At 41.2% G+C, this 72089-nt stretch overlaps 2 protein-coding genes across 2 annotated transcripts; both read right to left on the minus strand.

The window, feature by feature from the left end:
• Positions 1-15829: 15829 nt before the first annotated feature.
• Positions 15830-16975, minus strand: LOC149452551 (olfactory receptor 1M1-like). Its single transcript, XM_089689200.1, has one exon. The coding sequence runs from the start codon at positions 16958-16960 to the stop codon at positions 16019-16021; it is 942 nt and encodes a 313-aa protein (XP_089545326.1). The 5' UTR covers positions 16961-16975; the 3' UTR covers positions 15830-16018.
• A 25019-nt stretch (positions 16976-41994) lies between these two features.
• LOC149452552 (olfactory receptor 10A7-like) lies at positions 41995-42930 on the minus strand. Its single transcript, XM_089689201.1, has one exon. It carries the CDS (start codon positions 42928-42930, stop codon positions 41995-41997), a length of 936 nt encoding a protein of 311 aa, XP_089545327.1.
• Between the last annotated feature and the right edge of the window lie 29159 nt (positions 42931-72089).

Here is a 72089-nt window from a genome sequence, read left to right on the forward strand (position 1 = left end):
TCTTCATGAATGGGAAACCCAATCACAGATCACAATATAAAGCAAGCTCTTCATGAATGGGAAACCCAATCACAGATCACAATATAAAGCAAACTCTTCATGAATGGGAAACCCAATCACAGATCACAATATAAAGCAAGCTCTTCATGAATGGGAAACCCAATCACAGATCACAATATAAAGCAAGCTCTTCATGAATGGGAAACCCAATCACAGATCACAATATAAAGCAAGCTCTTCATGAATGGGAAACCCATGTATGACAGTTAAAGCTATTTCTTATACAGTGATCTTCATTGTATAAGCAAAAAAAGTGTAAAAAAAACCCAGATATCTCTAATCACCCCCCAGAGTAGTACAGTATCGTTATAATGACACTGAGCTGCTCTGACGACAGAATGTGAAAAAAAAAAAGTAAAAAAATAGTAAAAATTGTACAAATTATTTTTTGTTTTTTTTGTTTTTACCGTACAGTCATCAGCCAGTACACCAGATCACTGCCACACCAGTCATTTGATGATTCTGTACTGCCCTGGTGACTATGAATATTGTGTCTACTTTCCAAAAAGGGGTCATTTGGGGGATATTTGCACTGTCCTGGTGTTTTATACACAGGTGCCAAATATACAGTATATACTATAGATTTAGATGCTAGAACTTTCCTACAGACTAATCAATAAACACTTATTTGGATTTGTTGTACCAAAGACATGTAGAAGAATACATTATAGTATACAATATGAGAATACAATATAGAAAATATAGTTTTTTATCAAAATTTTTGTCTTTTTTTTTGTTTTTAGTATAAAAATGGCCTGGTCATTAAGGGGATAAAACATTCCTGAGCTCAAGTGGTTAATTGGTGTTCATTTCATATGGTATATTGTGTAAATTGTGATTAAATGGATTGTTTTCTACATTAATGGCTATACTCCCAGAAAATTACTATCTGCCGAAACTGTAAAATCAACTATTGTTGAATCTTGTTTTAGGAATGCACACATTTTCTCAAAATATGAATAAAGCTGACATTGCAAAATCAACACGGAATAACATAAAGATTTTTTTTTGTTTATGATGGATCAGGGGCGGACTGACAACTCATGGGGCCCCCGGGCAATAGGGAATCATGGGGCTCCTGTGTCCTTGCCAAACTCAAAAAAGCCTATGAAAAAGGTACGAGGGGCATCTCATGGGGCCCCCTACTGACCCCGGGCCCTCGGGCAGTGCCCGAGTTTCCAAATGGTCAGTCCACCCCTGTGATGGATGGTGGTGCCCCCTCGTCTCCTTCACCTTGGTGATGATGACAGCACAGTCACCTGCACCCCTTTCTTCTCACTGACTTTAAGTGGTCTCTCCTCAGGACCACCAATCCCCTTCCAAGCACACCAAAGACTATACAACTGGTATACCTGAAGATACACTGGGCCATAGTTTTTCAAAGCTGTTCAGCAACAGGTAGGATTAGAAGTGGCTGATTCCACAGGAGATTTTGCCAAAGCTTAAAATGTAAGACACAATGAGGCTCATAGTCCCTTTGGTGTTCCTGCTGGAGCAACAATGCATGGTGGAATATCATGAACACTGGAGACACAGCTGCAAGGGAAGAGGAAAACTTCCAATTGTCTCAGGGCCAGCAAGATTCTTCACCTACTGCCTCCATCTCTGTGGGCCAAAGGCAATGGGAGGCAGCACAGTAATAGGAGTAGAAAGGTTCTGCTGGTGAGAAGGGAAGGATGTGCTACTGGTGTTGAAGAGAAAAGGAGTGATGTGAAGAGCAGTTTCACACTTCCCAGATCTAAACGGAGAATAGCACAGAGAATTTTTCCACCAAGAAGGTGGCCTGGGTTTGCAGACTGTTCTCTTTAGGAGGGGAAGCTGCTCCTTATGTGTGGCACATCACCCCACATTTCTCACAATAGAGTTTGACCTCAAAGCACCCCCTATTATCTACCACCATTTCCAGAAGATTTATTTAATCTGGTTGCAATTCCACTGCATGCTAGGCATAACTGCAAGGCAAAATCAAAACAAGTTGGCTTTGGGTGCTTCGCTTGTTTTTGTAACAAAGTTGTCCTTTGTGTGCCGCTCTTTTTTTCAGTGGTTACACTGTTTAAGATTTTTCTTATTCAAGGAGTGAGAGGCCCAGAGTCTCTAATACAAAAATGGAATAGGCAGAAAGTTGATCTTTGATAGCTCTGAGATATGAAACACTGGAGCCTCACCCACATTCCCTCTCAACAGTATCTTTTTAAGTTACACTATTTATTTGGAACACTATTTCAAGATTAGTATTTGTTTATTGCTTTAGTGCACACTGTTTTATTTACCACATCATTAACTTTTGGGTGTCTAGACTTGACCACTGGGTGTAGATAGTGCTTCATGTGCTTTAGGTACTAGTCTGCTCTGCAGCACGTGTCATATCAAAGAGCTTGTGCCTGAGGCTACCTTGACCATGATGTGGGGTACCTTTAGCGTGTGCATGCACTCATCAATGTTTGGAACCAGGTGGGGCTGCGTTTGAAGTCAACAATATGGTAGTACCCCAAATTAGAGATGAGCCATAAAGCGTGTGCAGTAGCTAAAGTTACAGAGTGCCTCTGTAAAGTGTTCTGTCCCATGTTACTACACACCTTGTCTGTGAGTGGTTGCATTTAGGAGGGACACAGTGGAGCCTTTTTCCTCTCCACCCATCCAGCATATCTCTGCCACCTCATTCTCATTGACAGAATGGGGTCCTGCCATGCACTAGCGCAGACTTCATGCATGCACATAATTAACTCCTGCTGTGCTCCCTTACCGTGTGGCTAGGCTGTGGGTCTCCATAATTTGGATTAGGTGCTGAACTTTTGGGAAATTGGCCATTAGGGAGGGAGCCAGAGCAATAACATCCTTGCTAATGGAGGACCTGTCACCATACCATATACCACTCTTCATGACAGGTTGCAAAACTCCTTCCACCAGTCCTTGGTTACTCTTGGTAATTGCTCTCTTTCTTTACTCCTCTTTTTAAGTTAACCCTTCATAGTGGACTTGCCTTTTACCCAATATGTGCTTTACAGGCCCTGTCCTTTCACATGCCAGAAACCATCATGCACCCCTTTAGAGTACCTTCAGACCAAGCTTTGTAACTATTTAGAAACTTTACTTGAAAACTTCCATGGTGTGATACATACAAAACACATTGCAGTATAGGACATAACTACTAACATGTGGCTTCCCAGGCATACTTTAAAAGTGTCATTCCATTACTGGCATTCTCCAACAGCTGGTAGTGTCCTCCAGAGCTCCACTATCTTGTTGGACTACATGGTACATTATCCTTTGCTGGCTTCCTGTACAGCTCTCCAAACTCAGAACTTCTGAACTCCACCCCAGGCTCTCTCTGGAACTGAACCTTCCCCTTATTTATATATAACACAGGGTCTAGGGCAGGCCCTTGAAAAAGCCCAGGAAACGAGGTTCCAGCAGTCAACTTCTTCCCCAGCCTGGGCAGACCAACTAGCTATACCAAATACAAAACTCCCTGTAGGCACCTGACACAATCTTTCAATGGGTGAACTTGTGGCTGAGAAGTTAATTTTAATAACTTGGGTGAGGGTTTGTGTTTTTTGTGTGCACACTGTTCTATTCATCACATTCATTAAATTTGGTTGTCCAGGCCGGACCACTGTCTTGAGGTCATCATGCATTTCAGATACCAGCTTGACCTTCTTCACATGTCATGTCAGAGAGGGCCTTCACAGCAATGGGGTGATTTTGAGTGCATCATATTATCCATTTTTTGGATATCCAGGGTGAACCAATCTCTTAATGTGGTTCACTATGTCTTTCAGGTGCCAGCCTGCCCTGCTGCATGTGTCATGTCAGAGTAGGACTTTTCTTAAAATAAAATTTTTATTGGTTTTCAACATTTTGCATAGAATGAAAAAGGAAGCAAAGCAAACAATATATGTATCAGCAGGTAAAAAGGACATGATATCTTCTAAAAGCATCAGTAGAGTTCAAAAATAGAAAGGGCCTTTATTGCAGCAAGTCAAATGGCTAAGGAATTGCAAATCATTTTAATTGTATTTTTCCTTTGTATTTTATTTTTCCTGGGGGGTAATATTTTTGATAGCATACTGTTTTTCTCATCACATTTATTTACCTCTGGGTTTCCAAGTTGAACCACTGGAAGTAAATGGCTCTACATATTCTTTAGGTACTAGACTTTCCTGCTGTACATGTCATGTCAGAGAGGGCCTGTAATGCAGTGGGGTGAATTTGCAACTAAGATGCATTTTATCTACCAGAAATGAAGGTTCACTTTTTTGGGTTTAACCTCCCTGGCGGTATTCCCGAGTGTAGCTCGGGGTTAATTTTCAGTACCACAAGCGGTAACCCCGAGCTACACTCGGGAATACACTGCAGCGTTGCTCTGGGATCCCTGTTTCACTTACCTTGTCCTGCGACCCGCGATGTCCCTCCTGCAGTGTCCCCGGCAATGTCCTCCAGCCGATGCCAGCATCCATCTTCTGGGTTCCCTTCCCTGCGAGCGTCGGGACGTACGGGGGACAGAACTGGCGGGAAATTCAAAAATTTTAAAAGTGACATTCACTCAATACTCTAAAATCTCATAGTATAACATTCCTGTATCAAACCATTTCACATACATTTTGTCCCGAGTGCTTTGTCCGGCGCCCTGCCTGCATTTTTACTGTTCTTTCCGCCTGGAAACTGAGAAACTTCCATGGCGTCCAAAAAGCGTCCCTTTAGGTCAAAAGCGTTTTTAGACCGGCTAGAGAACAGCGATAGTAAATCAGAACCACTTGCAGAATTGAGTGATAATGATTCGTGGGGGAAATTCCTCATCAGACACTGAAAACGATTCTGCGACTGAGCTCAGTGATGTGCGAACTTGGCGCTATATTTCACATTTCAGTGTTTTTGGTTTGATTATATTATTGAATTAAATTTATTATTATTATATTATTATTTTTTATGATTATTTATTATATTATAATTTATGATTTCGTGTTTCAAATTTTATCATACCCAGGATGTTTACTAGACTCTTGTTCGGACAGATTTCAGTGAGTTATTCCTAAAAATTACAGGCCTACAATAAAAAAACTACATATTTCCATGCAAAATAATATACAGATTTGAGCACAGAAATATGGACATAATCATACCGCTAGGGAGGTTAAAGTGTTTTTCTTTTTTTTTTGGGGGGAGGGGGAGACTATAATGAAGCAGTGAATTTCTGGGACCATAAAGGCAGCTCTTGATCAGACTTTCAGCAACAACTGTCTTATGCATTATAGTTAACACAAATCTAAAAATATAATAATTAACATTTTAAAGATACAATTAAAAATGATAAATAAAAATTACAATTGAGTATTTCACAGCCATAAATATTGTCCAGACTCACTCCACAGTATGTAAGTGTTTTTACAAGGTGGCTATTAAATAGGGAGAAATCAGCCAGGTTTATAATCAAGAATAAAAAAATAAAAAAATTAGAGTGCCTTATTTCACAGAAAAAAAAAGAAATATTGCACTGACTTGGTGCATATTATGGGATCTATTCCTAAAAAAAAGTGCTGTGTGAATGTACAGCAGCCAAAGGGAGCTTTGTGGCACATAGGTTACCTTATTATCACAAAAAAATACTATAACGTTAGTTCATGTTAAAATGCTTAAAAATGAAACCAAATATAAATATGTTTTCTTTTTTATATGGACCACAAATGTTACACAAATAAGATAATAAAAACTAACAAATTTTAAAAAGCTAATAAAAAAATGGAAAATATTTTTGTTTTAAGGCAGCTAATAAATAGATAATTAAACTGCAATGCTGGCCTTTTTCTTAAACCAGAAATTCCCAATATGATAAAAATACAATCTTACTTTTAGTTCAATGATAGTAATCTGGTAAGTATGGCAAAACTAACACATAGCATGAGATAATCTGCTAAAGAAAAGAGCATCAATATGGAAAAGGCCAACAGTTCAAACAGACTAAAATGTCGGGGTAATTAAAGGAAGAGCATGTGATTAGTTAAAATACAATATTAAAAATTAATAATAAAATGTGGGACAGATTTTAACAATACTAAATTGGAACACAAAATTGGAAAATAATTCATGCTGAAACTACTGAGGTAAGAAGAATTCTTTTTTAAAGCCTAAAAAAAGAGGATAAAAGAGACCAATACCATGACGGTTTGATTGTGGTAATCATTGCAAAAAATAAATGGCTGTTTGCAAACAACCTTCATTTTGGAAGATCGTGAATGATTTGTGCTTGACTCTGAATGAATGTTTGCCCACAAAATGAAAATCTGAATTAGTGGCATAATTCTGCTGCAATTGTGTATTGATTATTCATGTTTTGGTTGCTTAACGAAACATAAAAAATAATACTTTCATTATAATTATTGTGATCATTATTATTTTTTTTTTTTTTTGCACTTAACAGTATGTTGCTTTAAAGTAAGAGTTTTAGCTGTCAAAATGGATTGCGTAAAGTTTATTATTGGTATTATTATTAATATTATTGTTCCTTATCTGATATTGTGGGTTTTAAAACTGGAAAATATTACAGTATTTGAGAACAAAATTGAACGTTATGTTCTCAGACACAAATTCTATGTTAAGGGAGGAATCAGATGGTCTATAGAAAGAAGCACACAATCCCTACCATACAACATGGAGAACAATCTTAGCTGTTTGGGGGTTATGTGAGCTACACAGGGAATTAAGGCACAATCCATGGCCAGATGAATGTAGCATAGAGTGGGCTCTGCTCACAAAAGAAGATTTCATGCGATATTGAGGTGTTTGGACACATTTTCCTTAACTGTTGCATACGATCCTGAAACTGTCAATTCACTATACTGTTGTGCGGTATGTACTGCAAAACGCTCGAAAAGCTCAGTAAATACCGCATGAAAAGGCATTAAAGTCAATTCACAGAAGGAAATAAATAATCAAATGCATGCAGTAATTTAGCAGTGGTTCAGGCATGCAGTATTTAAGAAATGTAAGAATATAATAGTCAATTTTTAGCAGTTTTTACCTTTTTGAATCAGTTCTCTCAACAGTAATGCATAGAAACCTAAATATAGAAATCATTGGGCTTGATTTACTTAACGAATAACTAAATAACTTTTGTTTTTAACTTTTGGATAGAGTGGGGATGGATTAGAACATCTCAGGTAGTTATTGCTGTCTGTGCCCCCGTTTTGGAGATTTGATCTCTCTATTTGTCCTGTTTACCGTTATCATCAAATATGAAAGTAAAAGAAAACCCCAAATTTTGGGTATTCCCCAGAAAAATAATAGAGTATACATCTTACAATGGGGACACCAATGGGGAAAGAAAAAGTGAGCAGTTTCTACCTTTTTGGATCAGTTCTCTTGACAGTAATTCATAGAAACCTAAATACAGAAATCATTGGGGTTGATTTACTTAAAGAAAAACTAAATAACTTTTTTTTAACTTTTGGATAGAGTGGAGATGGATTAGAACATCTGTCTGGTAGTTATTGCTGTCTGTAGCCCCCCATTTGGGAGACTCACCCTCTCTATTTGTCCTGTTTACCGTTATCATCAATTGTGAAAGCAAAAAAACCCCCAAACTTTGGGTTGTCCCCTAAAAAGTGATAGAGGAGACATATTCCAATGGGGGCACTGATGAAAAAAAAAATTGAGCAGTTTCTACCTTTTTGGATAAGTTCTCTCAACAGTAATGCATAGAAAACTAAATATAGAAATAATTGGGGTTGCTTTATTTATAGAGAAAAACTAAATAACTTTTTTTAACTTTTGGATAGAGTGGAGATGGATTAGAACATCTGTCTGGTAGTTATTGCTGTCTGTGGCCCCCCCATTTGGGAGACTCACCCTCTCAATTTGTCCTGTTTACCGTTATCATCAAATGTGAAAGCAAAAGAAAACCCCAAACTTTGGGTTGTCCCCTAAAAAGTAATAGAGGAGACAAATTCCAATGGGGGCACCGATGGAAAAAAACCAAATTGAGCAGTTTCTACCTTTTTGGATAAGTTCTCTCAACAGTAATGCATAGAAATCTAAATATAGAAATAATTGGGGTTGCTTTATTTGTAGAGAAAAACTAAATAACTTTTTTTAAACTTTTGGATAGAGTGGAGATGGATTAGAACATCTGTCAGGTAGTTATTGCTGTCTGTGCCCCCATTTGGGAGATTCACCCTCTCTATTTGTTCTGTTTACCATTATCATCAAATGTGAAAGTAAAATAAATCCCACATTTCAGATTGTCCCCTGAAAAATAATAGAGGAGACATCTCCAAAGGGGACACCAATGGAAAAAGAAAAGTTGAGCAGTTTCTACCTTTTTGGATCAGTTCTCTCAACAGTAATGCATAGAAACCTAAATATAGAAATCATTGGGGTTGATTTACTCAAAGAAAAACTAAATAAAATTTTTTAAACTTTTGGATAGAGTGGAGATGGATTAGGATTATGTATCACGAGTTGTAGATATAGTCAATGTTAGCAGAGGTTCCCTGTGACCAGAAAGCTATTTCAAGGGTCCCTCTATGTTTAAAAAGTTGAGGAAGGCTGCTTGAAAGTGTAACTAAAGGCAAACCTTTTCATTTTGAATAGAGCAATGGAAGGTTTTTTTTTTGTTCTATTGGGAAGATTTACCTTCATGATAATGGTAAAAAGGACAAATAGGATGCATTTCCCTAATGGGGACACAGACAGCAATAACAACCTAATAGGTGTTCTAATTCCTCTCCACACAATCCAAAACTATCCTTTAGGTATACTTTAAATAAATACAAAATATCTTTCTAAATGTCAAATTTTGAAAGACAATAAAAAAAATCACACAAATATCCTTCTTCCACCTTCCACCAATAAAAAAGATGTAAAAGAAAGGTATTTATATACTTTCATTACATTTCAATATTTCACACTTAGAAAAATTTTTTGTATTTTCTTAAATTAACTTCATTGTTATGTGTGTCCTGTGAAAACAGCTTCCCTTCGTCTGGTATTCTAGTCACCTTTTCACTTTTGTATGAATACATCTGCTGCAGGGGGCGCACTGACTTAGTGAGTTGGCATACTTTAACCATTTTACCTCTTTATTAGCAATAAAATCTGACAGGGGTTCTAATCCTGCCCCACTGTATCCATCCCACTATTTATCACATGAGATAAAATGCCACATGGTTTCATGAGATAAATACTGCATAGTTTGATGAAACACCTCGTGCATTATTTTACCAGCATTTTTTCGTGAATTGCAAAAAAAATTGGAAAAATGCTATTAAGTATTTTACCCCCAATTTTAAGGGGAAAATACTGATTTGTAAATGGAGCCCATTACCAGAATACTGGAGGGAAATTTGCACCCAGAAGCTACAAATGGGACACACATTTCTTCATGGCAATGATCCAAAACAATAGCTACAGCAAAAAAAAAGTGAAGGCTATAAAGTGGCTATCACAGTCTTGGGTCAATAACATCAATGAGTCACTTTTTGGAGATCCCAAACATGTAGTTCATACTAGACAACCAAAGAATTTATAGGGCCTGGTGGCTCTTTGTCCAAAAAGAATGGACACCTTTACCACATGAGAAGTTAAAGGGCCTCATTCCCAACTATCACAAGAGACTGCAAAAAGTAATTGATGCTACATGATATTAAGACATAATCCAGTGTAAACAATTGAACAGGAGCAATTTATTATTTACAATGATTTGCTCAATGGTTGGGCTATCTGGTGATGCCTAATGTTAAAATTTTAACTAAAATAGTCTAGACTGAAAGAATTAAAAAACAATATGTAGGGCCTGATTCAGCTGTATCTTGACAGATTAAGATGAACCATTTACACCTCTCTCTGCCAACGACAATCCTACAAACCATGTAGTATTACTGCCCCCGAATCACTGTAAGCCTAGTTTCTGACAGAAGCCATTTAACCAACATTTGTTTTATTGGATGGTGGGAAGATGTTCACTAAACCATTGATTCCCATCCAGTTAGTGTACAGATAGGATTTATCATCTGGATATTAACACTGGAAAGCCAAACTGCTTACAGGCTGTCAGCCCCGGGACAAGGTGGTCCTTTAGCACCCAAGAATAAAAAGCCAATGTGGGTTCCCATGAGCTGTGAACGATTTCTGCAGCATAGATTGGAAGTCCCACACTTTATGAGCCCTTCTCCTGCTGGATCGTGGCAGCCGCCTCTTCTGCCTACCCTTTGGCCTTGCCCTGAGTTACATTGCACATTTTGAATCCAGTATTATTTCTACACCTTAAAGCAGTAAATCTTTTACATTTCGAATTTTGAGGAAAAACAGGTGTTTGGTTTGTACATTTCTTTAAAAGAGTAGACTAGTTACTGATATTTGGATAATTGGTTGGTCTAAAGCTGTGCAGAGTTACCTACCTTTTTGAGTAACGCATATCACTCATGAACATTTGCAGGCTACAGATATGAATTATCTAAGGTCATTTTATAGTTTCCTACATCAATTAATAAGTCCTTTGGGTTTTCTATCATCGTTCCTTCTGTATAATAGTATCTACTGAGCCTTTGTTGACATAGCTGTGTATTTACCACTAATGAGCCATGTGTAAAAAGAAGTCTCTGGAGTAACTACTGATTCATTCTTAATATATTATTATTTTATTATATATTATTTTATTAATTAAGACTAGCAAAACATAAAACTCCATAATACACATAGAAATATAAAATCTATGAGTCCCAGTCTAGTTTTTCAGCATAGATCGGGGCTCACACATTCTGATTGTAACAATTCTAACCGAGTCCTACTAGTGTTTATTATACATTGGGGTTTATTTACTTTGCACTGGAGTTTGCAAAATCAGGTTCACTTCTGCATAGATTCAGGTTCACTTCAGCTTCCATGTTTTATTGCCAAAGCTTAATTGAACAAGCTGAGATTAGAGCAGCGTTTCCCAACCTTTTTATAGACAAGGCACCCTTTAAAATTATGGACAGTATTGAGGCACCCCATTCTAAAATGTAAAAGCTATTCTAATAGTTTTATATAATGCAGCGATATCCACACAGATAGGACACTCAACGTAGAGGTCATTTATTCTTCCAAAGCAAATACACTTTTGCACACTGGTACAGACTAGTATTCCATGGTTTCTTTTCTCCCTCAGTTTTTCTCCATCACTAAGCTAATGTGACCCCAGCACTGATGGAGAGGGGCAGAGGAGGGTCAAAAAAGGATGCTGTGCAGGCAACTAACATCCTCCTTATCAACTGATGATGTCATTGGTTGTCAGGAATCTGGTGGCTAGAAGGTCTTAATGGCGCGTAATGAAAGCCTGTGGCTTTGTGTAACGAAAAGGCAGGATTGATCCACCTGCTGGCTTGTGTACAAGTTTTTGGGCAATTTTTAGACATTTTGCCAAGGCACCCTGGTTGAAAAATGCTGGGTTAGAGGCTGACTGGTTTCTATATAGAAGTGAGCCTGATTTTGCACTCTCCAGCTTTCATAAATAAACCCTATTGTGTAATATGCTTTCATACTTGACCACTCCGCATTGGTCTATGAAGTAGTTTCAAGAGAAGGGGGCTAGTCTGGGGCAATGGGAACATTTGCCTCTTGGGCCAGTATTAATAATTTAACCCCAGCCTGCAATGCTGGCAGAGAAAGCTACTTGATTGTCAGTTTATTGTTTACAAGACAGACTGCTCTTGTTCACATCTGAGCACAAGATTCTGTATTTGTTCAGTGACAGAGACAGCTGCTGCACAGAACACAGAGCAGCTGATGTTCAGTCACTCTCCATCCACCAGAGGGCGAGGTGAGGACATGCACTGTTAGAGACCTATGAGAGTAAACATGGAAGATTGTGGGGAGTGTAGTTCTCTTTAAGACGTAGTCATTAGCACAGGATTGCTATAAACTGCAATTGCCAGTAGAAAAAAATGAAAGAGGAGGGGTTGAAATAGTTTTCTCCTGACAGAGGAAGAAGTCTCTCTTTCCTTGGGGAGACGAGGACTGGGACAAACTGCAACCCACCTGAGAGCTGTGAAGCTGGTGAGCTGGTGATTCCTACCTAAGAGCAGTGGAGGCAAACCAGATGCTGTTCTGGAGCCTTGGAGGATGTAAACGTGTAATTTAAAGAACCTTGGAACTTTCAATGGGGTATTTTGAGCCACCTTGAAAAGACCCTTTCTCACTAAATGATACATGTATTTTAGCTATTTTCATTGGTACATATCTCACAGGCCACTGCCAAGCTCTCCAAGGCATTTTTGACAATCCCTTTCCCTCTTACCTGTTAGCCCAGGAAATGGCCATTACTGATTTCTATGTGTCAGCTCTTATTGATTTCATTGGAGCTCGGATTTGGGATCTAAACTTCCCAAAATCCATACCAGACCCGGGCTTGCAACCCGGCAGGTCAGGAAGGGGAGAATAAGTGAGCACCTCCCTCTCCTAAACCATACCAGACCACATGCCCTCAACATGGGGGGTGCTTTGGGGCAGGGGGGCTACAACTGTAGCCAGTGGTTGCGGGGGTCTGTGGGTGGGATGCTTATCGAAATCTGGAAGCCCCTTTTAAAAAGGGGGAACCCCAGATCCCACTTCCCTATGTGAATGAGTATGGGGTACATGGTACCTCTACCCATTCACATAAAAAAAATTGTAGTGGAAACATGATAGGAGACAGTCTTTGACAAGTCCTTTACTAAAAACAAAAATTATAAAAATATCATCGAAGTAGATCCAATGTCAATCACAATGCCCTCCGCCATCACCTAAAAAAAAATACTCCGCTGTTGACGCTGGCTCCCGCCATCTGTCAGCTGCACCAGGATGACAGTTCTTAAATAATGTGATGATGTCACAAGGATGTGGGGGACCCCATCCCCTTGTGACATCATCATGCTTGGTGATTTGCCAAAGCTTTGACCAATCACAAAGCACTGTCAGGGTGCAATGCATTTTAGGGTGTGGCGGGCAAACAGCCCACCGAACACTCTTACCATTCATGTGTTCACCAAACACACGAATGGCCATGTAACAGTGTATACCCAGAGATGGACGCGGTTCAACCATTTTGGCTTCAACCTCCATCTTGACAAAGGGGTTAACCATCCTGACAAACATATTTCCCCCTCATTCCCCCCCTTCCCTCTCTGTTCAGCCACAGTGACATCTGATTGTGGGTCACTGGAAGGCTAGAGCCAGCAGGGAGCCCAGAGCTATAAAACACCTCTCTGAGCTGGGGCCTAGCTGTCCAAAGAACCTGTGCAATTTAACACCTCGTATAAGATAAGGCAAGCTTTCCCTGGAGTTCAAAGAACTTTCCCAGGAAACACGACCAGATAACCTTTGTTAAAATCCATTTTTCCCCTATGCCTCATATCTTGGAATATGAGAGACTTACACAAAAACTGGACATATCGTCAGATTGGCCATGAGAAGGCGAACAGTTTGGTAGGTCACTCGCATTCTCTCGAATACATAGAAAAGCCAAAAAATAGATCTCGTGAACCGTTCAGTGTATAATTTCATAATTCATATCTAATCAATCCTCAGACGTGTCTGCCTAATAATCTACCCACGGGTGGAATGTCACTTGTGCAGATGGAAAGTTATGGGCCAAAATATGAGTTATGGGAGATTTTGGCTCTAGTTGAGGTATCCGCTCATACCTACACGCCCTAAACGGGGTATTGGTTCTTGACTTCAGAGACACCCCCTGCTGGGGAACTACAAATTAGGCTGTCAGGCCTAAGAAGAGTGAGTTGACGTCTCCCATTTTAACATCAGTACCACCTGAGGAGACCCGTGCCCTTTCGCTCTGAAACTTGGATCTGCTAATCCAGGACTTTGGCAAGTACCTTAACCCTTTCACCTCTCTCTGATATCTCTTTGCTGTGCTGTTAGTCTCTGTATATTTATATATATATCTTAGTTACATCTTTTTCTGTAAATATTTTTATTGCACCCGTTTGACCTTTTAGTAATAAATCTTTCCTTCTGAAGGTGTTGAACTGTTTCTATAGCTCTGTATTGCAATTTACGAATTCCTGCCTCTAAAGAGAACGCTGCTGTGTTTGTTTAACCCTCTGTATAACCGTGTTATACAGACGATTACCTCAACCATTATAGTGTTATTGCGGATATCGCCGAGTTTCCTCTTTCTCTGTACAAAAAGGAGGTGGTGGCATTGTGAAGGGTTAATTGCGTAATTAACCTGACCCAGTAACAATCGCTCAGGCTGCCGGTACATCGATTGTGGTCCAATTAGCTGGAAAATTGTTGTGCAGGGTGCAGCTGAGTGTGGCATTGTTACGCACGTGACATTGCGGTTTTAGATCGGTTGGGGGGGCGCATACTCTGTGCAAAGGTATTCCTAGATTGGGGTGCGGGAAGGGGGGTGAAGGAGGTGGGGGTCTCGGAGGAAATTCCCACACCTGTTTTGTTGGGTGCTGACCTAGGCACTCTTGTTTCCTATTATGGCCCTGTCAAGAATACCTGGAAGGGCCCCCTGGAACTTTCTGGACATGCCAAGGTACTGTGTGCAGATATTGGGGTAATGTCTGGGCAACCTGTGGATGGAAGTTTTAGATCGGCTAGTCCTCCGGTCACGAGTTTGGTGAGAAGGTCTGGGGTCTGACACCGCGATCGTGACAGGCCGATGTTCTAGTTCAACTACAGCCTATCAGTATTTAACTGAATCCGTTTTTTATCTGTTTAATTTACCTTTAAATGTGCTTTGTCATGTATTTCCAATAAATGTTAAAAATATCTGCCGATCTGATAGAAATCCAATGAGCTTGTAACTACACTTTCTAAGCTGACTACACAGCGCCTCTTGTTGCATTGAAATCCCAAGTGGTCCTATCAGTCCGGTCCAAGCTACTGCTCCAAAACATCTCCATTTATGTTATGAAGATGAGGAGAAGCAGAAATGTTTTGCAGTTCATTTTCACACACTTCATTGCACACTTAAAGTGGAAGGAACGCCTAAATGCTTTGAATGGGCCACTGCAGTCCTAACCAATCATTAAACATCCTGATATGCCCCAAAAGCAGAGTTGCTCCCTATCATGTGACCACAATCCCAGTTCACTTATACACAGAATGGCCGGCGGACGTGTGCATTATCTTCTAGCCTTGTTACTCATGAGAAGGCATGTAAGAGGAAGGGAGGATGACAGGCGGGACTGAGTGGAGTAGAGTGCAGGTGGATGGCTGGCTGAGAGATCTGGGAGTGACAACTGCATCAGAACATGTGACATTCATATGTCACAAGTAGAGGGAATGGGAGGGGGGACTGTGTGTGGCAGAGCAGAGCTGGCTGGCTGGCTGGCATAGCCAGGACCGACAATGACAAAGTGTGCAGGAACATTCGGCTGCACACATCAAATGTTGTCGGTACAAGAAAGGAGGGGTTCTGAATGGCTTGATTAGATAGTTGTTTCTAATCAAACATTCAGAAAACTAAAAAGTGGATAGTACAGATGTGGATGTCAGAAAGCATAGAAATTTGTGGGAGATTTTCATTCTTGATTGAAATTCCACTTTCATTTCAAAAAGCGAAAACACTGCTCCTTCATGGAAACAGTACAGCAAGTGAGTGTTGTCACCCTAGGACCAGGTGAAAATGAAGAAAACATTTTTTAAAAAATAAAACTTAATGCAGCCATCATAACAAAGGACCAATAAGCTCCCATGCTATCAATTTTTGTTCTTGGATTTAGATGCGCTTAAAAAAATATTTATTGGGTTTCATTGAGAGTGGAAAGCCCAGAGCTCTGAAATGGAATGTGGGGTGCCCCAGTACATTTTAAGGGTAAAATAGAGTCCAGCTTGAGAAGTGAATGTCAGTGTTCCATCGACAGAAGATTTGTTATTTCATCTCTCTCATCCTACTTTGAAAATACACCCATCTCTATCTAAATACACACATCTCTATCTAAATACACACATCTCTATCTAAATACACACATCTCTATCTAAATGATCTTACTGTTATCTTCCTCAATTTCTTATGAAGAGCTTGTTTTATCTCCTGGTTCCTCAGGCTATATATGAGAGGATTCATCAATGGGGTCACTACAATGTACAACAGACAACTGTACTTGTTCACGTTAGGTGACATCTCACTAGATGGAGTCACGTAAATAGTAATTAAGGACCCATAATATGCACCTACAGAGATCAGGTGGGCACTACATGTTGAAAAGGATTTCTTTCTGGCAGTAGAAGATGAAATCTTGAAAATTACAATAAAAATGCAGATGTATGTCCCGATGATAAAGGTAAGAGTACAGAATAAGATAAGGGCAGAGTATGTGAAGTCTAGCCATTGTACGATAGATGTGTCTGATGTGGACAATTGCACAACTGGACCAAAATCACAAAACAAGTAATCAATGTCACTGAGGCCACAAAACTGAAACCGACTTATCCAAATAAATTCAGTTGAACATATGCTGCAATTTAATATCCAACAACCATAACCCAACAGGAAGCAGATCCTGCGGTCCATAATTAAAATATAATGTAAAGGGTTACAAATAGCTACATAACGATCATAAGACATTACAGCAAGAAGAAAACATTGCACAAATCCAAAGATATAATAGAAATACATTTGTGTGATACAGCCAGCAACAGACATTTTCCCCTTTGTCCTTATTATCTCTGCCATCATTGGTATAATACAAGTGGCTAGGAGGGAATCAGCGAAAGCAAGGTGCTGGAGAAAGATGAACATTGGAATTTTAAGCTTTTTATTGGTTGACACTAGAAGGATAATTAAAAAGTTTCCAGTCACTATTGCAATGTAGAATAAAAGTAGGACCGTGAAGATTAGAGGTTTGAAGTTGCCTAGACCTTGTACTCCAAGAAGCTGGAACTCTGAGATTTTTGTTTGATTGTCTTGACACATCTTAAAAGCCAGGAGGTTGACCTGTCAGATAGGAGAGTGAAATATTTGATCAAACAGAGAGTATAAAGAGAAAATGTCAAAGCAACGAGTAAAAATAAATTGTTCACTCAATTTGTCATTAACTTAAGTTTTGAAATATTGAATTACAATCTCCTTTCTAACTGTTCAGGTCTTTTACATCATTTTGTCTTCTGGTCTCCATTGTAACCACATGCTGCTCTGGCAGGGCGGCACGTGCAGGCTCAGTCATGTATATTTATGTGATTGAGCCTGCTTCTGTTTAGGAGCATGTAACAAGCCTGCTGGGGCATGCAGTGCGCATCTCCTGTGACCGCTGTGCTTGCCAGACACAGCGGATCACTGTTACCAGTAACCGGGTATCATGTGATCTCTATGATTGGCCAAAGCAATCACATGATAACAATGTAAACAGCCTGTCATGAATGGCTTTCCATTCATGAAGAGCTTGCTTACTGTTGGTTCACATAAATCACATGGTACCTGGCTACCTATACCATGTGCTTAGCTTAGCTAATCACAGATCACAATATAAAGCAAGCTCTTCATGAATGGGAAACCCAATCACAGATCACAATATAAAGCAAGCTCTTCATGAATGGGAAACCCAATCACAGATCACAATATAAAGCAAGCTCTTCATGAATGGGAAACCCAATCACAGATCACAATATAAAGCAAGCTCTTCATGAATGGGAAACCCAATCACAGATCACAATATAAAGCTAGCTCTCCATGAATGGGAAACCCATTTATGACAGTTAAAGCTATTGCTTATACAGTGATCTTCATTGTATAAGCAATAAAAATTTTAAAAAAACTAGAAATCTCTAATCACCCCCCAGAGTAGTACAGTGTTGTTATAATGACACTGAGCTTCTCTGATGACAGGATGTAAAAAAAATAGCAAAAATAGTAAAAATTGTACAAATTATTTTATTTTTTTGTTTTTACCATACAGTCACCAGCCACTATACCAGATCACTGCCACACCAGTCATTTGATGACGCCGTACTGCCCTGGTGACAGTAAAAAATTGTGTCTACTTTCCAAAAAGGGGTCATTTGGGACATATTTGCACTGTCCTGGTGTTTTATACACAGGTGCCAAATATACAGTATATACTATAGTTTTTAGATGCTAGAACTTTCCGACAGATTAATCAATAAACACTTATTTGGATTTTTTTTTACCAAAGACATGTAGAAGAATACATTATAGTATACAATATGAGAATACAATATAGAAAATATTGTTTTTTATCAAAATGTTTGGTCTTTTTTTTTGTTTTTAGTATAAAAAAAAACACCAAAAGAAAAAAAAATATAAATTTCATTTGGGTACAGTGTTGCCTGACTGGCAAAAAATAGCCTGGTCATTAAGGGGATAAAACATTCCTGAGCTCAAATGGTTAATTAGTGTCCATTTCATATGGTATATTGTGTAAATTGTGATTAAACTGATTGTTTTCTACATTAATGGCTATACTCCCAGAAAATTACTAACTGCCGAAACTGTAAAATCAACTATTGTTAAAGCTGGTTTTTGGAAAAAAAAATATGAATAAAGCTGATATTGCAAAGTCAACACGGAATATAGTTTATGATGGATGGTGGAGCCCCCTCATCTCCTTCACCTTGTTGATGATGACAGCACAGTCACCTGCACCACCTTCTTCTCACTGGCTTTAAGTGGTCACTTCTCAGAACCACCAATCCCCCTCCAAGTACCTCAGAGACTATACAACTGGTATACCTAGAGATACACTGAGTCATAGTTTTTGAAACTTGTTCAGCAACAGGTAGGATTAGAAGTGGCTGATTCCACAGGAGATTTTGCCAAAGCTTAAAATGTAAGACACAATGAGGTTCATAATCCCTCTGGTGTTCCTGCTGGAGCACACAATGCATGGTGGAATATCATGAACACTGGAGATAAAGCTGCAAGGGAAGAGGAAAACTTCCAATTGTCTCAGGGCCAGCAAGATTCTTCACCTACTGCCTCCATCTCTGTGGGCCAAAGGCAATGAGAGGCAGAACAGTAATAGGAGTAGAAAGGTTCTGCTGGTGAGAAGGAAAGGATGTGCTACTGGTGTTGAAGAGCAAAGGAGTGATGTGAAGAGCAGTTTCACACTTCCCAGATCTAAATGGAGAATAGCACAGAGAATTTTTCCACCAAGAAGGTGGCCTGGGTTTGCAGACTGTTCTCTTTAGGAGGGGAAGCTGCTCCTTATGTGTGGCACATCACCCCACATTTCTCACAATAGAGTTTGACCTCAAAGCACCCCCTATTATCTACCACCATTTCCAGAACATTTATTTAATCTGGTTTCAATTCCACTGCATGCTAGGCATAACTGCAAGGCAAAATCAAAACAAGTTGGCTTTGGGTGCTTCACTTGTTTTTGTAACAAAGTTGTGCTGATCTTTTTTTCAGTGGTTACACTTTTTAAGATTTTTCTTATTCAAGGAGTGAGAGGCCCACAGTCTCTAATACAAAAATGGAATAGGCAGAAAGTTGATCTTTGATAGCTCTGAGATATGAAACACTGGAGCCTCACCCACATTCCCTCTCAACAGTATCTTTTTAAGTTACAATATTTATTTGGAACACTATTTCAAGGTTAGTATTTGTTTATTGCTTTAGTGCACACTGTTTTATTTACCACATCCATTAACTTTTGGGTGTCTAGACTTGACCACTGGGTGTAGATAGTGCTTCATGTGCTTTAGGTACTAGTCTGCCCTGCAGCACGTGTCATATCAAAGAGCTTGTGCCTGGGGCCACCTTGACCATGATGTGGGGTACCTTTAGCGTGTGCATGCACTCATCAATGCCTGGAACCAGGTGGGACTGTGTTTGAAGTCAACATTATGGCAGTACCCCAAATTAGAGATGAGCCATAAAGCGTGTGCAGTAGCTAAAGTTACAGAGTGCCTCTGTAAAGCGTGCTGTCCCATGTTACTACACACCTTGTCTGTGAGTGGTTGCATTTAGGAGGGACACCGTGGAGCCTTTTTCCTCTCCACCCATCCAGCATATCTCTGCCACCTCATTCCCATTGACAGAATGGAGTCCTGCCATGCACTAGTGCAGACTTCATGCATGCACATAATTAGCTCCTGCTACTCTCCCTTACCATGTGGCTAGGCTGTGGGTCTCCATAATATGGATTAGGTCCTGAAATTTTGGGAAATTGGCCATTGGGGAGGGAGCCAGAGCAATAACATCCTTGCTACTGGAGGACCTGTCTCCATGCCATATACCACTCTTCATGACAGGCTGCAAAACGTCTTCCACCAGTCCTTGGTTACTCTTGGTAACTGCTCTCTTTCTTTACTCCTCTTTTTAAGTTAACCCTTCATAGTGGACTTGCCTTTTACCCAATATGTGCTTTATAGGCCCTGTTGTTTCACATTGCCAGAAACCATCATGCACCCCTTTAGAGTACCTTCAGACCAAGCTTTGGAACTATTTAGAAACTTTAATTGAAAGCTTCCATGGTGTGATAAATACAAAACACATTGCAGTATAGGACATAACTACTAAAACGTGGCTTCCCAGGCATACTATAAAAGTGTCATTCCATTACTGGCATTCTCCAACAGCTGGTAGTGTCCTCCAGAGCTCCACTATCTTGTTGGACTACATGGTGCATTATCCTTTGCTGGATTCCTGTACAGGTCTACAAACTCAGAACTTCTGAACTCCCCTCCAGGCTCTCTCTGGAACTGAACCTTCCCCTTATTTATATATAACACAGGATGGAGGGCAGGCCCTTGAAAAAGCCCAGGAACCGAGGTCCCAGCAGTCAACTTCTTCCCCAGCCTGAGCAGACCAACTAGCTATACTAAATACAAAACTCCCTGTAGGCACCTGACACAATCTTTCATTGCAATGGGTGAACTTGTGGCTGAGAAGCTAATTTTAATAACTTGGGTGAGGGTTTGTGTTTTTTGTGTGCACACTGTTCTATTCATCACATTCATTAAATTTGGTTGTCCAGGCTGGACCACTGTCTGGAGGCCATCATGCATTTCAGATACCAGCTTGACCTTCTTCACATGTCATGTCAGAGAGGGCCTTCACAGCAATGGGGTGATTTTGAGTGCACACTGTGTCACTCATGATATTATCCATTTTTTGGATATCCAGGGTGAACCAATCTCTTAATGTGGTTCACTATGTCTTTCAGGTGCCAGCCTACCCTGCTGCATGTGTCATGTCAGAGTGGGACTTTTCTTAAATTAAAATTTTTATTGGTTTTCAACATTTCTCATAGAATGAAAAAGGAAGCAAAGCAAACAACATATGTATCAGCAAGTAAAAAGGACATGATATCTTCTAAAAGTATCAGTAGAGTTCAAAAATAGAAAGGACCTTTATTGCAGCAAGCCATATGGCTAAAGAATTGCAAATCATTTTAATTGTATTTTTCATTTGTTTTTTATTTTTCCTGGGGGGGTAATATTTTTGATAGCATACTGTTTTTCTCATCACATTCATTTACCTCTGGGTTTCCAAGTTGAACCACTGGAAGTAAATGGCTCTACATATTCTTTAGGTACTAAACTTTCCTGCTGTACATGTCATGTCAGAGAGGGCCTGTAATGCAGTGGGGTGAATTTGCAACTAAGATGCATTTTATTTGCCAGAAATGAAGGTTCACTTTTTTGGGTTTAACCCCCCTGGCGGTATTTCTGAGTGTAGCTCGGGGTTAACTTTCAGTATCAAAAGCGGTAACCCTGAGCTACACTCGGGAATACACTGCAGCGTTGCTCTGGGATCCCTGTTTCACTTACCTTGTCCTGCGCTCCCGCGATGTCCTTCCTGCAGTGTCCCCGGCAATGTGCTCCATCCGATGCCGGCATCCATCTTCCAGGTTCCCTTCCCTGCGAGCGTCGGGACGTACGGGGGATGGAACTGGCAGGAAATTCAAAAATTTTAAAAGTGACATTTACTCAATACTCTAAATTCTGATAGTATAACATTCCTGTATCAAACCATTTCACATACATTTTGTCCCGAGTGCTTTGTCCTGCGCCCTGCCTGCATTTTTACCGTTCTTTCTGCCTGGAAACTGAGAAACGTCCATGGCGTCCAAAAAGCGTGCCTTTAGGTCAAAAGCGGTTTTAGACCGGCTAGAGAACAGCGATAGTAAATCAGAACCACTTGCAGAATTGAGTGATAATGATTCGTGGGGGAAATTCCTCATCAGACACTGAAAACGATTCTGCGACTGAGCTCAGTGATGTGTAAACTTGGCGCTATATTTCACATTTCAGTGTTTTTGGTTTGATTATATTATTGAATTAAATTTTTTATTATTATATTATTATTTTTTATGATTATTTATTAAATTATAATTTATGATTTCGTGTTTCAAATTTTATCCTCCCCGGGATGTTTACTAGACTCTTGTTCGGACAGATTTCAGTGAGTTATTCCTAAGAATTACAGGCCTACAATAAAAAAATGACATATTTCCATGCAAAAAAATGTACCGCTTTAAGCACAATAATATGGACACAATCAGACCGCTAGGGAGGTTAAAGTGTTTTTCTTTTTTTGGGGGGGTGGGGGGGAGATTACAATAAAGCAGTGAATTTCTGGGACCATAAAGGCATCTCTTGATCAGACTTTCAGCAACAACTGCCTTATGCATTATAGTTAACACAAATCTAAAAATATAATAATTAACATTTTAAAGATACAATTAAAAATGATAAATAAAAATTACAGTTGATTATTTCAGAAACAACAGCCATAAATATTGTCCAGACTCACTCCACAGTATGTAAGTGTTCTTACAAGGTGGCTATTAAATAGGGAGAAAGCAGCCAGGTTTATAATCAAGAATAAAAAAAAATAAAAAAATTAGAGTGCCTTATTTCACAGAAAAAAAGAAATATTGCACTGACTTGGTGCATATTATGGGATCTATTCCTAAAAAAATGTGCTGTGTGAATGTAAAGCAGCCAAAGGGAGCTTTGTGGCACATAGGTTATCTTATTATCACAAAAAAATACTATAACGTTAGTTCATGTTAAAATGCTTAAAAATGAAACCAAATATAAATATGTTTTCTTTTTTATATGGACCACAAATGTTACACAAATAAGATAATAAAAACTAACAAATTTTCAAAAGCTAATAAAAAATGGAAAATATTTTTGTTTTAAGGCAGCTAATAAATAGATAATTAAACTGCAATGCTGGCCTTTTTCTTAAACCCGAAATTCACAATATGATAAAAATACAATCTTACTTTTAGTTCAATGATAGTAATCTGGTAAGTATGGCAAAACTAACACATAGCATGAGATAATCTGCTAAAGAAAAGAGCATCAATATGGAAAAGGCCAACCGTTCAAACAGACTAAAATGTCGGGGTAATTAAAGGAAGATCAGGTGATTAGCTAAAATACAATATTAAAACTTAATAATAAAATGTGGGACAGATTTTAACAATACTAAATTGGAACACAAAATTGGAAAATAATTCATACTAAAACTATTGAGGTAAGAAGAATTCTTTTTTACAGTCTAAAAAGAGAGGAGAAAAGAGACCAAAAGGCACAAAAGGGCCCGGTGTATCGTTGTTATTTTCAATATCATGACGGTTTGATTGTGGTAATCATTGCAAAAAATAAATGGCTGTTTGCAAACAACCTTCATTTTGGAAGATCGTGAATGATTTGTGCTTGACTCTGAATGAATGTTTGCCCACAAAATGAAAATCTGAATTAGTGGCATAATTCTGCTGCAATTGTGTATTGATTATTCATGTTTTGGTTGCTTAACGAAATATAAAAAATTATATTTTCATTATAATTATTGTGATCATTATTATTATAATTTTTTTTTTACGCTTAACAGTATGTTGCTTTAAAGTAAGAGTTTTAGCTGTCAAAATGGATTGTGTACAGTTTATTATTGGTAATATTATTATTATTATTATTATTATTGTTCCTTATCTGATATTGTGGGTTTTAAAACTGGAAAATATTACAGTATTTGAGAACAAAATTGAACGTTATGTTCTCAGACACAAATTCTATGTTAAGGGAGGAATCAGATGGTCTATAGAAAGAAGCACACAATCCCTACCATACAACATGGAGAAAAATCTTAGCTGTTTGGGGGTTATGTGAGCTGCACAGGGAATTAAGGCACAATCCATGGCAAGATGAATGTAGCATAGTGGGCTCTGCTCACAAAAGAAGATTTCATGCGATATTGAGGTGTCTGGACACATTTTCCTTAACTGTTGCATACGATCCTGAAACTGTCAATTCACTATACTGTTGTGCGGTAGAGAAAAACGAAATAACTTTTTTTAAACTTTTGGATAGAGTGGAGATGGATTAGAACATCTGTCAGGTAGTTATTGCTGTCTGTGCCCCCATTTGGGAGATTCACCCTCTCTATTTGTTCTGTTTACCATTATCATCAAATGTGAAAGTAAAAAAAATCCCACATTTTGGATTGTCCCCTGAAAAATAATAGAGGAGACATCTTCCAAAGGGGACACCAATGGAAAAAGAAAAATTGAGCAGTTTCTACCTTTTTGGATCAGTTCTCTCAACAGTAATGCATAGAAACCTAAATATAGAAATCATTGGGGTTGATTTACTCAAAGAAAAACTAAATAACATTTTTTAAACTTTTGGATAGAGTGGAGATTGATTAGGATTATGTATCACGAGTTGTAGATATAGTCATTGTTAGCAGAGGTTCCCTGAGACCGGAAAGCTATTTCAAGGGTCCCTCTATGTTGAAAAAGTTGAGAAAGGCTGCTTGAAAGTGTAACTAAAGGCAAACCTTTTCATTTTGAAAAGAGCAAAGGAAGGTTTTTTTTTGTTCTATTGGGAAGATTTACCTTCATGATAATGGTAAAAAGGACAAATAGGATGCATTTCCTTAATGGGGATACAGACAGCAATAACAACCTAATAGGTGTTCTAATTCCTCTCCACACAATCCAAAACTATCCTTTAGGTATATTTTAAATAAATACAAAAATATCTTTCTAAATGTCAAATTTTGAAAGACAATAAAAAAATCACACAAATATCTTTCTTCCACCTTCCACCAATAAAAAAGATGTAAAAGAAACGTATTTATATACTTTCATTACATTTCAATATTTCACACTTAGAAAGATTTTTTGTATTTTCTTAAATTAACTTCATTGTTATGTGTGTCCTGTGAAAACAGCTTCCCTTTGTCTGGTATTTTAGTCACCTTTTTACTTTTGTATGAATACATCTGCTGCAGGGGGCGCACTGACTTAGTGAGTTGGCGTACTTAAACCATTTTACCTCTTTATTAGCAATAAAATCTGACAGGGGTTCTAATCCTGCCCCACTGTATCACAATCTCTTGGGTCAATGACATCAATGAGTCACTTTTTGGAGATCTCAAACACGTAGTTCATACTAGACAACCAAAGAATTTATAGGGCCTGGTGGCTCTTTGTCCAAAAAGAATGGGCAGCTTTATCACATGAGAAGCTAAAGGGCCTCATTCACAACTATCACCAGAGAATGCAAAAAGTAATTGATGCTACATGATATTAAGACATAATCCAGTGTAAACAGCTGAACAGGAGCAATTTATTATTTCTGTAATTACAATGATTTTCTCAATGGTTGGGCTATCTGGTGATGCCTAATGTTAAAATTTGAACGAAAATAGTCTAGACTGAAAGAATTTATAAAAAATGTGTATGGCCTGATACAACCGTATCTTGACAGATTAAGATGAACCATTTACACCTCTCTCTGCCAACGACAATCCTACAACCCATGTAGTATTACTGCCCCCGACTCACTGTAAGCCTAGTTTCTGACAGAAGCCAGTTAACCAATATTTGTTTTATTGGATGGTGGGAAGATGTTCACTAAACCATTGATTCCCATCCAGTTAGCGTACAGATAGGATTTATCATCTGGATATTAACACTGGAAAGCCAAACAGGCAAGTCAGTCCTGGGACAAGGTGGTCCTTTAGTACCCAAGAATAAAAATCCAATGTGGGTTCCCATGAGCCGTGAACTATTTCTGCAGCATAGATTGCAAGTCCCACACTTTATGAGCCCTTCTCCTGCTGGATCGTGGCAGCTGCCTCTTCTGCCTACCCTTTGGCCTTGCCCTGAGTTACATTGCACATTTTGAATCCAGTATTATTTCTACACCTTAAAGCAGTAAATCTTTTACATTTTGAATTTTGAGGAAAAACAGGTGTTTGGTTTGTACATTTCTTTAAAAGAGTAGACTGGTTCCTGATATTTGGATAATTGGTTGGTCTAAAGCTGTGCAGAGTTACCTACCTTTTTGAGTAACGCATATCACTCATGAACATCTGCAGTCTACAGATATCAATTATCTAAGATCATTTTATAGTTTCCTACATCAATTAATAAGTCCTTTGGGTTTTCTATCATCGTTCCTTCTGTATAATAGTATCTACTGAGCCTTTGTTGACATAGACGTGTATTTACCACTAATGAGCCATGTGTAAAAAGAAGTCTCTGGAGTAACTACTGATTCATTCTTATTATATTCTTATTATATTTTATTTTATTAATTAAGACTAGCAAAACAGAAAACTCCATAATACACATAGAAATAGAAAATCTATGGGTCCCAGTCTAGTTTTTCAGCAAAGATTGGGGCTCACACATTCTGATTGTAACAATTCTAACTGAGTCCTACTAGTGTTTATTATACATTGGGGTTGATTTACTTTGCACTGGAGTTTGCAAAATCAGGTTCACTTCTGCATAGAAACCAATCAGCTTCCATGTTTAATTGCCAAAGCTTAATTAAACAAGCTGAGATTAGAGCAGCGCTTCCCAACCTTTTTACAGTCAAGGCACCCTTTAATATTATGGATAATATCAAGGCACTCTTTAAAATGATGGACAGTATTGAGGCACCCCATTCTAAAATGTAAAAGCTATTCTAATAGTTCTATATAATGCAGCGATATCCACACACATAGGACACTCAACGTAAAGGTCATTTATTCTTCCAAAGCAAATACACTTTTGCACACTGGTACTGACTAGTATGCCATTGTTTCTTTTCTCCCTCAGTTTCTCTCCATCACTAAGCTAATGTGACCCCAGCACTGATGGAGAGGGGCAGAGGAGGGTCAAAAAAGGATGCTGTGCAGGCAACTAACATCCTCCTTATCAACTGATGATGTCATTGGTTGTCAGGACACTGGTGGCTAGAAGGTTGTAATGGCGCACAATGAAAGCCTGTGGCTTTGTGTAACCAAAAGGCAGGATTGATCCACCTGCTGGCTTGTGCACAAGTTTTGGCAAATTTTTAGACATTTTGCCAAGGCACCCTGGTTGAAAAATGCTGGGTTAGAGGCTGACTGGTTTCTATATAGAAGTGAGCCTGATTTTGCACTCTCCAGCTTTCGTAAATAAACCCTATTGTGTAATATTCTTCCATACTGGACCACTCCACATTGGTATTTGAAGTAGTTTCAAGAGAATGGGACTAGTCTGGGGCAATGGGAGCATTTGCCTCTTGGGCCAGTATTAATAATTTAACCCCAGCCTGCAATTCTAGCAGAGAGAGCTACTTGACTGTCAGTTTATTGTTTACAAGACAGACTGCTCTTGTTCACATCTGAGCACAAGATTCTGTATTTGTTCAGTGACAGAGACAGCTGCTGCACAGAACACAGAGCAGTTGATGTTCAGTCACTCTCCATCCACCAGAGGGCAAGGTGAGGACATGCACTGTTAGAGAGCTTTGAGAGTAAACATGGAAGATTGTGGGGAGTGTAGTTCTCTAAAAAGACTTAGTCATTACCACAAGTTTGCTCGAAACTACAATTGCCAGTAGATAAAAATTAAAGAGGAGGGGTTGAAATAGTTTTCTCCTGACAGAGGAAGAAGTTTCTATTTCCTTGGGGAGACGAGGACTGGGACAAACCCACCTGAGAGCCGTGAGGGTGATGAGCCGGTTTTTCCTACCTAAGAGCAGTGGAGGCAAACCAGATGCTATTCTGGAGCCTTGGAGGATGTAAGCATGTGATTTAAAGAACCTTGGTACTTTCAATTGGGTATTTTAAGCCACCTTAAAAAGTGTCAGGGCAGGAGCGGGGGAATGGACAGGCAGGCCTTATGGTAAGGTCACGCACCGACTGGCGACAGCCCCCACCCACAGACCGGAGTCCCTCAGGGCGTGGAGTCTAAGCCCCAGGCTGCCTTTCACCAGGGTCCCTGATGGTGGGGATGGACTTGACGCAGCCTGAGACCAGGTCGTGACCCCCGAGTAACCCCAGCTGCGGTAACGGCTGCCGCCAATGGCGTATAGCTGGTGGGAGCCAGATGGGAAGACGTATAGCGTGGTCGGACAGGCCGGGTCGATAACAGCGGAACAGACAGTACAAGGCGGTAGGCAAGAATACTCAGGTCACGGGCCGGCTTCAGCAACATGAGGTCAGGTAATGGGATAAGGCTGAGAAATGTCTTGTCAAAGCCGAGTCGGTTTCCAGTAGAGCAACGAGAGCTGAACAAGAGCTTGCGGCAATGAAACATACAGGACACGAATGCAAAGAGCAGCTGCTGACAGCAGGCTTAAATGTGATCAGCCACACCCTCCTGGGGGTGGAGCCGCAGAGGCCTGAAAGCATAAAGGCTCCCACCATGCTTTGCAGAAACCTAAGATGGATGCCAGCACATGGAGCAGCACAAGCTCTGAGGAAAGGTAGGACCTTGACAGTACCTCCTCCTCAAGGACCCCTCCCCCTCTGCGGCTCAACATAAGGCTTCTGAGGAAAGCGGGCGTGAAAAGCGTGGATAATAAAGCATAAAAGTGCAGCGCTAATTAAACAATAATTACACAATAATAGATCACATATGATTGTGGATCAGTAAAATGACTGCGTTTGTTCATCAGATGTGCTGAATAAGCATACAGTCTCCAACATGTGAGGAGCCAGAAATAGTGGATATCAGAAAATAGCCAAGTAATGCACTAACCAGATAGCGCATGTTAAAGCGCATGGGACATTTAAGACCTGTCCCTGGTACTCAGCCACTGTATCACTGGAACAAGGCGGTGCCATCTATAGGGTGACCACTAGATGTCATCTGTCTGGGTGGAATCTGTATCCAGCCACTGTATTAATGGATCAGGAGGGTGTCATCTATAGGGTGATCACTAGATGTCATCGGTTCCAGGGGGAGCTGTATCACGGATCCAGGGATCCCTAAGGGAAGTGCCAGGCTATGTTTATCCTATGTACATGTACATCCGGGTCTGGCCGTTTATGAGCAGCTGAACCTTTGTTAGTAAGTCCTTTTTTGATTGCTTATTGACCTTAATAAACGATATCACACTATTTGAGGCCTTTTTCCACGGGCTCTTTATTTCTGGGGAGCCTGAATCCAGAAGGTCCTGGTGCTGTGCCTAGCAAGAACACATCTGCAGTGACATCCCTGGATCCATGATACAGCTCCCCCTGGAACCGATGACATCTAGTGGTCACCCTATAGATGACACCCTCCTGATCCATTAATACAGTGGCTGGATACAGCTTCCACCCGGACAGATGACATCTAGTGGTCACCCTATAGATGACACCGCCTTGTTCCAGTGATACAGTGGCTGAGTACCAGGGACAGGTCTTAAATGTCCCATGCGCTTTAACATGCGCTATCTGGTTAGTGCATTACTTGGCTATTTTCTGATATCCACTATTTCTGGCTCCTCACATGTTGGAGACTGTATGCTTATTCAGCACATCTGATGAACTTACGCAGTCATTTTACTGATCCACAATCATATGTGATCTATTATTGTGTAATTATTGTTTAATTAGCGCTGCACTTTTATGCTTTATTATTTACTCTGGAGGTTCACGAGGTGCCTTTTGTGCCAGCAGCTACCCTATCTACATCCTACTGTGCGCTCGATTTTATATGTATATTTCTATATATAAGTTTATTTTGTGAAAAGCGTGGAGGAGGGCAGGAGCATGAACATCTGCGGAAGGAACCCAGGAACGCTCCTCGGGACCATAACCACGCCAATGGATCAGGAACTGCACTCAACCGCGGACCAACCAAGAGTCCAGGATGCAGCTCACCTCATACTCCTCATGACCGTCAACCCGGATAGGACAAGTCCGAGGTGGAGAGGCAGTAAAGCGATTACAAACCAGAGGCTTCAACAGGGATACGTGGAAGACATTGGAGATACGCATCCCAGGAGGAAGAGCAAGGGCATAGGCAACCGGGTTCACCCTGCGGAGGATGCAGAAAAGACCAACAAAATGGGGGGCCAGTTTCGGTGCGGGCACCCGGAGATTGAGGTTACGAGTAGATAACCACACCCGATCTCTGACCTGGTATGAAGGAGCGGGCAACCGTCTAGGATCAGCCTGGAGCTTCTGGCACTGTGCTGAATCCTTCAAGGACCTCTGGATCTGCCCCCATGAGGAACACAGGGCAGCAAGATGGTTATCCACAGCCGGAATGTACTGTGGCGAGAACAATTCAGGAAATACCGCAGGTTGGAACCATCCCGGAAGAGGAGTTGACAGCCGAGTCCCTGGCAAACTCCGCCCATGGCAGGAGATTGGCCCAATTGTCCTGATGGTCTGAGATATAGCAGCAAAGGAATTGTTCCAGGGCTTGGTTGGAATGCTCCGCAGCCCCATTGGACTGCGGGTGGTAGGCTGAAGAGAAGGAGAGCTTGATACCCAACTGGGAGCAGAAGGCGCGCCAGAACCTGGACACAAACTGACTCCCACGGTCCAGGACACCTTTGGGAACCCATGCAAGTGAAAGATCTCTCTGGCAAACACCGTGGCCAGTTCCTGTGCAGTTTGCAACTTCTTGAGCGGAACACAATGGCACATCTTGGAAAAATGATCAATGACCATAAGAATGACCGTATGGCCTCTGGACGCAGGGAGATCCACAATAAAGTCCATGCCCAGGTGCGACCAGGGACACTCCCCATTGGGAATGGGTTGCAGAAGACCCAGTGGAAGATGCCGAGGAGATTTGTTCTGGGCACAGACAGAACGTGCTGCTACATATGAGGCAACGTCAGAACGGAGAGATGGCCACCAGAATAAACGAGAAACGACCCAGGACAACTGGTTCCTCCCCGGATGACCAGCAGTCTTGGAATTGTGGTAGGTGCTCAGCAGGCGGGTGCGCAATCCCTCTGATACGAAACATCTACCCTCTGGTCTCTCAGGAGGAGCATCAGTTTGAGCCGCCAAAATCTGCTCCCCAAGGGGAGAAGTCAGGCTGATACGGATGGCAGCCAGGATCTGATCCGGAGGTATGACCGAGGTCGGCTTAGAGTCCTCCCTGGACAGCTCAGAGTATTGCCGCGACAATGCATCAGCCCTGACATTCTTGGAGCCAGGCAAATAGGAGACCACATAGTTAAAACGCGACAAGAACAAGGCCCATCTGGCCTGAAGGGGCGTCAATCTCTTAGCCTCCAAGAGATACATCAGGTTCTTGTGGTCGGTGAGAATGAGGACTGGAACCGCAGAGCCCTCGAGCAGGTGCCTCCATTCCTTGAGAGCCTGAATAATGGCCAACAACTCCCTGTCTCCAATCTGGTAGTTGCATTCTGCAGAGGAAAGCTTCCTGGAGTAGAACCCACAGGGAAGTAGGGGTCCGTTGAGCAACCAACGCTGAGACAGGAGGGCGCCTACTCCCGCCTCAGATGCATCAACCTCGAGAACAAAGGGCAGCCCAGGATTGGGATGAGACAGTATCCGAGCCGAAGCGAAGGCGGATTTCAAAGCCTCGAAAGCTAAGATGGCCTCGGGTGACCACTCGTGGGGGTTACTGCCCTTCTTGGTCAGATCTGAAAGAGGCTTGGCCAGCGTGGAGAAGTTCCTGATAAACTTCCGATAATAGTTGCCGAAACCCAAAAAGCACTGAATGGGCTGAAGACCATTGGGACGAGGCCACTACAGAACCGTCAAAACCTTCTGAAAGTCCATGGAAAATCCCACCGCGGAAATGATGTAGCCCAAAAAGGCAACCTGGGATCGGTGGAATTCACACTTCTCGAGCTTACAGAAAAGCTTGTTCTCACGTAACCGTTGCAGCACCCGCTTGATGTCCTGGATATGCGACTCCATGGAGACAGAGTAAACCAGGATGTCATCCAAGTAAACCACCACGCACTGCTGCAACAAGTCACGAAAGACATCATTGATGAACTCCTGAAAGACCGCGGGCACGTTACACAACCCGAATGGCATCACCAGGGATTCATAGTGGCCGGTTCTAGTGTTAAACACGGTCTTCCACTCATCCCCCTCCTTGATCCGTACGAGGATGTACGCCACCCTGAGGTCAAGTTTAGTAAAGACCGTTGCTCCCTTGAGGCAGTAGAACAACTCGGTAATCAACGGGATTGGGTAGGCATTCTTAATCGTGATTCGTTTGAGACCCCTATAATCAATGCAAGGCCTCAATTCACCGTCCTTCTTTTTTACGAAGAAAAATCCAGCTCCTGCTGGGGAAGTGGACTTGCGAATGTGCCCCCTGGGAAAGTGCATCCGCAACGTACTCCTCCATGGCCTGATTCTCCGCAACCGAAAGAGGATACACCCTGCCACGAGGAGGAGTGCACCGGGTTGCAAGGCTATGGCGCAATCGTATGGACGATGGGGAGGCAGAGCACCGGCGCGCACCTTGTCAAACACGTCCAGGTACTCCCCAAAGTCAGTGGGCAACAAAGAGTCCGAGGAGGCGCACAACACCTTAACCGGCCCACAGATGCAACTGGCCCCACACTGTGGAGACCACGAGAGAATCTCGGCCGTTCGCCAATTAAAGGTCGGATTGTGCTTCTGAAGCTAGGGATATCCCAAAACCACGGAATAGTGCGGAGAAGAAATTACCTGGAAACAGGCCACCTCCCTGTGAACAGCCCCAATAGCTACTTCAACCAGCAGGGTCTTGTGGGTTACCTGCGGTGGTTGCAGGGGCCTGCCATCTATCGCCTTGAGAACCAATGGGGCAACTGGAGCCTGCAGGGGAATGGAGTACTGGGCAGCAAACGAGCTGTCCATAAACAACCCGCCAGCAACAGAGTCTATCAACGCCTGAGTCGTCACCGAGCCTTCCGCCCAAGAGAGGACAACAGTAATTAGAGGTTTATCTTTGCGGGACACCAGGGACGAGGAAACTCCACCCAAGATTTGCCCCCGACAGGATCTCAGGTGCGAGCGTTTCTTGGACGGACCGGACAGGACTGCCAAAAATGTCCACCAAGACCATAGTACAGGCAGCGGCGCTCCCGGCGCCGAGAGGCCCGCTCCCCCTCGGAAAGGCGAGCAAACCCCAGCTGCATGGGCTCACCGCCAGACAAGCCATCCCCAGGAGGCGTGGGAGGAGAGGGAGGCACGGGTGGGACAGAAAACGTAGGTGCCAATCGGTTAGGAGGCCTCCGCAGACGCTCCTTAAATGAAGGCCTCTCTCTGAGCCTGGTGTCAATCAGGATTAGGAAGGAAATGAGTGCCTCTATCTCCACAGGCAGTTCTTTGGCTGCAATCTTGTCCTTCAACGCATCTGAGAGACCATGAGAGAAAGCAGCCACCAGAGCCTCATTGTTCCAGCCCACCTCTGCCGCCAGGGTACAAAATTCTATGGCGTACTCGGCAACGGTCCTTGAACCCTGATGCATGGACATGAGCAGCTTGGCAGCAGAGGCGGAGTGAGCAGGCACATAGAATACCATACGTTGGAGGCAACAAAACCAGCAAACTCGTGAATCACCGGGTCATTCTTCTCCCATAAGGGATTTGCCCAGGCCAAGGCTTTGTCAGAGAGCAGCGAGATTAGGAAGCCCACCTTTGACCTCTCAGTAGGAAAAGCGTGGGGTATCAATTCAAAATATATGCCTACTTGGTTAAGGAAACCACGACACTGACTCGGCTCACCCCCAAAGCGCTGTGGAAGAGGGGCTGAACCAGTCATACCTCTGGGCACCGCGGGTGCAGCAACAGATGCGGAGTTAGGCGCAACAACTGGAGCAACAGTGGGAGCGACCACCGGAGTGACAACCGACCTAATAGCCCCAGGAGTAAGGAGCACTGTGCATGCAAGCAGAGTCTGCAACGCCTGAGCAAACTGATCCAACACGAGATCCTGTTGATCAAGTCTGGCGACTAACATAGGAAGCGAAGGCCTACCTGCACCGTCAGGATTCATGGCATTCGTGTAGTGTCAGGGCAGGAGCGGGGAAATTGACAGGCAGGCCTTATGGTAAGGACACGCACCGACTGGCGACAGCCACCACCGACAGACCGGAGTCCCTCAGGGCGCGGAGTCCAAGCACCAGGCTTCCTTTCACCAGGGCCCCTGATGGTGGAGATGGACTTGACGTAGCCTGAGACCAGGTCGCGACCCCCCGAGTAACCCCAGCTGCGGTAACGGCTGCCGCCAATGGCGTATAGCTGGTGGGAGCCAGATGGGAATATGTATAGCGTGGTCGGGCAGGCCGGGTTGATAACAGCGGAACAGACAGTACAAGATGGTAGGCAAGAATACTCAGGTCACGGGCCAGATTCAGTAACGGGAGGTCAGGTAATGGGATAAGGCAGAGAAATGTCTTGTCAAAACCGGGTCGGTTTCCAGTAGAGCAACGAGAGCTGAACAAGAGCTTGCGGCAATGAAACATACAGGACACAAATGCAAAGAGCAGCTGCAGACAGCAGGCTTAAATGTGATCAGCCACACCCTCCTGGAGGAGGAGCCGCAGAGGCCTGAAAGCATAAAGGCTCCCACCATGCTTTGCAGAAACCTAAGATGGATGCCAGCACATGGAGCAGCACAAGCTCTGAGGAACATGGGGAGGGGGGGGTGATTTGGGGCAGGGGGGCTACAACTGTGGCCAGTGTTTGTGGGAGTCTGCGAGTGGGATGCTTATTGAAATCTGGAAGCCCCCTTTAAAAATGGGGTACCCCAGATCCCACTTCCCTGTGTAAAAATCACAAAACCACCTAAAAATGTTTTTTTGTACAAATAAACAATATTGGGTTGCTGTTGTATGTAAGCAAGTGAATAGCGTAAAAGTAAACAAAATTATTACACATACAATGTATGGGCTGCCACAGTATAGTGTCACTGATGATATTCCTGAGAATTGTAATGTTCAATAAAACCACATACAGCTTTAAGGCATCCCCTAGTCATGTATATTGAAGGATTTTTGTATTTTCAATGTTGATTTTTGAGCCACTTGAACAATATTTTCTTTTGGATTGGTACATATCTTAGCCACTGCCAAGCTCTTCATGGCCTTTTTTTGACTACCTCTTCCCTTTTATCTGAGAAAATGGTCATTACTGATGTCCAAATGTCTCCTCCTTTTGTCTTCAATGTAGCTTGGATTCAGGATCCAAACTTCAGTAATGATCTCTAAACCTGGGAACATGCAGCTCATCCCTACCAACAATGAACTTCTCTTATACTCCCTTTTGGTATGTTAAATATTCATTTTTTTTTATATCTTTTCAATAAGTGCAAAATATATTTGTTGTTCTGCCAAAAACCCAGTAAGCTTGTAACTTCCTGTGCTGAGCAGACTACACAGTGCCTTGGCTGCTAATGCATCTATCACATCTAAGGATTTGTAGGCTCCCACACATTACATTTTTGTTTTCGGATTCAGACACACTTTAAATAAAAATGTTTATTGGCTTTTATTTACAGCATCGGGGAAAGAGAAAACCAAAGCTCTGTGATGCAATGTAGGGATCTCTTGTATATTGCAAGGTTCAGATAGGTTGCCACCTTGAGATAGAGTCCACCATGAGAAGTAAACGTCACTTTTCCAGCAATGGAAGGTTTATTATTTCATCTCACTCATTCCCATTTAAAGATTCAGCTATCACTAAATCACCTTCCTGCTAAACTGTTATTCAACGTTTTATGAAGAGCTTGTTTTATCTCCTGGTTCCTCAGGCTATATATGAGATAATTCATCAATGGGGTCAACACAGTGTAAAACAGACAACTGTACTTGTTCATGTTAGGTGACATCTCACTGGATGGAGTCACATAAATAGTGATTAAGGTCCCATAACATACACCCACAGAGATCAGGTAGGTTATATTTATGGCAGTAGAAGATGAATCCTTGAAAATTATAATAAAAATGTAGATGTATGTCCAGATGTATGTCTCAGGGCCAACAAGATTCTTTAAAAAGCAATCAATGATGTAGCGCTCATGTAAATACAAATATTAAATGATGATGACCACACAGTGAAAAATACACACGTCACAGATGGTAGATGATCTAAATAAGGGGGGTGTCCCCCAATCCACATGGGGGTAATAAATACGTGACCCCTTAATCCACAATCAGGGACATAAACAAGTGTTAAGTGAGTCCCTATACCGGGATCAAATGCTTCAGTGTGAGTTAAAAACAGCACTGCAAATCAATCAAAAAACAGTCCAGTGATCTGTGTAGCATTCCTTCTGATCATGCAGAAAGGAATGTATATGAACCAACACACCCTGGATGTGATCCAATAACGGCTGTAATGGCCTCTCAACTCCACCCTACAACCCTGCAGGGCCACAGAGCTATATTAATATCACCACTGGGCCTCTCAGCAAGCAGCACTCCTCAGGAACTGGTAACTTGAAAAAGGCTCCTCAGGAATCAGTATCCACCTTTCCAAATTCTCCTTGGGGACCAGTGAGACGGATGAATCATAACTCAAATCCCCATAAAACAAGAGAAGAGAACATCCTCCATAGTGTAATCCGCTGTATTGTTTAAGGGAAGTAAGTGAAATGCAAACTCACATATATGCAGCTGCAATCAAAGCATTCCCCCATATGCTCGGTGTAGGCATAGGAAAAGGTGTTCCAAGATGGCGTCATGCCGGAAGTATGTCACCACGCTGAGCCGTCGATGCGTTGCGTCACGTGACTTCGTGATTTCATCAGGACTGCAAAGATTTTTTGCCCACTGCCTCCACTCTGTGAGGCAAAAGCAGCAGGAGACAGAGGGAGAATAGGAGCAGGAAGGTTAGGGTTCTGCTGGTGAGAAAGGTAGCTTTGTGCTTCTAGTGGTGTGGAGGAAGAGGATTGTCGGTGTGGAGAGCAGTTTCCAACATTTCCAAGCTAACGGGAGAATAGTAACAAAAAAACTCACCAGTCTAAGGTTGATGGTGGTTGAATACACTATTCTGTAGGCATAGGTGAAGCGGGAGCTCCCAATGGGAAAAGGCTGTCCAATCGCCAAAAATGGCGGCCTTGGTTTGAAGACTTTTTGCTTTAACAGGTAAAGATGCACTTAGTGTGTATAGTGTATAACCCTACACTTTCACAAAACAAAGTTGGACTCCAACAATAGGCCCAAAAAAATTTAAATTCGGAAACCGTAATGGGTTTCCATTCGAATGGTCTGGCAAGGTTTGGATTTGGATTGGCGCCGATAAATTGTTGTGCATATAAATTGATTTGATCCACAATCAATGTATACAGATCTTCCCTGAAAAACAGCTCCAAAAAATCAAGGGGAGTTGTTAAATTTGCGGTTTCCACCTGAATTCCGGGTTGGACATTGAATGGGGGAAGTACGGATGCTGAAGAATTTGTGGGCTGCCAATCGAGATTTGTAAGCACGTCAGGAAGGACACTAGGGGCTCTATGGGCCTGTGTGCGAACTCTTGGTGGCTGCGGGAGACTACTTGTGCTCACCAGCTTGTACTGCACTTATGGGACTTGCCACGTCACCAAGTAATACTGCAGTGCTGGTATGTGAAAGACCAGGATGTACTAGGCCGCTGGTGCTCGCCAGTTCACCAAAAGGTAGAGCGACACTAGTACCGGCACTCTGCTGCATATGAGAGTCATCAAAATTTACCAGCAAGTGCTAGCAGAGATCAGGCCTGATTCTGCGAACACTGCGGTTTTGTGTGCAATGTATCAAATGACAGTGACCTACTGACACTGCACTTGCTGAAGAAGAAGAAGGGGGGGGTAAGTGTAGGGGTTAAACACAGGTGCTGGCAAGTGCCGGGGCTGATCCTGCTAACGCTGTGTTTTCGGAGATGCTATACTAAAGTGAACCTGTAGGTACATTGGCTATCTCCTAAACATGCACCCTTTAGGAGATATTCTCTCTTTTCTAAAGCTGACACATGTGTTCTGAAGGAACGGCATACCCATTCCAGATGTATTATGCTGCTCAATCATTCTAAAGTTAATTCTTGTCTATTCAGGATTAAAATCTGTGGTGCAAATCTGAAACATTTTTCCATCTTTGGTCTCCTAAAAACATATATTTTTTAAATTTCCAGTTGTAATGTGCTTTATTTCTCCTTCAGAAATTACTGCTTACCTAACAAAAGCTAAAAAAGATGTGCTGGAAACCTGTACAATTTTTTTTTTTAGGCCTTCAACCTTTGAAAATAGACAATTTTTTTGACATGATCTCTCTTGCGCATTAGGTAAGCATTTGTACTTGGTCACTATAAGGCATATGGTATTCTGTTACAAAGAAGAGGCAGAAATATTTCACGGACATGCTGCATGCATGGCCTCAATGGATGACACACTTGCAGGTGAAATTTTCCAGAGCCACAAGCAAGAAAAACAGATTTTTTTTTGGAGGGATGTACAGGTGAAACTCGAAAAATTAATTCAACTCAAAAGTTCATTTATTTCAGTAATGCAACTTAAAAGGTGAAACTAATATATGAGATAGACTCATTACATGTAAAGCAAGATAGTCCAAGCCGTGATTTGTCATCATTGTGATGATTATGGCTTACAGCTCGTGAAAACCCCAAATCCACAATCTCAGAAAATGAGAATATTCCATGCAATCAATAAAACAAGGATTGTACATAGAACAATATCGGACCTCTGAAAAGTAGAAGCATGCATATGTACTCAGTACTTGGTTTGGGCTCCTTTTGCAGCAATTACTGCCTCAATGCGGCGTGGCATGGAAGCTATCAGCCTGTGGCACTGCTGAGGTGTTATGGAAGACCAGGATGCTTCAATAGCAGCCTTCAGCTCTTGTGCATTGTTCGGTCTCATGTCTCTCATCTTTCTCTTGGCAATGCCCCATAGATTCTCTGTGGGGTTCGGGTCAGGCAAGTTTGCTGGCCAATCAAGCACAGTAATCCCACGGTCATTGAACCAGGTTAGGTGCTTTTGGCAGTGTGGGCAGGTGCCAAGTCCTGCTGGAAAATGAAGTCAGCATCCCCATAAAGCTCGCCTGCGGAAGGAAGCATGAAGTGCTCCAAAATCTCCTGGTAGACGGCTGCGTTGAACCTGGACCTAATGAAGCACAGTGGACCAACACCAGCAGATGACATGGCTCCCCAAATCAACATAGACTGTGGAAACTTCACACTGGACTTCAAGCATCTAGCAGTGTGTGCCTCTCCATTCTTCCTCCATACTCGGGGTCCTTGTGCCTCTCCATTCTTCCTCCATACTTGGGGTCCTTGGGCCTCTCCATTCTTCCTCCATACTCGGGATCCTTGGTTTCCAAATAAGATGCAAAAGTTGCTCTCATCAGAAAAGAGGACTTTGGACCACTAAGCAACAGACCAGGTCTGTTTTTCTTTAGCCCAGGTAAGACGCTTCTGATGTTGTTTGTTGTTCAGGAGTGGCTTGACAAGAGGAATACATTTGAAGCCCATGTCTAGGATCCGTCTGTGTGTGGTGGCTCTTGATGCACTGACTCAAGCCTCAGTCCACTCCTTGTGAAAATCCCCAACACTTTTGAATGACCTTTTCCTGACAATCTTCTCCAAAGTGCGGTCATCCCTGCTGCTTGTGCACCTTTTTCTTCCACACTTTTCCCTTCCACATAACTTTCTATTAATGTGCTTTGATACAGCACTTTGGGAACATCCAACGTCTTTTGCAATTACCTTTTGAGGCTTTCCCTCCTTATGGAGGGTGTCAATGATGGTTTTCTGCTAACTGTCAGGTCAGCAGTCTTTCCCATGATTGTGATTCCTACTGAACCAGACTGAGAGACCATTTAAAGGCTCAGGAACCCTTTGCAGGTGTTAAGACCTAATTAGCTGATTAGAGTGGGACACTTTGAGCCGAGAATATTCCACCTTTTCACAATATTCTCATTTTCTGAGATTGTGGATTTGGGGTTTTCATGAGCTGTAAGCCATAATATAAAATAAGTAGTGAGCGCTCTAATAGAAGTCAGCAGCTAGAACACATTAGGCAACCATAATGCCTTAAATATAAACAATCAAACTAAAATAATAAAGTGCAGCGCTAAGAAGGATGAAAAGTCAATAGAGTGATAATCTAGTATCACAATGGTGAACTGTAGAGATACGGATTCCCGCGGTTTCCACTTTGTCAGAGTAACAGAAATGCGCACTCACCGGAAACGCATGGGTTATGCGCATGTGTGATTATGCATCACGGGCAATGGGAACATCAGAATCCAAGCAGCCAGGCGTCTCCCTCACGGTGGGTCATCACAGACTCCTGTTACAGGTCCGGGGGATCCCCTTAAGGTAAGCCAGGTGCTTCAGGAGAAAACTCCTCTCAGGATGGCAAAGTGCTTTCTCTATGGGAGTGAAAGCTCCAGACAGGAGCCCCAGAAAACAAATGCCCAAAATAGTGTAGTATGTTCAGAATCTCAGGTTTATTTATAAAAACAGCAGCAGGTCAGTATGCATATGATACATCATGAAAATATGAAATGCATAAGGTAAACGATGCAGTACTGACCCCAGTGGTGTAGAACGCCGGGCCTCCTCGTGGCTCCGGCTGGTAAATGACGTCACGCTCTGTACAGTTCCTCCTATATAGGAGCCTGCTGCTGTTTTTATAAATAAACCTGAGATTCTGAACATACTACACTATTTTGGGCATTTGTTTTCTGGGGCTCCTGTCTGGAGCTTTCACTCCCATAGAGAAAGCACTTTGCCATCCTGAGAGGAGTTTTCTCCTGAAGCACCTGGCTTACCTTAAGGGGATCCCCCGGACCTGTAACAGGAGTCTGTGATGACCCACCGTGAGGGAGACGCCTGGCTGCCTGGATTCTGATGTTCCCATTGCCCGTGATGCATAATCACACATGCGCATAACCCATGCGTTTCCGGTGAGTGCGCATTTCTGTTACTCTGACAAAGTGGAAACCGCGGGAATCCGTATCTCTACAGTTCACCATTGTGATACTAGATTATCACTCTATTGACTTTTCATCCTTCTTAGCGCTGCACTTTATTATTTTAGTTTGATTGTAAGCCATAATCATCACAGTTATGACAAATCACGGCTTGAACTATCTTGCTTTGCGTGTAATGAGTCTATATCATATATTAGTTTCACCTTTTATGTTGCTGCACTGAAATAAATGAACTTTTGCACAATATTCTAATTTTTCGAGTTTCACCTGTATGTACTCCTATTTTAACTAAGATGCTATGCCAAAGGGTGAGAGCACACACACTTCATCATGAAGAAACAAATAACAGTGTATTTTTTGGAAATCCATGACTAAAACATTGTAAATATTTGAAGCATATTATCAAATCCCTTTTCATTATCTTCTATGAGAGAGAGAGAGAGAGAGAGACTTTGCAGTTCTAACACACAGGGTACTGCTCTTCCATGGATACAGTACAACAAGTCAGTGTTGTCTCCCAATAACAGGAACTGTGTTACTTGCATGATTATTACCTGAACATAAAGAAAAACAATCCTAAAGTAAAAAAAAGAATGCAACCATCACAACTAAGAACTGATAAGCACCCATACATTACATTTTTGTTCTTGGATTTAGATACACTTAAAATACAAATGTTTATTGGGTTTTAATGAGAGTGGAAAGCCAGAGCTCTGAAATGAAATGTGGGGAGTCTCCTTAAATATTAATGGCCAGATACCTTGAGAAGTGAATGCCAGTTTTCTATCGACAGAAGATATGAGATTTCATCTCACTCATTCTCCATTGAATATTCACACATCTCTATCTATATTACTTCACTGCTATCTTTCTTAATTTTTTAAGAAAAGCTTGTCTTATCTCCTGGTTCCTCAGGCTATATATGAGAGGATTCACCAATGGGGTCACTACAATGTACAATAAGGAACTGTACTTGTTTATGTTAGGTGACATCTCACTGGATGGAGTCACATAAATAGTGATCAAGGACCCATAATATGCACCCACAGAGAGCAGGTGGGAGCTACATGTTGAAAAGGATTTCTTTCTGGCAGTAGAAGATGAAATCTTGAGAATGACAACAAAAATGTAGATGTATGTCCCGATGATAAAGGTAAGAGCACAGAATGCGGATAGGACACAGTATGCTAAGTCTAGCCATTGTACAATAGATGTGTCTGATGTGGACAATTGCACAACTGGACCAAAATCACAAAAGAAGTAATCAATGTCACTGGGGCCACAAAACTGAAACTGAATTATCAAAATAAATTCAGTTAAAGATAGGCTCCAAGTTAATACCCAACAACCATAACCCAACAGGAAGCAGATTCTGCGGTTCATAATTACAATGTAATGTAAAGGGTTACAAATAGCTACATATCGATCATAAGACATTACAGCGAGAAGAAAACATTGCACAAATCCAAAGATATAATAGAAATACATTTGTGTGATACAGCCAGCAACAGACATTTTCCCCTTTGTCCTTATTATTATCTCTGCCATCATTGGTATAATACAAGTGGCTAGGAGGGAATCAGCGAAAGCAAGGTGCTGGAGAAAGAGGAACATTGGAATTTTGAGCTTTTTATTGGTTGACACTAGAAGGATAATTAAAACGTTTCCGGTCACTATTGCAATGTAAAATAAAAGTAGGACCATGAAGATTAGAGGTTTGAAGTTGCCTAGACCTTGTACTCCAAGAAGCTGGAACTCTGAGACTTTTGTTTGATTGTCTTGACACATCTTAAAAGCCAGGAGGTTGACCTGTCAGATAGGAAAATTAAATATTTTATCACACAGAGAGTATAAAGAGAGAATGTCAAAGCAACGAGTAAAAATAAATTGTTCACTCAATTTGCCATTAACTGGTGACAGTAAAACTTGTGTCAGGACTTTTACTGCTCAGGTCTTTTACATAATTTTGTCTTCTGGTCTCCATTGTAACCACATGCTGCTCTGGCAGGGCGGCACATGCAGGCTCAGTCATGTATATTTATGTGATTGAGCCTGCTTCTGTTTAGGAGCATGTAACAAGCCTGCTGGGGCATGCAGTGCGCATCTCCTGTGACCGCTGTGTTTGCCAGACACAGCGGATCACTGTTACCAGTAACCGGGTATCATGTGATCTCTATGATTGGCCAAAGCAATCACATGATGACAATGTAAACAGCCTGTCATGAATGGCTTTCCATTCATGAAGAGCTTGCTTACTGTTGGTTCACACAAATCACATGGTACCTGGCTACCTGTACCAAGTTATTAGCTTAGCCAATCACAGATCACGATATAAAGCAAGCTCTTCATGAATGGGAAACCCAATCACAGATCACAATATAAAGCAAGCTCTTCATGAATGGGAAACCCAACCACAGATCACAATATAAAGCAAGCTCTTCATGAATGGGAAACCCAATCACAGATCACAATATAAAGCAAGCTCTTCATGAATGGGAAACCCAATCACAGATCACAATATAAAGCAAACTCTTCATGAATGGGAAACCCAATCACAGATCACAATATAATGCAAACTCTTCATGAATGGGAAACCCAATCACAGATCACAATATAATGCAAACTCTTCATGAATGGGAAACCCATGTATGACAGTTAAAGCTAATGCTTATACAGTGATCTTCATTGTATAAGCAAAAAAAGTGTAAAAAAAAAAACAACAGATATCTCTAATCACCCCCCAGAGTAGTACAGTGTTGTTATAATGACACTGAGCTGCTCTGATGACAGAATGTAAAAAAAAAAAAAAAATAGTAAAAAAAATAGTAAAAATTATACAAATTATTTTATTTTTTTTTGTTTTTACCGTACAGTCATCAGCCAGTACACCAGATCACTGCCACACCAGTCATTTGATGACGCTGTACTGCCCTGGTGACAGTAAAAATTGTGTCTACTTTCCAAAAAGGGGTCATTTGGGGGATATTTGCACTGTCCTGGTGTTTTATACACAGGTGCCAAATATACAGTATATACTATAGTTTTTAGATGCTAGAACGTTCCGACAGATTAATCAATGAACACTTATTTGGATTTTTTGTACCAAAGACATGTAGAAGAATACATTATAGTATACAATATGAGAATACAATATAGAAAATATAGATTTTTATCAAAATGTTTGGTCTTTTTTTTTGTTTTTAGTATAAAAATGGCCTGGTCATTAAGGGGATAAAACATTCCTGAGCTCAAGTAGTTAATTAGTGTCCATTTCATATGGTATATTGTGTAAATTGTGATTAAATGGATTGTTTTCTACATTAATGGCTATACTCCCAGAAAATTACTATCTGCAGAAACTGTAAAATCAACTGTTGTTGAAGCTTGTTTTAGGAATGCACACATTTTCTCAAAATATGAATAAAGCTGACATTGCAAAATCAACACGGAATAACATAATTTTTTTTTTTGTTTATGATGGATCAGGGGCGGACTGACAACTCATGGGGCTCCCGGGCAATAGGGGATCGTGGGGCCCAAACTCAAAAAAGCCTATGAAAAAGGTACCAGGGGCATCTCATGGGGCCCCCTACTGACCCCGGGCCCTTGGGCAGAGCCCGAGTTTCCAAATGGTCAGTCCGCCCCTGTGATGGATGGTGGTGCCCCCTCGTCTCCTTCACCTTGGTGATGATGACAGCACAGTCACCTGCACCCCTTTCTTCTCACTGACTTTAAGTGGTCACTCCTCAGAACCACCAATCCCCTTCCAAGCACACCAAAGACTATACAACTGGTATACCTGAAGATACACTGGGCCATAGTTTTTGAAAGCTGTTCAGCAACAGGTAGGATTAGAGGTGGCCGACTCCACAGGAGATTTTAAAATGTAAGACACAATGAGGCTCATAATCCTTCTGGTGTTCCTGCTGGAGCACACAATGCATGGTGGAATATCATGAACACTGGAGACACAGCTGCAAGGGAAGAGGAAAACTTCCAATTATCTCAGGGCCAGCAAGATTCTTCACCTACTGCCTCCATCTCTGTGGGGCAAAGGCAATGGGAGGCAGAACAGTAATAGGAGTAGAAAGGTTCTGCTGGTGAGAAGGGAAGGATGTGCTACTGGTTTTGAAGAGAAAAGGAGTGATGTGAAGAGCAGTTTCACACTTCCCAGATCTAAACGTAGAATAGCACAGAGAATTTTTCCACCAAGAAGGTGGCCTGGGTTTGCAGACTGTTCTCTTTAGGAGGGGAAGCTGCTCTTTATGTGTGGCGCATCACTCCACACTTTCTCACAATAGAGTTTGACCTCAAAGCACCCCCTATTATCTACTGCCATTTCCAGAACATTTATTTAATCTGGTTGAAATTCCACTGCATGCTAGGCATAACTGCAAGGCAAAATGAAAACAAGTTGGCTTTGGGTGCTTCACTTGTTTTTGTAACAAAGTTGAGCTGCTCTTTTTTTCAATGGTTACACTGTTTAAGATTTTTCTTATTCAAGGAGTGAGAGGCCCACAGTCTCTAATACAAAAATGGAATAGGCAGAAAGTTGATCTTTTATAGCGCTGAGGTACGAAACACTGGAGCCTCACCCACATTCCCTCTCAACAGTATCTTTTTAAGTTACATTATTTACTTGGAACACTATTTCAAGTTTAGTATTTGTTTATTGCTTTAGTGCACGCTGTTTTATTTACCCCATTCATTAACTTTTGGGTGTCTAGACATGACCACTGGGTGTAGATAGTGCTACATGTGCTTTAGGTACTAGTCTGCCCTGCAGCACGTGTCGTATCAAAGAGCTTGTGCCTGGGGCCACCTTGACCATGATGTGGGGTACCTTTAGCGTGTGCACGCACTCATCAATGCTTGGAACCAGGTGGGACTGCGTTTGAAGTCAACATTATGGCAGTACCCCAAATTAGAGATGAGCCATAAAGCGTGTGCAGTAGCTAAAGTTACAGAGTGCCTCTGTAAAGTGTTCTGTCCCATGTTACTACACACCTTGTCTGTGAGTGGTTGCATTTAGGAGGGACACCGTGGAGCCTTTTCCCTCTCCACCCATCCAGCATATCTCTGCCACCTCATTCCCATTGACAGAATGGGGTCCTGCCATGCACTAGCGCAGACTTCATGCATGCACATAATTAACTCCTGCTGCGCTCCCTTACCGTGTGGCTAGGCCTTGGGTCTCCATAATATGGATTAAGTCCTGAACTTTTGGGAAATTGGACATTGGGGAGGGAGCCAGAGCAATAACATCCTTGCTACTGGAGGACCGGAGACCATGCCATATGCCACTCTTCATGACAGGCTGCAAAACGTCTTCCACCAGTCCTTGGTTACTCTTGATAACTGCTCTTTTTCTTTACTCCTCTTTTTAAGTTAACCCTTCATAGTGGACTTGCCTTTTGCCCAATATGTGCTTTACAGGCCCTGTCCTTTCACATGCCAGAAACCATCATGCACCCCTTTAGAGTACCTTCAGACCAAGCTTTGGAACTATTTAGAAACTTTACTTGAAAACTTCCATGATGTGATAAATACAAAACATGTTGCAGTCTAGGACATACAGTTGCAAGAAAAAGTATGTGAACCCTTTGGGATTACATGGAGGTTTGCATGAATTGGGCATAAAATGTGCTCTGAACGTCATCTAAGTCACAACAATAGAAGAACACATTCTGATGAACATAATACTACACAAACATTAGATGTTGCCATGGTTTAATTGCACATAACATGTAAACATTCACAGTGCAGGGAGGAAAAAGTATGTGAACCTTTGGACTTAATAACTGGTTGACCCTCCTTTGGCAGCAATAACGTCAACCAAACGTTTCCTGTAGTTGCAGATCAGACCTGCACAACGATCTGGAGTAATTCTGGACCACTCCTCTCCACAAAACTGTTTCAGTGTAGCAATATTCTTGGGATGTCTGGTGTGAATCGCTCTCTTAAGGTCATGCCACAGCATTTCAATCGGGTTGAGGTCAGGACTCTGACTGGGCCACTCCAGAAGGCGTATTCTGTGCTGTTGCAGCCATTGTTTTGTTGAATTACTTGTATGCTTTGGGTCATTGTCCTGTTGCATCACCCATCCTCTGCGGAGCTTCAGTTGGCGGACAGATGGTCGTACTTTTTCCTGCAAAATGTCTTGATAAACTCTGGAATTCATTTTCCCATCAATGACAACAATCCATCCAGGCCCTGAGGCAGCAAAGCAGCCCCAAACCATGTTGCTCCCTCCGCCATGTTTTACAGTGGGGATGAGGTTTGATGTTGGTGTGCTGTGCCTTTTTTTCTCCACACATAGTGTTGTGTGTTCTTCCCAAACAACTCAATCTTGGTTTCATCTGTCCACAGTATATTTTGCCAGTAGTGCTGTGGAACATCCAGGTGCTCTTTTGCAAGCTTCAAACGTGCTGCAATATTCTTTTTGGACAGCAATGGCTTCCTCTGTGGTGTCCTCCCATGTACTCCATTCTTGTTTAATGTTTTCCTTATTGTAGATGTGTCAACAAAAATGTTAGCATGTGCCAGAGATTTCTTTAGGTCTTTAGGTGACACTCTGGGATTCTTCTTTACCTCATGCAGCATTCTGCGCTGTGCTCTTGCAGACATTTTTACAGGACACCCACGCCTAGGGAGTGTAGCAACAGTGCTAAACTTTCTCCATTTGTAGACAGTCTGTCTTACCATGGACACATGAACATCAAAGCTTTTGGAGATACTTTTGTAACCCTTTCCAGCTTCATGCAAGTCAACAATTCTTGATCGTAGGTCTTCTGAGAGCTCTTTTCTGCGAGGCATGGTTCGATGTGAACAGTGACAGTGCTTATTGAAACCAGTAAACCCAAAACAGGTGTGTGTTTTTTAAGGGCAGGACAGCTGTCAGCAACACATCCAATATCATCACACTGATTGGAGTCAAGGTTGGCTCACTCCTGGCTCCAATTAGCTCTGGGAGAAGTCATTAAGCTAGGGCCTCACATACCTTTTCCTCCCTGCACTGTGAATGTTTACATGTTATGTGCAATTAAACCATGGCAACATCTAATGTTTGCGTAGTATTATGTTCAGCAGACTGTGTTCTTCTATTGTTGTGACTTAGATGACATTTAGAGCACATTTTATGCCCAATTCATACAAAACTCCACGTAATCCCAAGAGGTTCACATACTTTTTCTTGCAACTGTAACTACTAAAACGTGGCTTCCCAGGCATACTTTAAAAGTGTCATTCCATTACTGGCATTCTCCAACAGCTGGTAGTGTCCTCCAGAGCTCCACTATCTTGTTGGACTACGTGGTGCATTATCCTTTGCTGGCTTCCTGTACAGCTCTCCAAACTGAGAACTTCTGAACTCCACTCCAGGCTCTCTCTGGAATGGAACCTTCCCCTTATTCATATATAACACAGGGTGTAGGGCAGGCCCTTGAAAAAGCCCAGAAACCGAGGTCCCAGCAGTTAACATCTTCCCCAGCCTGGGCAGACCAACTAGCTATACCAAATACAAAACTCCCTGTAGGCACCTGACACAACCTTTCATTGCAATGGGTGAGTTTTAATAACTTGGGTGAGAGTTTGTGTTTTTTGTGTGCACACTGTTCTATTCATCACATTCATTAAATTTGGTTGTCCAGGCCGGACCACTGTCTGTAGGTCATCATGCATTTCTGATACCATCTTGACCTTCTTCACATGTCATGTCAGAGAGGGCCCTCACAGCAATGGGGTGATTTTGAGTGCACACTGTGTCACTCATGATATTATCCATTTTTTTTATATCCAGGGTGAACCAATCGAATCAATCTCTTAATGTGGTTCACTATGTCTTTCAGGTGCCAGCCTACCCTGCTGCATGTGTCATGTCAGAGTGGGAGTTTTCTTAAAATAAAATTTTTATTGGTTTTCAACATTTCGCATAGAATGAAAAAGGAAGCAAAGCAAACAACATATGTATCAGCAAGTAAAAAGGACATGATATCTTCTAAAAGCATCAGTAGAGTTCAAAAATAGAAAGGACCTTTATTGCAGAAAGCCAAATGGCTAAGAAATTGCAACTGCTGTACATGTCATGTCAGAGAGGGCCTGTAATGCAGTGGGGTGAATTTGCAACTAAGATGCATTTTATTTACCAGAAATGAAGGTTCACTTTTTTGAGTTTAACCCCCCTGGTGGTATTCCTGAGTGTAGCTCGGGGTAAACGTTCAGTACCAAAAGCGGTAACCCCGAGCTACACTTGGGATTACCCTGCAGCGTTGCTATGGGATCCCTGTTTCACTTACCTTGTCCTGCGCTCCCGCGATATCCCCCCTGAAGTGTCCCCGGCCATCTCCTCCGGCCGATGCCGGAATTCGTCTTCCGGGTTCCCTTCCCTGCGAGTGTCGGGACGTACGGGGGACGAAACTGGCGGGAAATTCAAAAATTTTAAAAGTGACATTCACTCAATACACTAAAATCTGATAGTATTCCATTCCTGTATCAAACCATTTCACATACATGTTGTCCCGAGTGCTTTGTCCGGCGCCCTGCTTGCATTTTTACTGTTCTTTCTGCCTGGAAACTGAGAAACGTCCATGGCGTCCAAAAAGCGTCCCTTTAGGTCTAAAGCGGTTTTAGACCGGCTAGAGAACAGCGATAGTAAATCAGAACCACTTGCAGAATTGAGTGATAATGATTCGTGGGGGAAATTCCTCATCAGACACTGAAAACGATTCTGCGACTGAGCTCAGCGATGTGCGAACTTGGCGCTCTATTTCACATTTCAGTGTTTTTGGTTTGATTACATTATTGAATTACATTTATTATTATTATATTATTATTTATGATTTTGTGTTTCAAATTTTATCCTACCCGGGATGTTTACTAGACTCTTGTTCGGACAGGTTTCAGAGAGTTATTCCTAAAAATTACAGGCCTACAATAAAAAAATGACATATTTCCATGCAAAAAAATGTACCGCTTTAAGCACAGAAATATGGACATAATCAGACCGCTAGGGAGGTTAAAGTGTTTTTCTTTTTTTGGGGGGGTGGGGGGGAGATTACAATAAAGCAGTGAATTTCTGGGACCATAAAGGCAGCTCTTGATCAGACTTTCAGCAACAACTGCCTTATGCATTATAGTTAACACAAATCTAAAAATATAATAATTAACATTTTAAAGATACAATTAAAAATGATAAATAAAAATTACAATTGATTATTTCACAAACAACAGCCATAAATATTGTTCAGACTCACTCCACAGTATGTAAGTGTTTTTACAAGGTGGCTATTAAATAGGGAGAAAGCAGCCAGGTTTATAATCAAGAATAAAAAAAAAAATTAGAGTGCCTTATTTCACAGAAAAAAAGGAAATATTGCACTGACTTGGTGCATATTATGGGATCTATTCCTAAAAAAATGTGCTGTGTGAATGTAAAGCAGCCAAAGGCAGCTTTGTGGCACATAGGTTATCTTATTATCACAAAAAAATACTATAACGTTAGTTCATGTTAAAATGCTTAAAAATTAAACCAAATATAAATATATGTTTTCTTTTTTATATGGACCAGAAATGTTACACAAATAAGATCATAAAAACTAACAAATTTTAAAAAGCGAATAAAAAATGGAAAATATTTTTGTTTTAAGGCAGCTAATAAATAGATAATTAAACTGCAATGCTGGCCTTTTTCTTAAACCAGAAATTCACAATATGATAAAAATACAATCTTACTTTTAGTTCAATGATAGTAATCTGGTAAGTATGGCAAAACTAACACATAGCATGAGATAATCTGCTAAAGAAAAGAGCATCAATATGGAAAAGGCCAACAGTTCAAACCAGGGGCAGACTGACCATTCGAGCACTGGGCACTGCCCGAGGGCCCGGGGTCAATAGGGGGCCCCATGAAATGCCCCTGGTACCTTTTGTAGGCTTTTTTGGGTGTGCTTTGAATGTGGGCAAGGACACAGGGGCCCCATGATCCTCTATTGCCCGGGGGCCCCATGAATTGTCAGTCCGCCCCTGGTTCAAACAGACTAAAATGTCGGGGTAATTAAAGGAAGATCAGGTGATTAGCTAAAATACAATATTAAAACTTAATAATAAAATGTGGGACAGATTTTAACAATACTAAATTGGAACACAAAATTGGAAACAATGCATACTGAAACTATTGAGGTAAGAAGAATTCTTTTTTACAGCCTAAAAAGAGAGGAGAAAAGAGACCAAAAGGCACAAAAGGGCCTGGTGTAGTGTTGTGATTTTCAATACCATGACGGTTTGATTGTGGTAATCATTGCAAAACATAAATGGCTGTTTGCAAACAACCTTCATTTTGGAAGATCGTGAATGATTTGTGCTTGACTCTGAATGAATGTTTGCCCACAAAATGAAAATCTGAATTAGTGGCATAATTCTGCTGCAATTGTGTGCTGCAATCCCTACCATACAACATGGAGAACAATCTTAGCTGTTTGGGGGTTATGTGAGCTACACAGGGAATTAAGGCACAATCCATGGCAAGATGAATGTAGCATAGTGGGCTCTGCTCACAAAAGAAGATTTCATGCGATATTCAGGTGTCTGGACACATTTTCCCTAACTGTTGCATACGATCCTGAAACTGTCAATTCACTATACTGTTTTGCGGTATGTACTGCAAAAGGCTTGAAACGCTCAGTAAATACCACATGAAAAGGCATTAAAGTCAATTCACAGAAGGAAATAAATAATCAAATGCATGCAGTAATTTAGCAGTGATTCAGGCATGCAGTATTTAACCACCTCCCGTCCAGCCGTTGTATATAAACGGCCAGACGGTGGCAGTGCAGGGGCGGGTGGCTTGTTTTTTTGGCTGACTGCAGAAGTGAGCCTCTGGTTGCTGAGAGCACCCGTTGGCCAGTCCTGGTACTGCAAACCACAAGGCAGGAGCTTCTTCAACCTTTACAGCCCCGAGTGATTCCTATGTCAGCTCCTGAGAGGGGGAACTACATCTTGGCAAAGATTTCTCTGACCTGCTGGACCACATCTTCACCACAGGAGGGCACTTGATCTTCATTCTTTCCAGCTATTCCCGTGATCAGACCAGAAAGGAGAGGGGAATCTTCAGGATATTTATTCACATGTGTATTACCTATACGCTTCTGGTTAGTGCGCATTTCTACCATTTGCACCGGGAATCAACGAGCACCTTTCACTGGACTGTGTCTTATCATTATCCATTTAAACATTTATGATATATTAATAGCGCTGCATTTTACTTATATATATACTTATTGGGACTTTTATGCGTTTTCCTTGAATGTTCAGCTGCTAATTATTGAGAGCGCTCACTGCATTTTTTACAATTTTCCTTGGCTGTTTATAAACGGCCTCCCCACCCCCTGCTTGTGCGCACTCCCTGGGAGCGCGCAGCACCGCGATCCAGTGCCCACTGTGTCCTCCGGACACAGTGGAACACTGATTGTCGTACGTGACCTCTGTGCGAGGTCCCAATCATATGATCACTGATTGGCCAATCAGTGATCACATGCAGAGTAGTAAGCAAGATGTCGCTTCTGACATCATTGCTTACTACGTGTGAAATCTGTGAATGATCACAGAGATCACATGGTACAGGGCTATTCACAACAGCCTTGTACATTGTGACAAGCTGTAACCAATCACAGCTCACACAGTATTTCTCAATGGCTGCAAGAATGCAGCCAGAGAGAAGGAGAAATGATTGCTTTTACAGCCTTTATGAGTGTAAAAGCAATCAGTGTAAAAAAAAAAATAAAAAAAAATCTTCATCACCCCCCACAAGTAGTACAGTGTCACCATGGTGACACTGTACTGCTAGGATGACAGTATGTAAAAAAACAATATAAATAATAATATAAAACAATAAAATAACAATGTAAAAAAAAATTAAAACATTATAATTTTTTGATTATAAACTAATTTGGGTTATTTTTTTTTTTACTAAAAAGATAACTGAATAAATTTTGGCCAAGATTTATGATGAAATACTATTTATTTGCAAAATTTTATAAGAAAAACACTTTTTCAAAATTTTTGGACATTTTCATTTATATAGCAAAAAAAAAAAAAAAATCCCAGTGGTGAATATATACCATCAAAATAAAGTTTTATTTGTCTCAAAAAAATGCTACAAAATTCGTATGGGTACAGTGTTGCATGACCGCGCAATTGTCATTCAAAGTGTGATAGCGCTGAAAGCTGAAAATTGGCCTGGGCAGGAAGGGGGTGAAAGTGTCCGACTGGAAGGGGGAGAAAGTGTCCGGTCTATAAGGGGGTGAAAGTGTCCGGACTGGAAGGGGGGGAAAGTGTCCGGACTGGAAGGGGGTAAAAGTGTCCGGACTGGAAGGGGGGGAAAGTGTCCGGACTGGAAGGGGGTAAAAGTGTCCGGACTGGAAGGGGGGGAAAGTGTCCGGACTGGAAGGGGGTAAAAGTGTCTAGACTGGAAGGGGGGGAAAGTGTCCGGACTGGAAGGGGGGGAAAGTGTCCGGACTGGAAGGGGGTGAAAGTGTCCGGACTGGAAGGGGGGGAAAGTGTCCGGACTGGAAGGGGGTGAAAGTGTCCGGACTGGAAGGGGGTGAAAGTGTCCGGACTGGAAGGGGAGGAAAGTGTCCGGACTGGAAGGGGGTGAAAGTGTCCGGACATGAAGTTGTTAAAGAATAACTTAATAACTTTTTTTTTACTTTTGGATAGAGTGGAGATGGATTAGAACATCTGTCAGGTAGTTATAGCTGTATGTGCCCCCCCCCCCCCCGTTTGGGAGATTTGACCTCTCCATTTGTCCTGTTTACCGTTATCATCAAATGTGAAAGTAAAAGAAAACCCAAAATTTTGGGTTGTCCCCAGAAAAGTAATAGAGGAGACATCTTCCACTGGGGACACCGATGGCAAAAAAAATTAAGCAGTTTCTACCTTTTTGGATCAGTTCTCTCAACAGTAATGCATAGAAACCTAAATATAGAAATCATTGGGGTTTGTTTAATTAAAGAAAAACTAAATAACTTTTTTAAAACTTTTGGATAGAGTGGAGATGGATTAGGATTATGTATCACGAGTTGTAGATATAGTCATTGTTAGCAGAGGTTCCCTGAGACCGGAAAGCTATTTCAAGGGTCCCTCTAAGTTGAAAAAGTTGAGGAAGGCCGCTTGAAAGTGTAACTAAAGGCAAACCTTTCTTTTTCATTTTGAATAGAGCAATGGAAGGTTTTTTTTGTTCTATTGGGAAGATTTACCTTCATGATAATGGTAAAAAGGACAAATAGGATGCATTTCCCTAATGGGGACACAGACAGCAATAACAACCTAATAGGTGTTCTAATTCCTCTCCACACAATCCAAAATTATCCTTTAGGTATACTTTAAATAAATACAAAATATCTTTCTAAATGTCAAATTTTGAAAGAGAATAAAAAAATTACACAAATATCCTTCTTCCACCTTCCACCAATAAAAAAGACGTAAAAGAAAGGTATTTATATACCTTTCATTACATTTCAATATTTCACACTTAGAAAGATTTTTTGTATTTTCTTAAATTAACTTCATTGTTATGTGTGTCCTGTGAAAACAGCTTCCCTTTAACTGGTATTCTAGTCACCTTCTTACTTTTGTATGAATACATCTGCTGCAGGGGGCGCACTGAATTAGTGAGTTGGCATACTTAAACCATTTTACTGCAATAAAAACTGACAGGGGTTCTAATGCTTCCCCACTGTATCCATCCCACTATTTATCACATGAGATAAAATGCCACATGGTTTCATGAGATAAATACTGCATAGTTTGATGAAACACCTCGTGCATTATTTTACCAGCATTTTTTTCGTGAATTGCAAAAAAAATTTGGAAAAATGCTATTAAGTATTTTACCCCAAATTTTAAAGAGGAAAATACCGCTTTGTAAATGGAGCCCATTACCAGCATACTGGAGGGAAATTTGAACCCAGAAGCTACAGATGGGACACACATTTCTTCATGGCAATGATCCAAAACAATAGTTTCAGCAGAAAAAAAGTGAAGGCTATGAAGTGGCTATCACAATCTCTTGGGTCAATGACATCAATGAGTCACTTTTTGGAGATCCCAAACACGTAGTTCATACTAGACAACCAAAGAATTTATAGTGCCTGGTGGCTCTTTGTCCAAAAAGAATGGGCAGCTTTACCACAAGAGAAGCTAAAGGGCCTCATTCACAACTATCACCAGAGACTGCAAAAAGTAATTGATGCTACAAGATATTAAGACGTGATCCAGTGTAAACAAGTGAACAGGAGCAATTTATTATTTCTGTATTTACAATGATTTGCTCAATGGTTGGGCTATCTGGTGATGCCTAATGTTAAAATTTGAACGAAAATAGTCTAGACTGAAATAATTTATAAAAAATGTGTATGGCCTGATACAGCTGTATCTTGACGGATTAAGATGAACCATTTACACCTCCCTCTGCCAACGAATATCCTACAAACCATGTAGTATTACTGCCCCCCGACTCACTGTAAGCCTAGTTTCTGACAGAAGTCATTTAACCAACATTTGTTTTATTGGATGGTGGGAAGATGTCCACTAAACCATTGATTCCCATCCAGTTAGTGTACAGATAGGATTTATCATCTGGATATTAACACTGGAAAGCCAAACTGCTTATAGGCAAGTCAGTCCCGGGACAAGGTGGTTCTTTAGCACCCAAGAATAAAAATCCAATGTGGGTTCCCATGAGCCGTGAACTATTTCTGCAGCATAGATTGCAAGTCCCACACTTTATGAGCCCTTCTCCTGCTGGATCGTGGCAGCCGCCTCTACTGCCTACCCTTTGGCCTTGCCCTGAGTTACATTGCACATTTTGAATCCAGTATTATTTCTACACTTTAAAGCAGTAAATCTTTTACATTTTGAATTTTGAAGAAAAACAGGTGTTTGGTTTGTACATTTCTTTAAAAGAGTAGACTGGTTCCTGATATTTGGATAATTGGTTGGTCTAAAGCTGTGCAGAGTTACCTACCTTTTTGAGTAACGCATATCACTCATGAACATCTGCAGTCTACAGATATCAATTATCTAAGATCATTTTATAGTTTCCTACATACATTATTAAGTCCTTTGGGTTTTCTATCATCGTTCCTTCTGTATAATAGTATCTACTGAGCCTTTGTTGACATAGACGTGTATTTACCACTAATGAGCCATGTGTAAAAAGAAGTCTCTGGAGTAACTACTGATTCATTCTTATCATTTTATTCCTATTTTATTAATTAAGACTAGCAAAACAGAAAACTCCATAATACACAGAGAAATAGAAAATCTATGAGTCCCAATCTAGTTTTTTGGCATAGATTGGGGCTCACACGTTCTGATTGTAACAATTCTAACTGAGTCCTACTAGTGTTTATTATACATTGGGGTTGATTTACTTTGCACTGGAGAGTGCAAAATCAGGTTCACTTCTGCATAGAAACCAATCAGCTTCCAGGTTTTATTACCAAAGATTAATTGAACAAGTTGAGGTTAGAGCAGCGTTTCCCAACCTTTTTACAGATAAGGAACCCTTTACTATTATGGACAATGTCAAGGCACTCTTTAAAATGATGGACAGTATTGAGGCACCCCATTCTAAAATGTAAAAGCTATTCTAATAGTTTTATATAATGCAGCGACATCCACACACATAGGACACTCAACGTAGAGGTCATTTATTCTTCCAAAGCAAATACACTTTTGCACACTGGTATAGACTAGTATTCCATTGTTTCTTTTCTCCCTCAGTTTTTCTCCATCACTAAGCTAATGTGACCCCAGCACAATGGGGTCACTACAATGTACAATAAGGAACTGTACTTGTTCATATTAGGTGACATCTCACTGGATGGAGTCACATAAATTGTGATCAAGGACCCATAATATACACCCACAGAGAGCAGGTGGGCACTACATGTTGAAAAGGATTTTTTTCTGGCATTAGTAGATGAAATCTTGAAAATTACAATAAAAATGTAGATGTATGTCCCGATGATAAAGGTAAGAGCACAGAATAAGACAAGGGCAGAGTATGTGAAGTCTAGCCATTGTACGATAGATGTGTCTGATGTGGACAATTGCATAACTGGACTAAAATCACAAAACAAGTAATCAATGTCACTGGGGCCACAAAACTCAAGTGGCTAGGAGGGCATCGGCAAAAGCAAGGTGCTGGAGATAAACATTGGAATGTTGAGATTACTATTGGTTGACACTAGAAGGATAATTAAAAGATTTCCGGTTACTATTGCAATGTAAAATAAAAGTAGGACTGTGAAGAATAGAGGTTTGAAGTTTCCTAGACCTTGTACTCCAAGAAGATGGATTTCTGAGATTTTTATTTGATTGTTGTCTTGTTGACTTTTGTTTGCTTGTCACTGGATGTCACTCCACTTCCTCAAACTAAATCTGTCCAAAACTGAGCTCCTAGTTTTCCCCCCAGCCTGCGACCCCCCCCCCCCCCCGACTTCTCCATCAAGACCAACAACACCACCATCAGTCCCTTCCCTCAAGCCAGAGAACTAGGTGTCATCCTAGACTCCAATCCGTCCTTCCAGCCCCAAACTCATGCAGACTTCACCTTCGCAACATCTCCAAAGTACGTCCATTCCTAACCCCGGAAACCACTAAGCAACTCATTCACTCCCTCATTATATCACGCCCCGACTACTGTAACTCTCTCCTCATTGGCTTACCCCACTGCAGGCTATCTCCACTTCAGTCTATCTTGAATGCTGCGGCCAGACTCATCCACCTTACTAACCGCTCCGTATCCGCCACCCCTCTCTGCCAATCCCTCCACTGCCTTCCAATTGCGCAATGAATAAAATTCAAAATGCTAACATTGACTTATAAAGCTGTACATAACACTGCCCCAAACTACATCACCGATCTGGTATCCAAATACCACCCAAAACGCACACTCCGCTCCGCACAAGACTTCCTACTCTCTAGTTCCCTGGTCTCCTCCTCCCATGCCCATCTCCAGGACTTCTCCAGTGCTTCCCCCATTCTCTGGAACTCCCTACCCCAATCCATCAGACCGTCACCTACTCTCCTCACCTTTAGGCACACTCTGAAAACCTATCTCTTCAGGGAAGCCTACCCCGAATTACTAATTACTGAACTCCTCCACTCTTCCTACCACACCATCCCCCACAGCTATTTCCTCCTGTACCACTATCCCCTCCCTCCTAGATTGTAAGCTCCAAGGAGCAGGGCCCTCGAACCCCTCGTGTATTGAATCGTATTGATACTGTACTGTCTCGTGTATTGTCTCTCTTTATAATGTACAGCGCTGAGCAAACTGTTGGCGCTATATAAATCCTGTTTAATAATAATAATAATAATAATAATTGTCTTGACACATCTTAAAAGCCAGGAGGTTGACCTGTCAGGTATGGGAGTGAAATATTTGATTTGATAGTAGGAGAGAACAAGAAAGCAATGAGTAACAATAAATTGTTCACTAAATCTGTCATTAACATAAGTTTTGAAATATTGCATTAAAATCTGCTTCTTACTGTTCAGGTCCTCCATTCCATTCTGTTTTCTGGCCTTCATTTTAATCCATTTTTCATATTGGATATTGTGTACATTGTGATTGAAATGACTGTTTTCTACATCAATTGCTAGACACGTGCACCCCGGAAATTTTCGTTTAGTTTCAGATGCATTTGTTCATTGAAGAATATCATTTTGTCATATTCACATGAACCAATTCATTTCCAGAATTTATTTCGTACACGTGGCATTTGTTTTGTATATTTATTGTTCCGGTGAATTCTAATAATTTTGCAGTTTTTTTTCAGAAGATTGCTATATATTTGTTTTCAGTTTTGATATTTTGGGATAGATGTATTATTCATATATTGAAACTATTCAGAACAATTTGATATTTTCAGACACAACAGAATAAATAATGCAAAATTCGTCAAAAAACAGGGATTCCCCTTTATACATCCAACCTACCAAGAGAAATGGCATGAGCTTACTGGATAATATCGACTGACATCATGTGCATCCAAGATTAAACCAAATGTGGATCCATTTGTTATCCAAATTTAAATTACTGAATACATTTGAAAATTGAATTAATTTCTCCATGGGCCCAAACTATAGTTGCATCATGTAACGTCGGCCGAATGAAACAAATGCATTAATTATTTTGTTATAACTGATATAGGAATTGTTGACATTCGTTACTATGTCTATTCAGAGATGTGTATGCATCTAAATCTATGAAAATCAAAATTTTCATCTGAAAATTGAATTGTAACAAAACACACATGTTACATAGTTACATAGTTAGTATGGCTGGAAAAAGACAAAAGTCCATCCAGTTCAACCATTAAAAAATGGCATTTGGCTCATGGTTGCAGTGTGGCCCTATTGACTTGAATGGGCGAGTTTTACAGGCGGTGCCTCCTGTCAACTCAAAAAGCTGGGGTAAATTTGCCAAGGCACAAAGCATACCGGCCATGGCATGTTTACAGTCTTTTGGGCTGTATGTTAGCTTTTAGGTGAGTCAGAGGCAGGTAAAATGGCAGCTCCTTCATCTGTTTTTACTATCTCCTAGATGTCCGTGTGAAAGGGGCCATAGGGTTTACATTTTCTTTATTTTATAATGCGCCTATAAAGTGCAAACATGAGGATATCTTGTGCTGGGACACATATCCTCTACTATTCCATCCTATCCTAAACCCTTCCTTCCTGGCTGCCCAACTGAGCAGGGACATAGATAAGGGGGGGGGGAGGGGATCTGAATTCCCCAGAGCAGAATCGTCCTTCATATGGACAGTTTATAAAAAAATAGAGTGCACAGTCAGAGACAAGGGGGGACTGGAGGGACAATGTGAGAAGGGGCAGCGGGTTGTTAGCATGCAGAAGAATCTCACCATCTGATGCCCCGATGCCCCAGCCTGTCACAAAATAGAGTTGAGGATACGTCCTTGTCCAGCCTTGTGTAGGTCTACAATCTTGTCCCTGACATCCTTGGACAGCTCTTTGGTCTTTGCCATGGTGAAGAGTTTGGAATCTGATTGTTTGATTGCTCCTGTGGACAGGTGTCTTTTATACAGGTAACAAAATGAGATTAGCAGCACTCCCTTTAAGAGACTGCTTCTAATCTCAGCTTATTACCTGTATGAAAGACACCTGGTAGCCAGAAATCCTGCTGAATGATAGGGAAACAATTACTTATTTCCCTCATGAACATGCAAATCAGTCATCATTGGTTAGACATGCATTTCTTTTGAATGTTTTGTTGCTATTCTGTCTCTCAGTGTTACAATACACCGAACATTCGATTTTTAGACCGATCATTTCTTTGTCAGTGGGCAAAGATTCAAAATCAGCAGGGGATCAAATACTTATTTCTTTCAATGTAGTTGATGCAAAAATCAATACACCCACAATAAAAACTACTCCATCTAGTATTTTGAATGACCTCCATGATTTGTAAGGACGGCACCAAGTCTTCTAGGCATGGAGTGAACAACTTGGTGACATATTGCAACATCTGTCTTTTTCCATTCTTCAAGAACGACTTCTTTTAGAGCCTGGATGCTGGATAGAGAGCGATGCTCGACTTGTCTCTTCAGAATTCCCCATAGGTTTTCGATTGGGTTCAGATCAGGAGACATACGTGGCCAATGAATCACTTTTATCCTGTTCTTCTTCAGAAATGCAATAGTGACCTTAGATGTGTGTTTTGGGTCATTGTCATGTTGGAAAAGTGTACATAGACCAAGGGCATGGAGTGATGGGAGCATCTTCTTTTTCAATATAGAGCAGTACATCTGTGAATTCATGATACCATCAGTGAAATGTAGCTCCCCAACACCAGCAGTACTCATGCAGCCTCACAGAAGGACACTGCCACCACCATGTTTTACTGTAGGCACCATGCATTGTTCTTTGTACTCCTCACCTTTGCAATGCCATAAAGTTTTGAAGCCATCAGTTCCAAAAACATGTATCTTGGTCTCATCACTCCAAAGTACAGAGTCCCAGTAGTCTTCTTTTTCAGCATGAGCCCTGGATAATTCTAGGCGGGCTTTTTTGTGCATGGGCTTTAGGAGAGGCTTCCTTCATGGATGACACCCATGCATGCCATTCCTCTTCAGTGTATGCCGTATTGTGTCACGGTAAACAATCACCCCAGTTTGGCTTTTTATTTCTTTGGCTAACTGCAGTGAACTTGCATGGCAATTTTTCTTCAACCCTTCTCATCAGAAGATGCTCCTGTCAAGGTGTTAACTCCTGTGGACGACCTGGACATCTCTGTGAGATGGGTGCAGTTCCATCTTTTTGTATTACTTTTGCTACAGCATTCTGACTGATAAGTAAAGCTTTGTTGATCTTCTTGTAGCCTTCACCTTTCTTGTAAATAAATTATTTTCTTTCTCAGGCCTTGTGGCATTTCTCTTCCACGTGGTGCCATTGCTGACAGCATGAAATGGGAGGGGTTTTCTCTTTTAAGTAACGCCCTTTTATAATCAACTGTCTGCTGGGCACCTGTTTAATGAATAATTGGACTCACCTGTAGTTGAATTCTTCAGTAATTAGGATTTTGTTGTCTATAGTTTAACTTTGCTCCTAAGACTTTCATTGGGGTGTATTCATTTTTGCAACATTTTCTTAAATGAATTTGTTAGGAAAAATACTTTTTTTGTGTGTGCAAACTAACAAATCTTGTTTGCAATCAATGGCCCGCTTTTGTGGGAGTATTTTGTAGAATAGCATCCCATAGAAAATGTTGATTCTTAAAGGAAAGTAAAGGTTTTCTGACAAATCTGTTGGGGTGTACTCATTTATCCTGAGCACTGTATATGTGAACCCTCACCTTGTAAAACAACCCATACAGTTTAAAATAGAAATGAAAGGCAAAACATCTGTGTACAGGTATAAAAAACATTATACAGTAAATACTCTATACTCCTATTTTATAAGTCATTACATTCCCTCTGTTATCAGTTGCATAGAGAGGTGGTCATGGAGAAACAGCAGCACACTGAACTTCCTGGTGAATGGCTGTGCAGTTAGGGCATGTCAGCATGAGTTTGATCATTGGAGGACAGCAGGCCGAGTTTCCAGCATAGCTAGAGAACTTACCATGCTCTGCTTTCATGCATAGTACGGTCCGTTTTTTTAAAATAGGAAAGCAGAGGGAATGGCGGGAACACCAAGGATTTCACTCAAAGGAAGCAATACAAAGAGAACTGGATACTTTTTCATACAAGTACATGGTACAGCAGGCATATACCAGAGATATGTTGGGTTTGTGTATTCTTGAAAGCACTTTAAATGGTACTGGAGTATTGTTCTTAGATATTTTCTTTTTTTTTGTTGAATCACAGAAAAATTACTTAATAGCAACTTCATAAAATTGAAAAAAATACAGTTGGTGGAATTCAGTAAATCCCTAATAACACTTTCCTGGCACTATGGCCCTTTAACCACTTCCCAACCGGCCGTTGCATATAAACGGCCGAAGGGTGGCAGTGCAGGGTCGGGTGGCCGTTTATAAACGGTGAAACACCGATCGTCGGACGGGACCTCTGTATGAGGTCCCGATCATGTGATCACTGATTGACCAATCAGTTACCACATGCAAAGTAGTAAGCAAGATGTCACTTGTGACATCATTGCTTACTACCTGTGAAATCTGTGAATGATCACAGAGGTCACATGGTACAAGCCTATTCACAACAGCCTTGTACCATGTGACAAGCTGTGACCAATCACAGCTCACTCAGTACTTCTCAATGAGTGCAAGAATGCAGGCAGAGAGAAAGAGAAATGATTGCTTTTACATCCTATATAGGTGTAAAGCAAATCAGTGTAAGAAAAAAAAAAGTCTTCATCACCCCACACAAGTAGTACAGTGTCACCATGGTGACACTGTACTGCTAGAGTGACAGTATGTAAAAAAAAAATTAAAATAATAATATAAAAAAATAAAAGAAAAATGTAAAAGAAAATGTTTAAAAATTATAATTTTTGGTTATAAACTAATTTGGATTTTTTTTTACTAAAAAGATACCGGAATACATTTTGGCAAAAATTTATGATGACATATTATTTATTTGCAAAATTTTATAAAGAAAACACTTTTTTTCAAAATGTTTGGACTTTTTCATTTGTATAGCAAAAAAAATACAAATCCCAGCGGTGAATAAATACCACCAAAATAAAGCTTTATCTGTCTAAAAAAAATGGTAAAAATTCATTTGGGTACAGTGTTGCATGACCACACAATTGTCAATCAAAGTGTGATAGTGCTGAAAGCTGAAAATTGCCCTGGTCAGGAAGGGGGTAAAAGTGTCCAGTCTGGAAGTGGTTAAAATGACCAGATTAGTAAATCCCTGCTGTTTGTATTGGTAGGTATACTGACACATGCTACAGATTCGGGGAGTTCCTAATAGCACCATTTTTATGAAGTGCTGCTGTTGATGCAACAGAATCAAAAATAATTACTTTCAGTTTGTAGGTAATGACACTAGAGGAAATACAGACCAAATATAAGTTGGAGTACAGAGACAAACAGAGTGCCTGTCTCTGTACATTGTATACCAGAGCAGCATATTTGCCCCCCCCCCCCAGCTGTCACTGTTTGTTTCTTAACCTCCCTGGCGGTATGATTCCTTCCGATTTTTTGTGCTGAAAGCGGTACCATTTTTTCGCATGGAAATAGTTTTTTATTGTAGGCTGTAATTTTTAGGAACATTTCCCCACAAATCATTATCACTCAATTCTGCAAGTGGTTCTGATTTACTATCGCTGTTCTCTAGCCGGTCTAAAACCGCTTTTGACGTAATAAATTTAATTCAATAATATAATTAAACCAAAAACACTGAAATGTGAAATAGAGCGCCAAGTTCGCACATCGCTGAGCTCAGTCGCAGAATCGTTTTCAGTGTCTGATGAGGAATTTCCCCCACCAATCATTATCACTCAATTCTGCAAGTGGTTCTGATTTACTATCGCTGTTCTCTAGCCGGTCTAAAACCGCATCTGACCTAAAGGGACGCTTTTTGGACGCCATGGACGTTTCTCAGTTTCCAGGCAGAAAGAACAGAAAAAATGCAGGCAGGGCGCCGGACAAAGCACTCGGGACAAAATGTATGTGAAATGGGATGAAACAGCAATGTTATACTATTTAAAATTGGAAATAAAAAATGACATTTTTAAAATTTTTTAAATTTCCCGCTGCCGGCGGCGCTCGTACGTCCCGACGTCATGGGGACCGGAACACAGAAGCCGGATGCCGGCATCGGCTGGAGGAGATGGCCGGGGACGCTGCAGGGGACACATCGTGGGAACGAAGGACAAGGTAAGTGCTGCAGGGACCCCCAGAGAACGCTGCATGGTAAGCCCGAGTGTAGCTCGGGGTTACCGCTCTTGGTATAGAAATTCTACCCCGAGGTTAAAAAACAATGACACTCAGTAGGAGGTGTGTGATGGGGAAACTGGAACACTAGTTCCCCATTAGGTCTGCTCCCTCCTTGTGTTTGACAGGAGGCAGTGGTAGGATTCTATAGCCATTAGCAGGCTGTCTATTGGCTAAGGATCCACCCACTTCTGTTAATCACAAGGTGTGGACTTGATAGGAAACTAGAGGCATATCAAAATTCTAGAGAATGTATTACACACTCTTCATGAATTCTCCTGAGTGTTTCTTTAACTCATTATTGTCCTTAATTCACATCATAATACTACATGAACAGACCTTTTCTTTGGTCCAGCTGTGCAAAATCATGCACTGTATACACACATGATTTTGTTTTTCTGGGTAGGGACTGCACATGCGCACCTACCCGCGCTGTCATTGGCTCTCTGACATGCCGCTCATCTGGCTAGTGACAGGAGAGAGATCTGTGTTAGTAAACAACAGAGATCTGTTTACTGACAGCGGGGACATGCTGTTTTTTGTCTCTCTGCAAACCAGGGAGACAAAAACTGTCACATCCCCTAGTAAAACAGAACACATATTTCATATAGTTAGGCACACAGTTAACTCTTTGATTGCGCCAGATGTTAATCCCCTCCTACCTAGTGTCATTTGTACAGTGAAAATGCATTTTATTAGCACTGATCACTGTATTAGTGTCACTGGTCATGTCAGTGTCAGTTAACCAGTGTCAGAATGCCCGCCGTACTATCACAGTTCTGCTAAAAGTCCCCGATCGCCGCCATTAAGAATATAAAAACAAAATTAAACTTAAATATTGTAAAACAGAAACTGCAGCTCTAATATAATTATATATGTGTATATGAATGCCTGAGGCTCAACACTGAAAAACCGTAAAATAGTAAGACCATAAATTATAAAGTCCAGATGTAATATAAAATTATGCTTAAAAGTTCTATTGTGCTCTTTAAGAAGATAAAATTAGGAAGGTGACTCTGATACTCCCAATAAGGCGTAAATTTGGTGTCGTGCAGGAAATAATAAAATTGCGCACTCACCAGATGCGCAATTAATAAGCGCAGTGATCAAAACCAGAGGTCTCCTCTGGCCTGGGAAGGATGCAGCTCGCAATGGATAAGCTTTCACTCAGGAATGGGCAGTAAGATGACGCCTCTAAAGGTCTTCTCAAGTTGTGGGCTGCGGTAGGGGTCAGCATTGAAATCACTCTCCTTTGGGCCTTAGGGATGGTCACCAATGGATGCTGGGGAATTAGATGCTCGGTGCGGAACAAAGAATAATATCCATAGTGTAGTATGTCAAAATATTGGGTATTTTATTAATGGATCAAAATGATACAATTTGTAAACACACATTTAAAATCCAGAAAGCCTTTGCCAATAGGTAAAATAGTATACAGATAGTGTGCAGCGGAAACCGCTTTAATCACTAACCAGCTGGGTAGTTGTGTGGCCATCGGACCTCCGTGATCCGGTGGCGTGACGCCACAGGCGTGTGTAGCTCTACCTTGACGTGTTAAAGAGCACAATAGAACGTTTATGCATAATTTTATATTACATCTGGACTTTATAATTTATGGTCTTACTATTTTACGGCTTTTAGTGTTGAGCCTCAGGCATTCATATATATATATTTTTTTATTAGCGCTGCACTTTCTGTTTTACAATATTTAAGAGGGTTCTAAGATTTCCTTTTAGTGCATTTGCTGCTTCAATTTCACATTTTTTAGCGCTTGCTGAATTGTTCTTTTTATACTAAAATTCCAATCCAGTATACACTATATTGCCAAAAGTATTGGGCCGCCCGCCTTTACACACACTTAAACTTTAATGGCATCCCAGTCTTAGTCCATAGGGTTCAATATTGACTTGGCCCGCCCTTTGCAGCTATAACAGCTTCAACTCTTCAGGGAAGCCTGTCCACAAGGTTTAGGAGGGTATCTATGGGAATATTTGTGTCAGGGAGCGAGGAGCCAGACACACAAGGAGGTGCAATTAAAGGTAGGTTTATTTACATAGAAACAAGGCAAGAGTCTATGCAAGTCCGACAGCAACAACGGATGACTTGGTAGGATGTCTTCCAGGTTGTCTTCCAGGATAATTAAGTCGAGAACCAGAGGGAATCGTAGCCAAAGCCGGGGTCAGAAGCCAGGAAGAATGGTCGCCAGAGCCGGGGTCAGAAGCCAGGAAGAATGGTCGCCAGAGCCGGGGTCAGAAGCCAGGAGGAATGGTCACCAGAGCCGAGGTCAGAAGCCAGGAGGAATCTTTGCCAAAGCCGAGTCGGTATCCAGGAGAGCAATGAGATAACTGAACAGGAGCTTGCTGCTGTGCAACAGAAAGGACATGAATGCAATGGACAGCTACAAACAGCAGACTTAAATGTGATAAGTCGCCACCTCCTGGGAGGAGCCGCAGAGGGCTGAAAGCATAAAGGATCCCACAATGCTTTGCAGACACCTAAGATGGATGCTAGCACATGGAACAGCACAAGCCCTGAGGAAAGGTAGGACCTTGACAGTTTGACCATTCTTCCAGAAGTGCATTTTTGAGGTCAGGCACTGATGTCGGACGAGAAGGCCTGGCTCACAGTCTCCGCTCTAATTCATCCCAAAGGTGTTTTATGGGGTTGAGGTCAAGACTCTGTGCAGGCCAGACAAGTTCCTCCACCCCAAATTTACTCCTACATGTCTTTGTGGACCTTGCTTTATGCACTAGTGTGCAGTCATGTTGGAACAGGAAGGGGCCATCCCCAAACTGTTCCCACAAAGTTGAGAGCATGAAATTGTCCAAAATGTTTTGGTATGCTGACACCTTAAGATTTCACTTCACTGGAACTAAGGGGCCAAGCCCAACCCCTGAAGAACAAATCCACACCATAATCCCCCCTCCAACAAACTTTACACTTGGCACAATGCAGTCAGGCATGTACTGTTCGCCTGCCAACTGTCAAACCCGGACACCTCCTTCGAATTACCAGACAGAGAAGTGTGATTTGTCACTCCAGAGAACACATCTCCACTGCTCTAGAGTCCAGTGGTGGCATGCTTTACACCACTGCATCCAACACTTTGCATTGCACTTGGTCATGTAAGGCTTGGATGCAGCTGCTTGGCCATGGAAACCCATTCCATGAAGCTCTCTATGCACTGGTGCTGGGCTAATCTGAAGGCCACATGAAGCTTCGAAGTTTTTAGCTATTGACTCTGCAGACAGTTGGTGACTTCTTCACACTGTGCGCTTCAGCATGTGCTGATCCCGCGCTGTCATTTTAGGTGACCTACCACTTGGTGGCTGATTTGTTGTTGTTCCCAGTTGCTTCAACTTTGTTATAATCCCACTAACAGTTGAGCGTGGAATATTTAGTAGCCAGGAAATGTCATGGATGTACTTATTGCCCAGGTGACCACCTATCACAGGACCACACTTGGAGTCACTGAGCTCCTGAGAGCAACACATTCTTTCACAAATGTTTGTAGAAGCAGTCTGCATGCCTAGGTACTTGATTTTATACACCTGTGGCCATGGAGGGGATTGGAACACCTGAATTCAATGATTTGGAGGGGTGTCCAAAGAAGCCAGAAAATAAATTTGTTTGCAATTTAATTAGTGTCATTTATTTCTTTATGAATGTTACTTTTTCTGTAGCACATCCTACAGCAAGAAAATATGTAGAACTCCCCCTATCATAATATATATGAGACCCTTTGAGTCTGGTATGCATTTTAAGGATGTACCCCAGGTAGAACAAAAATGTATCAGGTTCCACAGGAAATCCATACCAGACCCCTTAGGTCTGGTATGGATTTTAAGGGGGACTCTATGCCAAAAATAATAAAAAAAGTTTGAAGTCCCCCTAAGAATCCATAGCAGACCCTTAATCTGAGCATGTGGCCTGGCTGATTAGGGAAAGGTGGGGGGAGGGCAAATGTGTACCATCCTTCCTGAACCCTAAGAGGCCCCATATCCTTAACATGAAAGGGGACCTTGCCAGGGGGTATCCCCCCAGCAAAGCACCTTAGCCCCATATTGATGATAACAAGGGCCTTTTCCTCACAACCCTGGATAGTGGTTGTTTGGCTCAGAAGGAGGGGGCTTATCAGAATCTCAGAAGCCCCCATTAATAATAAAGGAACCTTCCTGTTCTACTCCTCCACACATGAAAAAAAACACAGAAATGTCGCCTAGCAATAAGGACACCAAATATTTGACAAGTCCGTTATTAAGGAAATATAAGCCCCCCAAAAATGGCTCTCATTGTAAACCCAACATCAGTCATGATGCCCACCTCCTGCTGACTCACCGAAAAATAAAAACCTAATGACCTGCAGGACATGATCAATCCCAATAGTGCAATATAGACAAATTACAATTTCCCAAAAACTGTGGTCTGTCCAACAAAGTCTTAAAAGGTGTAATGAAAATCAGGGTATTTTATTTATTTGAATTTTGCATTTTTTTTTAAGTTTTGCTTTACAAATGCAATATGCCAGCTTAATGCATAAGAAATTGTGGTCCTTTTAAAAAAAAGTATAACTGTAGTGCAAATCAGTAAAAAAATTTCTGTCTTCAATCTTTGAATTAATACACCAATTTTTCATTTCCAGATACAATATGCCCAATCAATCATTCTGAAATGAATCCCTGTCTATACAGGCTTAATAACTGTCGTGCAAATCTGTAAAATGTTTTCTATTTTCAGTCTCCTAAGAATGCATTCTTTATTTATTTCCAGTTGCAATATGCTTGCTTTCTCCGAGATAAATTATCTATCCAAGAAAGACTTAAAAGTGGTGCTGCAACCTCACTCTACATTTCCATCTCTTTCTTTAGCTATTCTCCTTTCTGACTTTTCTTTATCTCAAGTTTTTTTATATGACTTCATTATTCATATATTCCCAACAAATATGGCATTTCATCTCGCCTACAGGTGTGCCTGATTTCATATGGCTTACACGCTCCCGAAATGGACACACAAATGTTGCCATATAAATCATCCTGTGGTAGCATTACCCAACACTTAACATTCGCTCAACATAAGGGCTCACCAGTACATAGGTCAGTAATCATTTTACCTATTTTGATTTATCTACTATACTCTTTGTATCTACTGGTTTGCCTATATACATTTGCAATAAGGATATACTATAACCAGATGCATACTTTTGTTTAAACCCATGGCTCGTCTGCGAAACGGGATGCTACATGATGTATCTATGTTCAGACTGTGATTCGTATTTGTATATACACTGTTATACCTTACTTTTTCTAATAAAAAAATATTTTTGGAAAAAAAAGTGGTGCTGCAAAACTACAATTTCCAGTTGTTAATTTTACGAAATAGACATTTTTTTGGGGACATGCCTTCTCTCTTCCTCTGAAATTGCAGACTATCATAAAGGCTTAAAAATATGCAGCAAATATGTGCTACTTTTCAGTCGTCATTCTCCAAAAAAATACTGAATATTTGTTTAATCAAGATGAAATCCACGGTTCTATCCCTCTGACAGCATCTTAGCCAAAAAATGACTACATATTTCCTAACAAATCAGTTCTACATTCTGGTTTGTGGCTCTGGAAAACTTTAAATTAGTTACATATGGCACCTGCCAAGTCTCTCATTCTTCCTTTGTGGCCTAGTGAAAACACTTACGTGCAGCATGTCCATGAAATATTTCTGCCTCTTGACTGTGGCATAATAATTTTTTTTTCTCAGAATAGCATAGGCCTCTAAGTGTCCTCTAAATTGTGGCCAAGTGGAATGGCTTGCAGAATGTGCAGGGAATATATACAAAATTCTTGCTGCTGTCCTTCGAAATAGCATTTTCTGTTAATTCATCTCTGTTATTTGCTGATCTAGGGCCCAATCAAAGTGCTTACATATTCTTCAGCCACTGTGACATATGTTTGGCGTTTGCCTCTTACACTTGGCACTGTACCTATTTTACTGTTCCTTAACAACTGCCTCATCTCTTGAATCTGAATTTGTGGTTTTGACACTATTTTGGCAATTTGTGCGAAATTTATGTTTTTTTTTAGTATATACTTTGCAATATATTAGCTATATTGATCCCTCTACATCATACATTCTATTATGGTCTATCACTGCTACAACAAAAAAATCACAAAACCACCTAAAAATGTTTTTTTGTACAAATAAACAATATTGGGTTGCTGTTGTATGTAAGCAAGTGAATAGTGTAAAAGTAAACACAATTATTACACATACAATGTATGGGCTGCTACAGTATAGTGTCCCCACTCATAGCCCTTCTGAATCACCACCCAGGGAGCATTTTGTTGACTCAATTTAAGCTATAATTGCAGGTGACTACAGCCACAAAGCAAACATAGCGAAAACTTGGAAATCCCCCATGCTTAATGTAGTTGAGACCAAAAATAGAGTTACGCAAGCTATGGTCCACGTTGAAGGTGTCTTGTTAGATAGGGCAACAAAATACAAAAAACTCTGGCAGTCATGGGTGGACCACTATCTTTCTCCACATTATGATGCCTCCTTGTTTCTTCTATGATAATAATTTTTTGTCCTTGGCACAGAAGATGTAAGATTTCATCTCACTCATTCTCCATTGAATATTCACACATCTCTATCTACAGTTGTGACCAAAATTATTCAACCCCCAATGCTGTAAAGGGGTTTAGGGACTATAGTGTACATTTGGAATTGTATTCAGAATCAAATCCTACAAGGACGTTGTAACTACCCAAATGCAACTAAAATGACATCAATTGTTTATGTAATACAGTAGTAAATGGTTCTTATGTGGTTTCTTCATTGCCACAATTATTCAACCCCTTAAAGACTACCACTCTGAAGAACAGAGGTTCATACAGGTGCTTTCCATCAGGTATTGAAAACACCTGTGGATGTCACCGAGCAGCAATCAAGCATAATAAGCACCAATTAGGCAGCTTTAAAATGACTGTGATACTCAGCTCCTTCTAGACATTTACTGGTGTGGTTACAAACATGGTGAAGGCAAGAGAATGGTCCAGGAAGACAAGAGAAGAGGTGATTTCTCTTCACAGGAAGGGCAATGGCTATAAGAAGATTGCAAAGATGTTAAACATACCAAGAGACACCTTAGGAAGCATCATTCGCAAATTCAAGGCAAAGGGCACTGTTGAAACGCTACCTGGTCGTGGCAGAAAGAAGATGCTGACTTCGACTGCTGTGCGCTACCTGAAGCGTAGAGTGGAGAGAAGTCCCCGTGTGACTGCTGAGGAACTGAGAAAAGATTTGTCAGATGTGGGTACAGAAGTTTCAGCCCAGACAATAAGACGCACACTGCGTAATGAAGGCCTCCGTGCCAGAACTCCCAGGCGTACCCCCTTGCTGTCTCCAAAGAATAAGAAGAGTCGACTGCAGTATGCCAAAAGCCATGTGGACAAACCACAAAAGTTGTGGGATAGTGTTCTGTGGACTGATGAAACAAAATTAGAACTGTTTGGGCCCATGGATCAAC

Source organism: Staurois parvus, unplaced genomic scaffold (assembly GCF_062004578.1).
Source record: "Staurois parvus isolate SC_StPar_1 unplaced genomic scaffold, SC_StPar_1.0 ptg000470l, whole genome shotgun sequence".
Taxonomy (NCBI): domain Eukaryota; kingdom Metazoa; phylum Chordata; class Amphibia; order Anura; family Ranidae; genus Staurois; species Staurois parvus.

Excerpts from the sequence above, each read along its gene's own strand:
- LOC149452551 (XM_089689200.1), bottom strand. The coding sequence starts at position 16,960 with ATGTGTCAAGACAATCAAACAAAAATCTCAGAGTTCCAGCTTCTTGGA.
- LOC149452552 (XM_089689201.1), bottom strand. The coding sequence starts at position 42,930 with ATGTGTCAAGACAATCAAACAAAAGTCTCAGAGTTCCAGCTTCTTGGA.